The 61,397-nt window shown below is 39.7% G+C and overlaps 1 protein-coding gene across 3 annotated transcripts; it reads left to right on the top strand.

Moving 5' to 3' along the window:
- The first annotated feature begins 1,692 nt into the window (after nucleotides 1-1,692).
- EGF (epidermal growth factor) lies at nucleotides 1,693-59,608 on the top strand. 3 transcript variants are annotated; one of them, XM_071431756.1, is made up of 25 exons: nucleotides 1,693-2,328; nucleotides 11,348-11,479; nucleotides 14,922-15,121; nucleotides 16,057-16,238; nucleotides 17,224-17,454; nucleotides 18,998-19,200; nucleotides 23,190-23,315; nucleotides 24,310-24,432; nucleotides 26,647-26,769; nucleotides 27,916-28,041; nucleotides 29,028-29,164; nucleotides 31,046-31,194; nucleotides 32,805-32,909; nucleotides 34,654-34,877; nucleotides 38,593-38,760; nucleotides 39,477-39,626; nucleotides 40,083-40,229; nucleotides 40,859-40,975; nucleotides 41,990-42,115; nucleotides 44,264-44,383; nucleotides 46,533-46,683; nucleotides 49,257-49,433; nucleotides 52,298-52,400; nucleotides 55,317-55,419; nucleotides 56,863-59,608. In XM_071431756.1, exons 1-25 carry the CDS (start codon nucleotides 2,202-2,204, stop codon nucleotides 57,084-57,086), a joined length of 3,774 nt encoding a protein of 1,257 aa, XP_071287857.1. In that variant the 5' UTR covers nucleotides 1,693-2,201; the 3' UTR covers nucleotides 57,087-59,608. The 3 variants fall into 3 exon arrangements, with proteins under 3 accessions (XP_071287857.1, XP_071287858.1, XP_071287859.1); XM_071431757.1 differs by lacking the exon at nucleotides 11,348-11,479; XM_071431758.1 differs by lacking the exon at nucleotides 55,317-55,419 and having other exon boundaries at nucleotides 56,863-57,024.
- Nucleotides 59,609-61,397: the final 1,789 nt, after the last annotated feature.

Here is a 61,397-nt window from a genome sequence, read left to right as displayed (position 1 = left end):
ACAGAAATTGTTTCTGGGTTTTAAAAGGAAAGGGAGAGCTTATTCACTCTGTCTCCTTCCATAAGTTTGTCTGAGTCTGCCCTGGAAGAGGTCAGGGATGTGCTGGGATGGCCACCCTCACGGTCTGGCAAACATTCTGCTGGTGGCTGCTCACAAAGAAGTGACACATTCCTTTTAAACTGTCAGGGTTGCTTGCTCCCAGCTTGAACAGCGAAGAAAATTGTGTGAGGAGGAACTGATGAATGCAGAATTAGTAAAAGAGGTTCATGTGGAACATACCACAGTTCCTGAGCAGGATCCTGTAATCCTAGATGGGATGGCTTTATACTGTGCTTTCACATTGTTTGCCCTTTTGTATTCCAAGGGACTATTTGGAGAAGCAAATGCTCTTTGGCATGAGTCTGGCCCTGCATAATTTACATTACTGTTATTGTATTTTATAGCATAGCATGTGGGATAAAGACTGGGTTCTGAACAGAGTATATGGAAATGTGGCTCCATTTGTCAGTCTGGATTTAATTGCCATGGCTGTAGCAGTGAAGATTGAGAGACCAGAATGTGCCTTCACAGAGACAGAAACACCAAGAAACATTATTTTTAATGGAGAGTGGCTCAATTCATAATAAGGTTTTAATCCTGTTTTCTGACAGTACAAGTCTGGACTTTTACTGATTCAGAGAAATTTGAGGAGAGGAGAGGAGAGGCAGAACTCATGCAGTTGTAGGTACCTTCTGATGCTGCTGCTGTATCCAGCTGTTGTGTTAGTATTCATTCCAGCACAGCACTCCAGAAATAAAATTTTATAAAATCAAAGGAAAAAAAAAATGACAGAACCAGATTGCCTCACAGTAGTTAGCTCAACAGAGCCTGGCACAGTCAACCATTTAAACACATGCTTAAATCTCAGCACTTTTGTTGAAAGTAAATCTTAGAAGCACAAACTTATGCTTGTGTTTTAGAGCTTTGCTGGTCTAGGCTGAAGGCCGGCGAAAAAGGAGATTTTTTTTCAATACTGAAGAATTATGAGAATCTGGAATTTGTCTGATTTTTATACCTCAGTGGAACAGGTGTAAAAGAGCATTGCGCCCTGACAGCAGCCTTGTGCAGCATCAGGGTACATATAAATGTCTGCAACATCTGTGGGTGATGCAGGCTCAGAACACATTACCCCAGTCTCTGACAACAGGTATTCTTCTGGAAATGCATAAGGGCCAAATTCAGACCTGATAGAGAGAGTTTCAGTCCAAACTTACACACACATACCCTGGATCTTGACCTTAAGCTGATTTGGATTTCCAGTAAAAATATATCAGAGAAACCAGAGGGATTTTTTTTCCCCTGATTTTTGCATGAAATTTTCTGATGACAAAATTTGTTTTTGGTGGTAAAACACAGGATGATATTAAGAGGAATGCAACTAATTGAGAATGAACAGGAATTGAATAAATTTGCCTACAACCTCTGTGGAAAAAACTTAGCTGGCAAGCTGCAGGTACTTCTCAAGCAGGAGGCGTTGCTTTTCTAAAGAGACTGTATTTATTATGGGTGGCTGGATATCTGCATGCTGGCTCAGTTCCCTGTAGTAAGGAACTGACCACATTACTATGTGCAAACACAGGGTTCACTCAAGTGGTACTAAAAAGAGAAGAGGTGGGGCAAGCAGCGCTTTAAAAAGAAAAGAGGAGTCCATCCAAGTCTGGATGTAAAAAACAACTGCGTGTCGGAGAAGGACGGTACCTGGGGATTTCGCTCCCTGCACTCCACTGAGACCTGTGCTGAAGAGCTTTCTGAATTCTCTGCTTTAAAGATTTAAACAGCAGCCTCGTTGCAAGGAAATTTGAAGTGATCCTTGCGAGCATGGCTTTTGAGCTGTGTTAAATTTGTGGCAAGAGTGTCAGGCATTTCATACTTGGCTTCCAAAAGAGAAAAAAAAGAAACGAAAGAGCGAGAGAAAAAAGCCCTGATGTGTGTGGGGAAGAAATCTCCCAGGAATTTCTTCAAGGTTGTAGTCAGACACAGTAAGGTCTAAAGTGACAAGAAAAGCAAGGCAAAGATAAAACTTGAAATTGTGATAAGATGTCTGAGTCTAAAGTGACAGATTGCAGAAAACTTTTGGAATTACACATGCTCATCTTGTCCTGGATATGACTGAATACAAGCTAGTTTTTCTCTAGTGACAGCTCAAAAAACCCCTCAAGATTATGTTTCTCTTCCTTGTTGCTTTTTTGCCAGTGGTTTTTAAAATTGGTTTTGTAAGCCTCTCAGCTCTGCAGCACTGGAACTGTCCTAATGGATACAGATTAAAGCCTGAAAACTCTGCTTGTGTAGGTAAGTTGCTGAACATTTCCAGATGAAGAAAACTGCATTTATATTCTCTTAATTTGGCTTTATAATTTTCAAAAAGTTTTTTTACAGATTGCTTGTGTATTGTACTGGCAGAACTGAAAAATCAGTTTCTCAATATCTGTTGCATTTCAAAATGAATAGAACTCTTGTTTTTTTTTTTTTCTTTCAGAAATCAGCACTTGTCTGTTTGTTTAACTATCAGAAAGCAGAATAGGTTTTCATATGATCATTAAGAGATATGAACTGTTCTCTACCATAGCTTTAGTGTCTCCATAGTTTCAGTACATGAGCATGCATGTATTCATGCTTCAATAAATGAAAAGTTTGGGTATAGGTGTATTTTTTATTTCTGTATACATATATGAAGAGTGTTTTAATGATTATGTATTAGTATGCATTTAGATGTGGGCTAGATAACTTAAAAAGCTATTTTTTCTATGCTTATTGTTACATATAGGTCTGTATGCTCATGCTAATAATGCATCTCATACAATACATGAATAGCAGGTTGCTTAATACTGTGGTAGAGAGCTCTGGGAGAAATGTGCAACTCCAACATTCCTGTAATCATCTCCAGTGATTTGGAGCACATAAAATGCAGGTTCCAATTCTTTACAAAGTGTAAGACAAAGGATGACAGAACCCTTCTCCCTCCCCTGCTACCCTGAGGTCCAATTTTTTCAAGAAATCCAGAACCAATGAAGTTGTGAGCTTTGCAGTTAGGAGATGAGGAAATGCTCTGATAGGATTCAAGCAGCTCCTGATACTTGGAGTTAATGCTTTTGCCTTAGATTCCTTGGGCTTCAGAGGCTCTGACTCAGTTCTTGTCATGATTCTAGTGATCCAGTAACAGGTGCTTCCTCTGTGCTTTCTGCCAAGAAATATCATCTCGTAAGCACAAAATAGAAGCCTGCATGTTAAATGCTGTCAAATTGAGGGGGGGGGGGGGGGGGGGGAGCTGGGCATTTTTTGTGTACAAATTGTAAACCTGACTGAAGGTTTATCTAAGAGCCAAACACACCTAGAGTGCTCCTACCCTGATGCTTCAGTTCAAAGGAAAAGTACACTTCTGAAATTAAGCTCCATATTGCCACCTCTTACTACGTTTGCTTCATGTTGAAAAGCACTCTCAAAGTGCACAGACTGGACTCCCTTTAGGCAAACTTGAACCAGAGGGTGTCCCTGTAGGGATCATCTTCCCTCTTTTTGCTGTTGGTGGCCATTTGGTCCATGGGACCAGCCTAGGCCTGGGTCTCTGTAAGTTCAGGCTGAGATACATGCAGTGGGTGTGCCATATCCTTAGCAGCTGTTGCTGTTTACACAGCCTTTCCTATAGATCCATACCATTTGCTAGCATGTACTTAGCTTCCAAGAGCCCTTTAGGATGTCCATTAGCTATGGCTTCTGCATTACTGGGTTTCCCAGTTAAGAGCTTGTGTATAATGGGAGAATCCTACTGAGATGAAGGGAATTGCTTGGCTACTGTTCAATGAGTTAAAAACACCACTCTAAATATTAATATGCAAAAGGCTGCAAAGGCTTTTTTTTTCCCAGTGGACATATTTTGCACATTGATGCATAATGCTCTTCCATTAATGAAGACATAACCAGCTCTGCATAAAGTCTCTTCTGTTGAAAATTAGCTGCTGTATGAATGAAGAACTCTAGATAAAGCACTGAAACAGATTGGCTGGTAGCTCAGCAAATTCTTCAAGAAATATCAGCAGAAGAAATCTCCTGCATAAGAGTTGGTGTTACTGTGACATACTCTGAGCAATTCCATGTGACACAGAGTAAGCGAAAAATGAGAAGCATTATGGTAATTTTTCAATTACAGGCCACTGGATTACAGGGGACCAAGCAAAGGTGAAATTTTGACATGAAATGTAAGACTGCAGGATGCTTTGGTGTAAGGGATTTCCCTTTCTCTTTCCTCTGTGTCCTGGACAACTGGTGCTCTGAGCAGAAGACCGGATGTGTGATGTTCTAGTTCAGTAATGATGTGAGACAGAGGGTGCAGTGGAAGCAAGTGGCAGGAAGCTGGAGGCAGGCTTTGAAGGTAATACTGGGGATAAAAGTGGTGAGTGGGAGATGTGACCATACCACTGCACTGTGAACAATGACAGCAAGCTGAATCGTGGCTTGGCCACCATTCTTGACGAGCTGTAATAGATACACCGACTGCAAAATGTTCTTCATCATCTGAGGCTGTGGTGGCAACCTGCCAGCCATAAGGATTCCCCTGAATTGAGAAGGTGTCTGCTCTTTGTTAGTGAGCTGCCACAAGTGATACATGCCGGAATGTGTGTAGGCTTTTCTAGATCTGGTTTCCACACTGCGGCTTAAGACGAAGGCCTAGGTCATCTTCTTACATTGCTAAATAGCTCACTCCTTAATTAGTTCCTTTAATTTCTATAGATATTCAAAGATCAAAGACCTCCTCATCCTGTGGAAGTATAATGAAATCTAACGCCAAATGTCTCACATAATTTTGGAGTTATTTTAAGAGAGATTATTTGAATCCTGACTTGTAATGACAAGAGAGAAGGGACCTTTCTGAGGCACTGTTAGTCCCAAAACAGCAAGGCTTATAGGAAAAAAGGTATGGGAGAAGAGATCACAAGGTCAGAGCTAAACTAGTCTGATGAATGAATGCATCAATAAATTGACAAGTTATGGTAGAATTGGAAGCACTTCTGCAATTTTTGACACGCCATCTTGAATTAATAGCTTATTTTAACATGCTATGAGGATCAGTCACCTTCAATAACTCCTGTTTTGTAGACCCCAGTGGAAACATAGAACCTTCTACCTCTGAAAAAAAATAGTCTGGCCTACAGAGGAGCTATTATTGCTACAAAGAAAAAACCGCATGCATAGTTGGTCCCAGGAGGGCTTTGATTTGTAACATATTTGACAATGTAAGCTTAACACCGTGTACCAGAGGATGGGCCTACACCTGCTGGAATCAGTTGCCTTGTGCCCTCCTGAAACACCACGTTAACAACAGTATTTTTTATTCTCTCATGGTGCATAGATGCTTTCCCTACTCAAGACTGAAAAAGTTTTCCATGTCTGTCTGAAGAAGTCCCTAGAGTAGCCTCTTGAATTATCAATTCTAGAGTAGATATTAATGTCTGTTAGTCTTGGCTACCCTAGGTAAATATATTATCTTCTGGATACTGCAAGACTGGAAGTGTACTTTGGTTTCAGGGCTGACTTTAAATACTATGTAAGTTTGAAAAATGAAGAAAGATAATAATTTTTAAGATACCAAACAGTATTGTAAAAAAGTCTTGGAAGAAGGCAAAACAAGACCCATATCATTGAAGTTTTGACTGATCATAGGTTCTTAAACTCAGCACATCTGAGTTTAAGACATTTCTGACATTAACTGCTGAGCCCTTGTCACTTCTACAGGGCTAACTTGCTGCTCATCCCTACAGAGCTACAGCCTGCAATTAGAAGGTGACAACTGCAGCTATGTAGGTCAGCTCTTTTGGTCACATGCTTCCTTCTGTGTGTCAAGCTTTACTCTTTTCTTTCTTCCTGTTCACCTCTCTCTTACCACTGAGATGAGGAACATCAAGTTATTAGTCTTTGATTTACATCTTTAAATTCCCCTTAATTGTCTAAATCCTGTCTTCACTTTACTCCATACTTCTAAAGACATACTGTTAAAACTTCTTGTGTATATTCTGAGAAATATGAAATGCCAAAACCTTTTTAACTCTCCTTTCTTTCTTTGCAAGCATCTCATAAGGAGCAGTAAGAGCCAATGAAATGGGCAACCGCTCCCTACCCCTGTCATGACAGGAATAAACCTAATAAGATGCCTGTACTTCCCTCTGTATTTCAGAAGAGCTGCAGTGGAGTTGTGTTTTTTCCTTGTTTTCAGTAGCTGTTTTCCAGCTAGCTTACTTCTTATTATACTGATGTGGAAAAAGGAGCTTGTAAATATTTTTACCAAATAGTAGTCAGGAATTCTTGAACATGGGTCTGAACCACAGACCAATTCATGAGAAGATTCACATTCAGCTGGATCCAGCTGAATGTGGAGAAATACTATCCCCAGCTATGAAAACTTGGATCAAAATAGGAAGGAGGCAAATATGTTACAAGAAAAGACAGAAATGGCATCACCCATCACATGATGCCCAATACTAAAGAGAGCTAAGGGGCAGACTCCTGAGCCAGTAAATAATATTAAAAAACTCATTGTAAAATAGCAGTTACTAATTTTGTATTCTGTTCTAAAAAAACCCTGACTACTTTTTAGTACCTAATTTGAAATCTGATTGTAAAGGGAGCTGGAAGACAGTATTTGATGATGCCTCATGGCCTCCAACTTTGAAAGGCAAGCCAGCAATAATATGTTGGAAGTTGCATGATCCTGGAAGTAGAGGTCTGTTTTGTAGCTACTAATTTACACATAGACTTTATTTCACATAAAATTGATTTCAAGGGTAGAATTTTTTTTCCATTCTAGTGAGCAAACACTTGAGATTGGAGTACAGAAAGGGAAAAAAAAGAGTTCCTGTTGTTCCTGGGGATCTTTTTGTCCTTTCTCTACAAGATGTCTGCAACTCTTTTCTAAATTGTATTTAAATTCTAAATTTGATTTGATTTTATACTCGATAAATCATATGTTCTCACTTGGTGTCATATCTGTGACATGATCATCGCTGGCCTGGAAGACACCAGGAGTTGTAATGCCCTCAATGTGTTCATATTGTATTTCTAACCATGGTACATGAGCATTTCACAACCTCTACCCTCTCAAAATTTGTCAGTGATCAGGTTGTATTTTAGGCCTCATTTAAAATTGGAGATAAAATATACTGAACTGTGCATCATCTGTTTCATTTTGAGCTGCTGATAGCTGGAGTGTCTTCTTCCATTTCTAGCTATCTTCTGTTCTTTGAGCTGGATGCTTTAAACACAGTAGATAAAAATGATGGGTTCCTTTCTTTGTCACCCAGATGAAATTTCATGTTAAGCCTTGTTGAAAAGATTATGGTGGTGGTTGGACCCAGCTGATTGAATGAATCACGAGTCCAACTCTCCAGGAACTAGATTTGCATGAGGTTATTTGAGTGTATGTATCTGCACGTATACTTTATGTATATAATGTATGAATTTGGGGCCATAATCAAATTCAAGTTCTGGCTCACTGTGGTTTCTCTGTGTCCTTGCCAGGCATACTAATGCTTCAACCTTCTGCAAGCAGAGCCTTTCTCAGGACTCTCAATAAAGTAGTATATTTGTATGCAAAGTCTTTGAGAGCTGCCAACATCGTGATGACATGATTCATCGTTTTTGCTGATTCTCAAGGCATTTTTTGCATAAAGAAGTCTTTGAGAACTAAGCAGAACCTCATTCTTCCTTTCAGGGCTGGCTGTCAGGGCACTGCAGACAGCTTTTGTGTTCACTAAGCCGATTTCTTTCACAGGGTAAAGTTCCCACTGGGGGATGTGGTTGCCAGGACACGTAAAACAGCTTCAACAGGATGCAAATCCATGCTTTCCTTTGGCACTAAAAGTGCAGATGAAGGCACTGCTAGTTACACCTGATGGATGGTTTTCTGACTGAGTTCTCCTAAACCTTAAAAACCAGCCTTTTTTGGTCTATTTTACTTTGGGGTTGGTGGTTTGATTGCTTGATTGGTCGGTTCGATTTGGGTGTTTTGCCAGGATTTTTTTTTTTGTACTTTAAACAATGAAAAGAGGGTGATAAGCATAGGATCCTCTTCCATTGTTAAAGCCATAAAAGCCAAACATTCACAGTGTTGTGGCCTGTTTCACAATAACACTGTGTCTCTTGGCTCTTCCTGCTCACCACTGGAAGGCCACTGTCCAGTGGATGAGCTGCCTGTGCCTCTGGGCCCCTGCTCTGTTATTGGGCACCTCTCCTTCCTTGAAAGCCAGTCTTCAGCTGGAGCCATGGCTTGCTTTTCAGTATTCAGTATGTATGGGATTTGCTTTTACTGTGTGAATTTTGGTGGTGGTGAAAATGGACATCAATGAAATCTTCTCTTAAAGTACTTTTACTGAGAAAAGAGTGTAAATTCCTGCAGCCTGACCAATCAGTGTTCTCGTTCTTGGACAGTCAGTTTTGTATACTCATATAAACCCGGAGAATCCCCCCTGGAAATAAAGGGTCATTGTCCTTTTACCTTTGTCTGTTGCTCAGTAACCTGTATTTGGAAAAGCATGTCTTCCCAGTCTGACCTTGACTTTAGAATATTCACTGCCTTCAGGGTTTTCCCTGGTAACTAGTTCCCTTAGTGATTCACCCTTCCTGTTAAAATGTGAATTTAATATCTGAATTTGAATTCCCTGGCTTTAGTTCTCAGCTATTACTGCTTGTTAAATTGTTCCTGAAAAAGATTATAGTGTCTTTTAGAAAATCTACTACATTTTCTTTGTGAAGGTATTAATTTGTGGTGCTTAATCCTTCTTCCAAGCTTCTTTCTGATAATTTAAGCATTCTGAGCTCTTGAATTTCTCATAGAAAGGCACTTTTCTTTACCTTCAAATCAGGCTTTCTATCCTTGTTGTCCTATTAGAAATACACTTTCTAATTTTTCATGATCCTTTAACAACCTTTATCTGAGAAATACAAACAGCATTCCAATATAGTCTGACCACTGCCATATAGAAAAGCATTTGTTGTGCTCATAGTCATTAATTTCTCCCGTGTTTATTTGTGTTGTGATTTGAATTTTCTTGCCCAGTAACATGCTAAGAAGTTAGCTTTGTGTTCAGTATGAACACAAATCCTTCTCAGAGAAAGCAGTCTTTCAGATGCAATCTCTAGGCCAGGCCTAAATTTTTTACTCTTAGTTAATGTGCTCTTTATTGTGATTGAATAATAGCTCATCAGTGCTTCGTGTTGCTTAATCAAAAAACCTCTCTCTTTAGTAATCCTATATCTACACAGCTGTGTTTTTCACCCATACTTGTGATTTCCACAGAGAAATAACTTCAGGCTCATTTAGCAAGCTATTACTGTCATAAAAGTATATTGACAGACCTAAACTACATTATCAACACATTCTCACACCTGCTGTGGTGCTGGTGGCTGGATCAGGTCAAGTGTCCAGCTTAGTCAGCCAATTACTTGATTTAATAACCAGTGCATCAGGGCGGGAGTGGCAAACAGTGTTTATGTCTAACTCTGACAGCAGCTGGACAAGGAGCTGAGGTCATCACAGCCCTTCCCCTTGGGCCATCAAAGAGCCCTTTAGTGTCAGTGGCATCCAGGCAGTGTTTGCCAGGAGTATCTTGTTTTAGAGGTGACCTGGAGCCCATGGTGTCTGTAGCACATTAACACACTTCTAAGCCCATCAAACCTTCCTAGAGGGGATTTGGAAGAGTTTCTCTTTTAATGCTGTGGAGAATGGAATGTACAATCCTAGTACTTGTGGGAAAATATGCTCCTGAAAGCTGATTGTTTGGAGAAAATTGTGGGGTGGAATTAGAGTACTTTATGGAATTACATTGCTGAAAATGCTTCTGCTTTATCTTTCTAATCAAACAAGAATCAGTTGCATGTGCTCTGATTACATTTCATACATTGTCAAATTACTTCAGCTACTGTTTGGAGCATGAACTTGTGGGAAAACTCTGTAAACAATATGGAAGCCTTCCCTAGTTGGTACAGACACATTAGGTGGCTGAAAAGCATTGACATTCTTTTTGAACACCTTTGGTACTTTGAAACCCCTTGGAACTCTTCTTTCTAAGCATAGTTTCTTAAAGCAGTAAAGGAGACTGGTTTGCAGAACCACATGCTTGCTTAGGTCTCCCTGAGTTGCTGAGAAAGTTTCTTTCAAAGTCTTTAGTGAGTTGGTTAAATTGCTGTCCCTTGTAGTCAAGGTGCTGTTCTTTAAACTAAGGGAATTCTCACATAACACACACAGACCTAGTTTGTTGTGAATCCACATCCCTTAGTGACTTATTCAAATGTATCTCTTTAAAACAAAATGTGTTGATTCCTTCATTCCTGCATGTGCTGAGTCTCATGGGCAAGAAAAAAGCTACTCCTTAGAACAACCATCACACAGTAGTTGAAGAAGGAAAATATACAAGAAATATAGCAGCATACGGTACTGTGTGATGTCAAGTACCTCGGGAAGTTAATATCAGATGTTTTGGTTTTCAGCAGGAACTAAAATTTATCTCAATTTTGTGGGACAATTATCCATGGTACTGCAAATTTCTCTCCCCCTTAGTATAAACTACAGTCCTCAGTGGTAGACTTATTTTTTTAAGCAGATTCCTTTGTTTGGGACTTAATTAATAGTCACTTCCTCAAGCCCTGACAAAACACCATAAATACTTCAAATGTCTTTCAATTCCTAAACCTTCTAGCCTAACCTACCAGTTAAAAGCCTAGTTTCTAATTAATTTGCTCAGTGCCTTGGTTGGGCTTGTTTCTGTCAGAATACAGTGGGAATTTTAGTACTTTGTGTGTCTGTTTGAGATTTGACTCAAACAAAAATGAGCTCAGTGTTGACCTCGGTGCTGTGACAATCTGTTTTCTGCTTTGCTGTTTTGCAAAATCTGTTAATTTGTTGGCAAAATTATTACTGTTGGAAAAAGGATAAAGACAGAAGCAAGCAGCTGCAAGCTGCATTTGCATAGCAAATAAAAACACAAATCAAGACAAGTCTGTTCCCTGTGTTTGAGCAATTAGAGACCAGTGCCCAGACATGAGAGAAAGGGGTAATTTCCCTTGGCAATCAAAAAACCCAAAATAAAAACCCAACACCCTGCAAAATCACTGTTAATGTGACAATGACAAATTATCCCCCCATAACTCTAAAACCAATGCATGAAGGAATACATAGTCATCCTCATTTAATTTTTTAATGATGAGATATTAAATTTTGTGACAATTTATTATTAGATAAGTTTGTCAAAGGTATTCATTCTCCTTGTTATTTGCTGCTTTTGCTAGCTGAATTTTCCTGATCTTTTTCAAATACCTATTTCAGATATTGATGAGTGCCTTGAAGGTGGTTTGGGAACCTGTGGCCAAACCTGTATCAATATTCCAGGGTCGTACATCTGCTCCTGTTTGCCTGGCTACTCCTTGGATATTGACAAGCAGTCTTGCTATGTGAATGGTAAGAACATTTCTGATGACTGAAAACGGGCTTTAGAGATTCAGTTAGCATTTCTTTTCAAAGTGAACCAGGCCTGCTGGTCCCTACTGGTCAGTGACTGGGGTTCTCTGGTTTGCTGACAAAAACCCTGTTACTGTGTGGGTAAGAGGCAAGGCCAAAAATGGGTGCCACAGAAGAATGATGGTGAAGAATGTAAACTATGGTAGTAGAAAGATGAATGAACATATGAAAAAAACCCACTAAACTTAAAAATTACTTCCTATTTTCCCTCTCTGCCAGTTTAAAACTGTAAACTCTCTTATCCCATCCTTACTTCCAAGAAGACATGGCAGTGCACAAGATTCTGCTACCTTGGCTGCTTTCAGTCTGCTGGCCTTGGTGTCTTCCCAGTATGTTTAGGTTCTAGGGACAGTGCTGTAAGATCAGAAGCAGGAAGCCCTTATTTTTGCTTTCATCCATTGGTTTTCATCCATTAAAACACAAGTGCCACTGTGAGTTATTTCTCTCCCTTCCTCTGACATGAGTGTATAAATTGATTTTTAAATGCAGGAGGTGCATTTAAATTTAAAAGCTTTTAGCTCTTCTAAGAGGAAAATATTCGCAGTTACAGCCTTTGATTAAACCTCATTTTGTCCTCAACTGATGCTACCCAGGAAAAAAAAAAAGAGTTGGATTTTATTGATTAGCTTAATCCTATATTGCATCTAGAGTTTGAGGTGGGAGTGCTCTGAAGTTCATCTCTTACCTCTCCACTTTGACTTCCTGAATGCTTGGCTTTGGTTCCTGCTTGGGATACACCATAGCTCCCTTCTGATCCAGGACCTCAAGTTTTCAATTTTTTGGCTAGGATTTTTTGGCTAGTATTTATCTTGCTAATGCAGAGATGGGATGTGACAAGGCACGTTTCTGACCTAAGAAGTGGGAGCTGTACTTGAGTCCCTGTGTGTGTAGATTTTGGGACCATGAACATAACCAAAATTTTTCTGTAGATCTCCCAAACTGTCATTAACACAATTATTTTAGAATAGAGGCCCTAGAATCATCAGAGTTATTGGCAACATGTAACTCACAAAGACCCAAACTGGATTTTTTGTGGTCCTGCCTAAACATCCATAGTTCCTCTGCAAACTCTCCACTCCTGAACTGAAGTGAAAACCAACATGTTGTTTCCCAGTGATATTTGTGCACAGGTATCCTTCAAAGAACAATCTTTCCTTCATATTGGAATACTTAAACTTTTTAACATTTTATTACTAACATTTATAGTAACCGCAGAAAGTGACAGAGCTCCTGTGATGGATAAGGAACCCTTAAGTCAGGTATAAACCCTTCCGTGGGGGATACACGAGATGAAATACCCTCATGTTATAAAGGCAGGAAGATCTTTGGTGCAGATATGGTTTACCTGGTAATTAAACCTCTGATAAAATTGAGTCATAAATCTGACTGGTGCCTCTGTAGCAAAAGTTGGCTTTGTTCAGTTCTTGTTCCATTTAGAGCCCTCATTCACAGGTACCTGGTAGGGAGTTCAGAGAGTGGAAAGGAGAAAAACAAAGTGTATAAATATTCTTGGTCAACTAATTGGCAAGACTGAAGGCAGTAGCTGTCAAATCCCTTAGATAAATCAGCCTGGCCACTCTTCAATGTTCATTTAACACTCACATGAAGCAAGTTCATTGTTGTATGGGGTTGCGCAGTTCAAGTAGCAGCAGGAAAAGGGAGTAATTAAAATCCTGTAAGCAGCTGTTATAATTAGGTGATAGCTTTAAAATATGAGATACAAAATATTCTGCTAACATAGAAAGAGTGTACTGACCTTCTTCCATGTGAGCAAGACAAAATTACATCTTGGGTGCTCATCAGAACTTTCTTCACTTGGAGAAATCAAAATTTGACTCATTCCTCCGCTTTGAAAGGAGAATTAAACAACCTTGCAACTATGAAGGTGAAGCATCTGTCTCAATTTTGTAGAAGAGCTTTTTGTTGAGATTAAAGTCTCAGTTTTCATTCTAATAGTAAAGATATTTAGTTAAAAAAAGAAGTGAACCTTGTCAATAAAACCAGTTTAATTTTCAAAGGTATATGTGTAAGAAAACTGGTGGTAGTGCATCTTTGATGGCATCTATTCCCAATGAATGGAAAGTTGCTTTTTCATTGTAGAATAATTCAGCAATTGATTACACAGGCTTGAAAGCTGTCATCCTGTTGGATCTATATAAAAAATTACATTTTAAAGTCAGTTGGTTTGAGTACTACTTGTATGCCAGGATCTGTTGTTTCAGGCAACCATGTTCTGAAATTCCAAGCTTACTAACACAGTGGGATTTATGTTCTGTACATTTTTTTTAGTTTAAAATTAAATTAAAGAATAGACTTGATGCCCACAAATAAGTTGTTATATATAACAAACCAAAAAGCAAACAACATACCCATGTTTATTTTCAAAATGAAAGTTAAATTATGTTGGTTACAGAAGAACTGCTTTCCTATATGCACTTGACAGACAGCCTAAATGAAAACCCTTGTGGTTTGGAAAGGTAGTTAGGGTTCCTTGAACAATAGGGTTCCTAATTGTACTCAAGGTTCCTCGTGCAATCTTAATTGTACTCTACAGTGACACCCTAAAAATAACAAAGAGGACTTAATAAAACTGGATGAACCCAAATTATTTTGCCATACTAGTTGTACTTCCATACCTTGTTTTAAGGTTGCATCAAGGCAACCTTAAACTGGAATCATCCTAGCTGCTCATCACTTTCAGCCTTAATTAGTTTTCTGGAGTATGGGGCATAATTGGAGCGCCATTCATTTTAACATATTTTATGTAAAGTTACTGTTATATTCTTACCCTTTGCTCGTTACAAATAGAGATTTTGTCTGGAAGTTGTTGCTTTTGAGCTGTCAGAGTTTTAAGTACAGGTTTTTGTTTTCCTTCAGCCTTCTAGAGCACAAGAAACCTCCTCAGTCTCCAGTATCTTCATTTTTCCTGTCTTGGGATCTTCAATTTCCCTTTTTTGATAGTTAAAGGAAGGTTCCAGGCTACCTCTCTGTGATAAATTCTTGCTATAGCACAATAATTTGCAGTGATCTTCAGCTTGGAGGCACATCCATGGCAAACTTCTTTCAACCTCAGTTGGCAAGCATGCAGCAGTTGTTCTGACCTCTGACTGGGCTGTAGTGGTTTGGGATATGTGGTAACAACCACTGTCATTTCAGTTTCCTAACTCAGATTTTTGCCATAATTTTCAGCATCAAATGTGAAAGGACCATTCCATTTATATATAACTGGTTTTCTGTGATACACCTAGAAAGTTGCTATTAAGAAATGAGACTTCTGAATCTTGAACTTTCTCTTTGACTAGTATGCAACTGATGAGAATTTAATGCAGCAAAATTACTATGATTATCAATTATTGGTCTCATTTTGTTTTCTCCACACCAGACCCAGCACCATTCCTGCTTTTTAGCCACGGAGATGCCATCTTTAGAATTGACACTGAAGGGACAAATCATGAAAGATTGGTTTCTGATACTGGTCCATCAACACTTATGGATTTTCATTATATAGAAGAGAAAGTGTATTGGGTAGACTCTGAAAGGCGACTACTTCAAAGAATTAATCTAAATGGCACAAAACGAGAGGTAAAGTAATCAGTTCTTTGGAATTCTCACAGTTAATGTGTAAACCCCTCTGTGGAAACCACCTACTCCTTGGGTACAGTTCTTCCTTTACTGTTCATCAATTAGCACTTTGCTTTTGTTCTTGTAATGGTTCTGACCCTGAGCCCAGGCTGTTTTACTGGCATTCACATTCAGTACATACAGGATCAGGTGAATGCAGGAGAGGGAATTCAAACAAATTAAGGCTTTGTAGACTTTAATGCTTCTATCAGTTATAGATTATTCTCTGGCATTACAACGTTGTCTTCAAGATTATTGTAACACAAGCTGACACAAATGCTATGAGAAGAATGTCCTTGAATTCCTACTCATTTTTTCTCAAACCTTTTATTGGTTTCTATGGTTGCATAAATGCTGTTAGCACTTTATTCTTCGTTCAGAAAAAACCAGTGTAGTTCATTGCGTCTGGCTGATTAGGAAGGGCAGACAGGCTGAACTTTATTGCTGTGAGAGTTTTCTTTTGTTTGAGAGAGATTGCCAGTATCATTTACCTCTGTGGAGTTTTCACTCATACATTTTCACTGATTTTAAGGCATCTAGGTCCAGCAGCACTGTGTTAGGAAACTTCCATCTGTAACAGTACAGGCCTGGATGCTTCATAGTGTGCCAAATCGAAAAGTTGTAGCTAAATATTAATCCAGATAATTTCCTGTGCAGAACAGTTTCTCCTTTTGCAGGGAGTCACTCAGTTCAGAGGGGGTACGTGTAAGCACAAAGACTAAATGAAAGTCATGAAAGAAAAAGAAAGAGAAATAGCTACATGTCTGAAAGAAAATGAAGCAGGCAAAGGAATGAACGGGAAAGTTTCAGCTGGGTCTTCTATTCCCTGTAATAAAAGCCAAGTTTAGAGTAGTCATTAGGATTCCTCTTGTCAACTCATTTTTTCTTGTTTACAGAGACTGTGTTACATAGACAAAGGCATTTCAGGATTTGCTATTGACTGGATAAATCAAGACATTCTCTGGGCCAACAGGCAGAAAGGAACCATAGAAGCAACCGACATGAATGGGAAGAAACGCCGAGTCCTTCTGAGAGCTGTTGGTCGTCCCACAAGGATTACCGTTGATGCTGAGCAAAGGTAATTTTAAAGGCATCAGTAATTTCATTGAAATGGACTCCAAATATGCAAACTACTACGACTGTGGTTTCATGGAATCATAGAAATGGGCTAGAAGAGGCATTAAAGGTCATTTAGTTCCAACCCAATCAGCAGGGACAGGGACACCTTCTACTAGACCAGGTTGCACAAAGTCCCATCTGACCTGCCTTGAACAGATCCAGGGGTGGGGGCATCTACAGCTTCTCTGGACAACCTATTCCTGTGCCTCACCACCCTCACAGTAAAGAATTTCTTCCTAATATCCAATCTCAATCTACCCTCTTTCAGCAAAGTTTCTGGGTAGGAAAGCAGTATTGGAGAAGCAAAGGGAATGATGCCTGCAAATGCTGGGAGTCACTTGTGCTCCAGACCCAGCACACTTAGAACAAAAATTGGTATATTTTCTGAAAAAAAAAAAAAAAAAGAAAAAGTCAAAACTGACAGTTTGCTGCTGTTTCCCTTTTTTATTAGCATCTCCAAATATTGGTTCTGAGTCCACTGCTGCTGCTTGTACATAAACCAATTTTCTGATGATAGTAGCATTGCTAATACTCTTTGAAATCTTGCCATCTCTGTGGGATTTAGGGCCTGGACATCAGACCTGCCTTCCCTCAAATTTGCAGGAGCTCCCCATAGATTTGAGAAGTAATTCCAGTTTCCTTGACAGCATGTCTGAACAAAGTAGAGAGAGACAGACAATAGTGCCTTGTGGTTAAGCTGGGCTGATTCCTGCTTGACCTACTTGAGGGAAATTGCTACTACCTGTAGTAATACTAGTTTCTAGTACCTCCAGCAGTACTCGTCGCTCTAGTACCACACTGAGAAACTCTGTATACGGGAGCAAGTAAATAATTTAATAAAGAGTGTGTAGCTGTGATGTGATTTATTTTGAAAATGTAGGGTTTGTTTGTTGCGGGGTATTTTGTTTTGTTTTATTTTTTGAACATGCCTCTCTTGCCTGCAGGCTGTTATTCTTGTCTTCAGATGGTACAGTTTCCAGCATACACCGAGCGTCCCTCAGTGGAAGTGATATGATAAATATTTTGAAAACTACAGAAAAAATAAAGGCCATCTCACTAGATTTGGTTGACACAAGGCTCTACTGGATCCAACATGACCACGGAAAAGAGATTTCCCACATTGGATCATGTGACTATGAAGGTGGAGCTGTTCGTTTCCTCAGAAATTCTGCCCGGTGAGTTTTCCTCAGCTTGTCAGAAATAAAACATTTATTTCAGGGATGCAATTAAGCTTCCTCATCCTCCCTTTTATTGGGTCAGTTCAAAACATGAGGAGTATAAAGTATAATGCAGATGGCCTGTGACTGTAAATGTAACATTAATGATAGGAAAATGGAAAAATGTCGCTGTTATAAGGATAATAATTGCCACTCAGCACTCTCCATCTTCCAAGCTTTCAGCAAATGATAACTAATTAATCCTTAGAAATCCTCTCTGAGTATTTATTAGTGGCCTTTTTCTGCAGAGAGAGGAGCTGAAAGGAGAGATTAAATGATTTATCCAAGGTCACAGTGGGTGATCTCAGGTGTCTGAGCTGTGCTCAGGAGACTGAACTCCATCCTCATCTAAGCCTGTTGTCCTCCTTTGCTGCTGCCTGGGGAGGCTTGGCCCTGTGCTCAGGCTCTCAGCAGATGTGGTGAAAACTGTGCTGTGCAAGAGAATTGTCCTGCCCCAGTGCCAGTGCTGAGCCCAGTGAGGGGGCTCTTAGACCCATGTCCTTCTGGTCTTCATGCTGTGCAGGGGTTCAGGTGCCAGTGGTGGCCACTGAGGGGATCAGGAAAAGGCTGTCACCACAGAGTCTTTCAGTATGCTTGGGTCTCCAGGTGTGGAAAAGGGATTTCCGACAGTAGAGAAAAAATCAGTTTTGCTAGTCTGCTTATTTAAATATGTGGTCCACCATTTTCATGTGATGAACACAAAGTTGGCTTCTCCCAGCAATGCCAGCAGTCAGTTTGGATTTTTCCTTACTTTTTTCCCCTTTCTCCATTGTGTTGGTTGTTGTTCACTGGAGTATTAATTTTGCCTGGATGATCTGGATTCTGGATCTGGATTCTCTTTTCCACCTGGAATATGTTTTCCTGGAAAGCAGAAGACAAAAATACCTTTTCCAGTATTTTTCTGATTTCTCTCTTATTTAAAACTTGGCCCTTTTGTGATTTCTGCTAGCTGCTACAACTGACCAGAGAATGGAAACTACATTCCTGAGATAGGAGAAGCAGCAGAAGATGGGTTTTAGGAGTGCCTTACTCCTGCCACTCCATCTCCACCCTGATATCCTCAGACAGAATTGTCAGAGCAGGCACTGGATATTGGGAAACAGTGGAACTTATCTGACCTACATTCTTGAACAGACCAAGTTTCCATTTTGGTTGCTGGATTCACCAGAAGCAGGGTCACACCTAGAATTTCTCTCCCATTTAAGTCAGTCCCGACCAATAGATCATTAAACCTGTGAGAAATGCAGGTTATCCATTTCGTGTCTATTTCTTGCAAATTAGCAGGATTATGAGTGCTGAATTATTTTGGGAATGTCTCTGCACCTCTTCTGATTCTCTGATTCTCATATATAGAAGATACTATAGTGTGTGTGTGTGTATATATATATATATATACAATATTTTAAAAAAGGTAATTTTTTAGGTGAACCTGACTGAAATGTTTGACTGAGTAAATATATAGGAATCATGTAATGTGCCACTTTGCTATCTTCTCTTGTAGACACCAATTGCTTGGTATGTCTCTCTTTGCTGAGCACCTGTACTACTCAGACTTGAAGTCTGGCATGATATGGAGAGCCAACAAATATACTGGAAATGTTGTAGTCACAATTAGCCTGAAACCATCATTTTTCCCACCAGTGGAGATAAAAATAGTACATCCATTTAAGCAGCCAGGTGCAAGGATTGCTTCTCAGGATTTGGGTAAGTAAATGTAATGCTGCTATGCGTGAGAATAATAATGCCATACATTCTGATTCTCTGCAGTAAGAATTGTCTTTGGCACAATTCCAGGCCTCAGTGAAATGAAGGAAAAAGTTTTTTTTTTCCACTTCAGTGGTCCACAGTTCCACTTGGTGTGTGCAGCTCCAGCTGAGTATCAGGGTAGAAGCATGCCAAGCATGAACTGCTTGTTTCATTAATGTATACACACATGCAAATAAATGTGACTTTCTCATTCTCTTGCCTTTCTTTACACAAAGACATTTTTATGCTTTCCTGCTAAATGCACAAAGCACACAGATTTTTAACCCTCTGTCTACATTATCCTCACCAAATGTCTGCTTCATTCTGGAAGTTTTAGTCTAAAGCACACCTAAACAACTCTGACTATTATGGCAGCGAAGGATTTTAAGCACACATTATGTTCTACAAATGGATGTCTCAGCTTTGCTCACTCATCACAGTGAAATGATTCAATTAAAATTCAGCAGATCTTAGACAGTCTTGAAGCTGCTATAACAACTATAGGATAAGAGACTCCTGCCTCTTTAAGTGATACCGATTGCAGCCCACAGTGTGAGTTGGTCATCTTGCTGCCTTTCACTGTGAATCCAAAAATGAAGGTAATTGGCTATCAATAGTTCACCTTCCTTGGGGATTCCTGCTGAGGCAGTAGTGGGGGATGTCCAGGGAAATAATGTCTTGTCCCCTACTCTCTGGGGAGCAGAACATTCTTGCTTTAGTGGAATAGCTTTTGTCACCAGTTTTGCTTGGGTAAGAGTAATGAAGCAAAGAGTGTGGAGGCATTTGTGTGTCAAGCAATGGTTGCACAGCTCCCAAGGGAAGACAGTCATGGATTCAGAGAGGTATAAAAAACATGGGGAGAATATAGTGTTTGTTTTAATTCATATGAACAAAAATCAAACTGTAAATGTATCTTTGAACTATTCCTAAATAGCTACTATAAAATAGGCTTTGTCTTTCTTCACGCCAGCCAACAGCTGTACCATGCAGTCTGTGCCCTCTGAAGACTGGTCTGAGTGGGAAAATCAAAACCTTCAAAGGCACTTTCCCCCTCACTTGCTTTGTTTGCCGTGCCAAGACGTGTTGAGATGCAGAAGATAGTGCTCCTGGAAATCAAGCTTACCCTTGTAAGCACAGGGAGTCTCTATTCAGAGACAATACTTGATCTGTCCTTACTTTGGGGAAAATGGTTGTCCTGGCAAATGGAAGCACTTTTTCCTACTGACACATTTGGTGCTCTCACATAGAGGAACTAAGGCAAGAATGTGCAGCTTAATTTCAGTGACTGTGCGCACTTAGCCTTTATTCTTCTCTCAGAAGATTTACTCCACTTCTTCCACCAGAGCATTCTGCTTTCTGGCATTTCTCTTTCCATGGAAAAGGGCTTTCTCTGGTTTTATTAATATATGACCTACCAATGTTTTCAAATGGATGTAAATTTCCAACATGTTTAGTAAATTTTTGTACTATAGGAAGTGTTGTCAGCAGTAGGCTTTTTAAAAAAAATTCCAAATAACTTCTTGTAAAATATCTGGGAAGTGGTGGAGTAGAAAGAAAGAAGCTTAAGAAGCTGAATCCAGATGAACCTTTTGGACTTTGTATGTGCATTGCTTGGCTTATCCAATGCAAGAACGGGGATGAAAGGAGGACTAATGAGCCTGGAGTTCAAATGAGATTTATAGCTGATCTTACAACAGAGAAACCTGGAGATAAAAGCATACCTAGACTAATTGGATGCTCTGTACAAGCTAAGAAAATGTACATCGCAATGTAGTGTCAGCTGTGAATTATCAAGCCTTCTTTAAAGCAGATAACTAGTGAGTTCCTTCAGATGAAAAGGGAACTTAGGAGAAGTGTGCAACTGATATGATTTGATTTTTTTACTGTCATTTGAATTATTTACTTTGCTACTTAAATTCCTCAGGTTCCCTCTTCCATTTCTCTTTCAAATGACTTCCTTGGATTGGTCAGGGCCAATTAGTAGAGAGAAGAGCATTCATTCATCTACGGGTTTGCTGTAACCCCACAGAACAACTTTGGTGTGTCACTTTTAATAATGGCTCATAAAATATATCTTTCCTAACAGATTAATGATATTCAGTACTCTTGTAATTTTTTTTTTGAGAAATTGTATTGTATTTTTTTACAGAAATACAGAAAATACAGGCATCAGGTTAATATCTGAGTATAAGTATTTCCATGTAAGACAGGTGATGGGAGGGGAAAAAACCCTGCAAAACACAAATAAGTTAGTAAGAGTGGTTTGTAATGCTGTTCTTCCAGAAAAATATTACATTATAGACTTTGTGATTCATAATTTAGTCCCCATTCTCTTTAAGCTTTGAAATGTGATTGGGTTTTTCTGTATCGTTATGGCTACATAGAGTTCTAATATTAGTTAAGAATTATTATCTTCCAGAGATTGTCCAAATGGCAAAACTATAGCTTCTATTATTTATTCTGTAACTCCAAGGTGTCTTAGGTCTTTTTAGACCACTTAGATCAATAATGGTACAACCATGGGGAGAAAAATCAGAAACAATGATAAGCATATGATGCAGCCTTGAACGTGGTCTTGTTTGTGGATTCTGTTTCTTTGTGGTTGCATGCACTTACACTTTTGTTTTTTCTAATGAGTTCTTTATTTGAAGATTAGACTCTCTATTACTTTATGTTCCCAATTCAGTTGCAGTAGAAAAAGACTGTGTCCAATTTAAAATTAATTCTACAAAACAAGAGGGTCACCTAAAACCACACAAAATTCTAACCTCTTGAAAGATAACATGCTAAATAACATAGATAATATCTACCTAGTCATCCATTCATAATTTTGGATTTAATGTTATGACCTTTGCTAGAGAAGACTTAACCAGTTAACCAAATATGTGCAAGGTGTCTGTGCCTGTAGCCAAGCTGTCTGGGAAATTATGTATTATTTTATAGATGTGATCTGTCTTTCCACCAAGGGGCCAATGTTTTCTCTGTTGTGGCTGGCAGAAGAATAAACTTGGAGCTTAAATATTATGCAGTTTTCCATCTTTTGGAGTTTAGATTGTGAATGGGAAACAGCAGAAGAAAGCTGGTCACATTACTCATTTCTTTGCCTCTACGAGCCCTTGATGTCTTACTCACACAGCCCAGGGCAAAGACAGCATTTTGTGTGGCTGCACACCCACATTCAGCAGCATCAGTTCAAACAAAAATTACCATTTTGGAGACAAAAAGAAAATAATGAGTGCTGCATATCTTTCTTCTTCCTTTGAAGAAAGGTTCTGAGTCTGAAATTTGAACTCAACATTTATAATTCTTGTATTTCTCATAGAGCCACACCAATACAAAGATTCTCTGAAATGGGACAAATGGACCTTTTGCCCAAATGAAACACATGGCCATTGAAATCTCCCATTATCTTTTTTGTTAAATAATATGAGTAATAATGTGGTAATGATACTCCAATAACAACAATAACAACAACAGTCTTTGTATGCTGTGTCTTAAAAATCTCTCTTTTCTCTCCTTTTTGCATGTGTGCTCCCTCTCTGTTGTTCTTATTTCTGAGTGTTTTACAAAGTAATATATAATACTTGCAGGACTGGGGGTATAGGAAACTTGAATTTTCCCTTTCATAGTGACTCTAGGTATGGACCCAAACCAAACCATCCCTTAGTTCATGTTCTCTCTAAATCTGCTTGTGCTGACATAGAGCTCAAAATGATCATTTGGACATACCTACTCCTAGTGCTCCAAGTACTTTCTTTTTTACAGTGACTGCTTTTTGCCTGATTTTACCAAAGGAAAGAAATGAAGTTATTTTGCATTAATAAGAAGTTCCTCAGCTTGGTTGAGCAAGCAGATGTTGACAAGAAAATACATCTCTTACCATCTTTCTACTGGAGGTTTAATATGATAAGAACTCCAATCTACTTACACTGTAATTGTTCTTTCAGAAAAAGGAATCTGTGATTGGAACAGAGAAAAGTGCAGAAGAAGAATCTGCAGGCCAGACTTAAGGACTCATCGGTGTAAATGTTCGAGTGGCTTTATTTTAAGTCGAAATAAACAGTTTTGTGAAGGTAATACATGAATTTCTCATCCACTTTATTCTATTACATGAAAAAATTCTTCTGTTCTTTCACTTAGTATCTTGAGTTTGAAAAATTAATATGAGCTTTTAAAAATTTCAGTGTGGGATTTCAGTTTTGTGTCCTTCCAAGTCTGAAATAGTTTAAAACAAGACCTATGAAAGAGTCACAGATGCTATTCAGTCTGAGTAGGCAAGGAGCTTCAGACAAGTAGAAATGCTGATGTGTGCTAATTTAATTTTAAAAGAAGGATGAAACTGGATGTACCACCAAAGGTGAAACATGGAATAATCCAGTAACAAGAAGTCTGTCTGAAGTATAATTTCAAAAAAGACAGAAATACTTAACATGCTTCTAAATATTTTTATCTGGATTGTTTTATTATAAATCTAAAATTTCTATTAATAATACATAACAAAATGCTTTTTAAAGCATCTCTTTCACTACATGACTAGCTCATTTATAAGACATAATGGCATCAGAATTCCTAGCTTACAGGATTTACAAACTTGCCTGAGCATCAGCCTCCCAGTTCTCAGGAAATTCTCAGGTTTGATTTCTGAATTTCAGCTTTTATTACACTTCTGTTTTGAGGCTTTTACTTAAGTCATGTTGAACCCAAATTTTTAAAAAGAACTTTTGCTTTAAGACTGTGTCTAATGTACATGTTTTGGATGTGCACAGGATTTAAATGGCACTGGAATCTGTATGAAAAGGCATCTTTTGGTAGTCCTCTAGGCACCTATGCTGGACACACAGAGCACAAGTATATTTTGCTAGAAGGTTTTTAACACTGATTTGAATGAGGTCTGCAAACTTGTTTTCTTATGGTTCATTAGAAGAAACACATTTTTGTGAAACGAATGAAAAAAAAAGGATGTACTTTTTCAGACTATTACTTTGTTTCATTAATCTATTCCCTAAAATTGGCTGATGAGGTTTTTCTGACACAACAAATTATCTTTTTTTTTTTTTTTGTTTGCAGACATTAATGAATGTGGCTTCTGGAATCACGGCTGCACTTTAGGCTGTGTGAACATCCCTGGCTCCTATTACTGCACCTGCCCAAGAGGCTTTGTTCTGCTGCCTGACAGGAAAACATGCCATGGTAAGGAGCTGTAATACACAAACACTTGGAGTATCCTGTTGGAGAGAGTCCTCATTTCACACTGGAACTGCTGAAAGTTTTGTGCATTGCGTTGCTGCTTCCAATCCCATGTTATGTAAGCAGGATCGGCTTAAAGTGAGCAAACTGATTTCAGGTGTCGTGTTCAAGGAAGCAGAAGTTACACGTGAGAAACTGTGTCCACTTCTTCAGAGGAGGAAAAAAGAAACAAGTCAAGTCTCCAGAGAGAACTCTTCTCTGATTAGGCCCAGTGACACGTTCCAGGTGGATAAGCAGTTATGTATTTTTAAATGTGGTCTCTGAATTTGGCCCACTCTCTAAGGAATTTGCCCAGTCTGAAAGAGCAGCTCGCAGCATCATGTATTTTATTTTCAGATCAGGGCTGACAGCATTCCTAATATGTATGACATTAGTGGAATTAAATGTGTATGCTCAGCCTACAAATGAATTAAGCCTTTCTGAAGTAAGTCTAGAGCATAAAATGTGAAAAGCTTCCAAGTTTTGAGGTCTTGGAATATTGTCAGTCACTTTTGAAGTGAAGCTTATGCATAGAAAAAGGTCCCTCTACTTTGTTTATTTGAAATAAAACATTGGTATGAGGCCTAAGCAGGAGTGCCAGTGCACACCAATGAGTTCTGTGTTGATCATGGCAGGATAAGGATCTAGGGTATATTAAATATCACTACTGGAGAGTAAATATAGCCACAGAATCTAACAGACTCTAGCAGTCAGTCTATTTTAGACTCCAAGAGCCCTGGGCAGGGCCAGGAGCTGGACTCGATGATCTCCATGGATCCCTTCCAGCTCAGGATATTCTGTGATTCTGTAAGAGCCACTTCTTCCTCTTTATTAAGAGGGAGTCAGGAACAAGATTCAGTGACCCAATGTGGGGGTCCAGGGTGTGTGTGACAGCTGCAGAGGGCAGCCAACTGCAGCAGAAGAACTATGGGAGGGCTGCAGCCAGAGGTTACTGGGAGATGGGATATCATTTTGCATCCAAAACAACATTGAGACACTGTGAAACTCAATCCTGCTTTGGATGACCAGCTTGAACTGTATGCCTGCAGTTTGGGTGGCTCAAATGAGATAGAAAATAAAGTTTTTCTAGCACAGGCTAGGGATGCAGGATGGACAATGTGACCTGCAGCACAAGGCAGATGTTCACCAACTGTGCAGTCTGGGAGAGAGACACACACAAGATGAGAAGTCCAAATGCTGGCCAGAGATTTTGATGCTTTGTCCTCCAAGTCCTTTATGAAGCTCTTCATCTAAAGCCAGAAGCTCTGGTCAGAAGGAATTTTCTGGACCCTATTCTCTGTGCTGAAGTAGCTGGCACACTCCAATCCAGAATGCAGTTGTCCTGCAGAAGCAATATTTGCAGGAGCTATGCACCATTTAGGCCAGAGTGCTGCTGATTCATAGAAGCAGCTGTGGAAATCTTGCATTGGTTCCAGTCATATGGCACTAGACTTGGGACAAAGAGATGGAGTACTGCAGTGCAGAAGGTGGAAGGAGCACATCTTGTGAAACTGCATTACAGAAATACTAAAAAAAAAACGTTGGCACTGCAATATTTCTAATAGCAAGTAAAGGAAAGCTCTTGCCAAGTCCTCAGGTGATTTTGCCCTTATAACTTCTAAAATTGACACTAAGGAACATAGTTTTGTTTCTGGAAGGTTCATCTCCTGTTTTGATTGATCTTAGCTCTTTTATACTTGGAGTAGTAGGAAATTAGTTCTTCCTCATTCTCTTGGTCTTTTATACTTATTCTTTCAGTATAGATTCTTTGTAGTTTTTAGAACCTGATCTATTTTTGATGAAGTACAAGAAAGAAATTTTTCAAAATGAACTTCTATTTTGCTAACAGATCTCAGAGTATTTTGGAAAAATTAAAGCCTGATAAGTACAATGGCTTCAGGACTCGGCAATTTTGGCTTTCTCCTGGGCTGTAATTAGGAGGACGTGTGGAAAAAATTTGGAAAAGCAAAACAGAAATACAGCATAACAAACCACAGAAAGATTGCAGAAGTGTTGTACTCTAAACATCACAATTATATTTATTTATATATTTATTTTCCCTACTTTTTTTTCTTCTTCTTCTTTTGCTATTCAAGAAGGTATTGAAATCTCTTACTGGGGGCTTAGTAAAAATTTTTATCATCATTTAGGATTTTTTTTCCCCTTAAATTACTGTAGAGCTTATTACCTGTACAAGTAATGACACTGGATGTAGTCACGGCTGCCTTCAGACATCTAAAGGCCCTGTTTGCTATTGCCCAGAAGGATCTGTGCTCAAAGTGGATGGCAAAACATGCACAGGTAAGGAACATTTTTCTTAGCTGAAGTCACTGCCAGGCTCTGTTTATTCTTGGCACCAAGAGCCAGAATTGAATGAAGGTGTTTTACACTCATTTTGAACAGCTCTAAATGATTGTACAAGATAATAGAATGTAAGGTGATTTGAGTGCTGACATGAGCAGCTTTCATCTTCATTTTTAAATAGATTTTTAGTAGCAGCAACATCCAATATTTGCTGGCCAAGTTCTTTTGTTGTCAGCACAGATCAAGGCATGTCTCAGATTTTTGCTGTGGGAGACAGCTAAAATTTATACTTGAGAGGACATATACATACAACATTAAGGCTTGGGTGATAATTTTATTGATGTCATGCACCCCATGTTCAGAGTCACTCCAACTTAGCCACAAATGGAGTTTGTGCAGTCAGAATACTTGAAGCTGCTACACTCAATCTGTCATTCCCCACTTCAGCAATTTTCCAAATTCAAGGGACTGTAACTTCTCAACTGCATCTTTTCAGTCTTAGTCAAGATAGCCCCATTACTGACAGCTTTATGCTGTGAAAAATCCTCTTTCCCTTTTAATCCCTTTCATATCGTGGACTGTACTTTATACATAGATTCAGTCATTATTTCTGTTTTGCTAGCTTATGTAGGTATTGACAATATAACAGAAAAAAATTAACAGAAGAATGATTTCTTTTTATATGAAATCTTGGTTTGTTTTCTTAGAAGTATCAATTTGTCATCCTAGCCTAATTAACTTCTGGGGAGACAATTGCATTAATTTGCTGTTTCTTTGAATAGAGTGCAAAATTTATTACTTTGTTGTAGATGGGATGAGATTTGCATGGGAGAAGAGTTTCCTGAAACACATGAAAGATCCTCTCTCTTTACATATCCCACCCTCCCACTTTGTGTTACAACACAACATCCTGTGTTCTAAGTTTTCAGCAAAACTCTGGAACAAGTTGCTACTAATTTGTTTTCACTTCTCTAGTCTTCTGCTTTCAGCAGGGGGCCTTTTGGTAAATCTACCAGTCACTGAGATGATTTGCACTATAGAAATCCTGAGCAGAGTGAACCATTCTCTTATACCTCTGATTTTGTTGTATTTTATTTTTCTTTTAGAACGGCACAGTAAAATTTTACAAATGCTCTGTTTAAGGTTGTACATCTCCAGATAATGGTGGCTGCAGTCAGATATGCTCTTCCTTAAGCCCATCCTCCTGGGAGTGTGCTTGTTTTCCTGGATATAAGCTTCAGCAAGACAGAAAGCACTGCACTGCTATAGGTGGGTGTCTTGGTATGCCTGCATATTTCTGCCAATAAAAGTAAATCCTTTTTTGAGTTCTTTAGGGTGGATCAACTGGGATCCCTTTCTTGCATTGTTTTTAGGTTACTTTGTGAAATTTGGGAAGTATTAGTTGTTAGGAAAGACAGCCTATTTTGGAAATAAACCAGAACAAGCACCCGTACATGGTTCTGTCTCCTTCACAGAAAGTTCAACCTGTGATCCATCTTCACCATTTCACTCTGGGCTCCCATACTGTGGAGGCCTGTCCTGCACTACATGGGTTTGTGCCTTCACATAAATATGGGCATAGTTCCTGCCCAGTGTTACAGACCTGGGGCTGAAGTCTCTCCACTTGGTGAATAGGATAGGGAATAGTCTGCAAAGGACTTTCCAGATAAGGATATTTCTCCCTCTCTGGCCCCAGGAAGCTGAGTGTTTGATGTGCACTTTTGGATTCCAGACCCTTCTGCTCTTTCTAAGAAAAGGGCAGACTCTGGTGATCAGCAAGGTATAAGCAATTGCCAAAGAGAGTAGGAAAAAAAAGCTTTTGATTTGTGCTCAAAATAAGGGGAAAGCTATGTTTTGTTTGTTTGTTTTTTTTTTTTTGAGAATGGTATCTTTCTTGCTTTTACTACAAAAGACTTGTCCATATGCAAATTCAAGTTATTCTGGCATTTATGATGATACTGTGAAATGTAGAGAGATGATTGCCTCGAGGCTAAGGCACTCAGTGTGAAATGCAGCAGGACTAGTGACTCCTTTTGTCAGAAATGTTGAGACTGATGCTGTAAACTTATATTCACATTTATTTTTAATTTCTTAGGCAAGTGGAGTGTAGGAAAATTGCCGTAATTTCTTTTTGCTTCAGTTCCCCATTTTGTCTTTTACTGTTACTTACTTGCAACGCTGCTTAGGTAGTAATGCAAGTTAGAGATCACTTTGAACTTAGTGCAATTAACACACTGGCAAATTTTAATTGGCAGGTCCTAAGCCATTTTTGTTATTTGCAAATGGCCAAGATATCCGCCAGATCAGTTTTGATGGAACAGATTACACAAGTTTACTTGACTGGCAGATGGGAGTAGTCTTAGCACTGGACTCTGACCCGGTGGAAAATAAGGTAAGGCATTAAAAATGAGAGGATTCTGGAGTGTTGCAAGGACAAAAGGATTGAGCTTTCATGTGCCTTAACCTTTCCTCTGTCAGTGATCTGGATTATGCATTATGCTGCTCCTTGTTCTGTTGCCTGTCAGGAGCACAACTGGTACAGGCTCCCAAACATTAGTTAGAGAGTTTCATCCTTTTTTAATTTCCTTTTTGTACATTGAAAATGATACTTCACAGAGAATTTCGATGTCTAAATTCACTTCAGGCATGATTTCAGTTTTAAAGAACTTTTGTGTGAGTTTTCTCCATTAAGACTGCAGTGCTGTTTTCTGGAAATATATTGTCAAGTTTCTTCACTGTGTAGTGGTACAAGCAAAAGTATCTTTTATTCTATCCAGCTAAATCTGTATGATCTCTAGTAAATGTTGGAGTAATCTTAATAAGAATTATTTCCCGTGTCCTGGTATTATTGAGCAAAACTACTGAATGCTCACAGAGTCTATTGCTCTTCCAAAATGCACTCCTCACATACTAGAAGTGCTGTTGGAAAGAGGAATATTCTCTGTATAAAGACCTGTTTGTCTGTGGCTACATCCTAATGCCCTCCTCCTTGCCTGCAGAGTTGGGAAGAATAGGAGTTCAGCTGTGCTTTGCTAAATCTTCTGTGGCAGACAGTTATATTTTCCCATGGAGAGCCTTATTTCTACTGTAAAAGTGTTGCAAAGAAATACTGGATGGTACAGTGAAAGCTGATGAGGAGCGCAGTTAAGTTGTTGGAAGCACCTCAAGGCCCAGATGGACACAGCTAAACAAATGTGAATGTTACCAGATCTGCATTTACAGGAGGAGCACTTCAGGCACTCCTGGAACATCTCCACTTACTCCCAAAATAGAGCCCTTCTGGAGAGGCAGCAGTTGCCCTGTGCTGTGCCAAGGGTGGATCAGCTGTGCCAGGGACTCTGGTGTGCACCAGGGATCCCCTCCTGTGGTGTTGGGTGGCAGAACAGAGGTGGGGGGACATGCAGGGGCCAGCCAGGCTGCAGGAGCCTGGTTGTGTCAGCTGAGGGGCAAGGCAGCACCCCTTTGTGCTCCCAGGGTGTTGAATTAGCTGGGCTAAGGCTAGAGGCTCCCTCTTGTTTTGTTTGACCTCATGGCCAGCATCAAAGCAAAGTTATTTGTTTTGCTGTTACCATTTCCAAAGAAAGCCTCAGCACTACTTTTGATATGGTTGTGCCATGCAATGTTTGCCTCCTCTGGTATTTGGATACAAGATAAAATTTACACATCCTTGGAAAATGCAAACCTGGTTTCCCTACCAGCAAAGAACTTTACTTTTGAACTCAAACTAAGAAACCTCTTCTGGAAATGTTGGAACCTTACAGAATAGACACCTAGCAAAAAATTAGGATAGCTGCAGGATAGAAAAGAGGAAAAAAATACAAGTAAATTTTATACCTCCTTTTCCCCTTCCCAGCTCCTTGATATACATAGGGTGCTGCTATCTTCTCCACACTTGTCACTTTTCAACATGAGCAGCCAGTGAAATGACAACATGCTTCTTTCTGCCTGTTCCTACTTTGGCTTCCTCAGCTGTGCTTCATGTGAAGTAGCTGCTGGCTGAAACAAAACTACAGGATATTCAGAGGGCTGTATATAGGGCAACCAGGATTTACAGCTAAGCACAAGCTGCCTGTAGAAGTCATCCTGGTTGAAGGATAAGTGTCTTTTTATTTGATCAGGGATCACAGGTTACCTGTGCAGCCTTTTGTGAATAAGCAGTTTAGGGAATTTTCCAGACGAAAAAGGTGTTTTAGAAATGGAGTTACTAGACAGAGGAGGTAGAGTAGAAAGTGAGATGAGAACTAATGACACCTTGTCTCTTATTTATTCACAGATTTACTTTGCCCACACTGCCTTGAAATGGATAGAACGAGCTAATCTGGATGGCTCAGATCGTGAAAAGATTATTCATGGAGCTATGGATACACCTGAAGGCCTTGCTGTGGACTGGATTAACCGTAAATTGTACTGGACAGACAGAGGGTACATGCTACACAGGGCATTTATGCTGAAGCATGCCATTAAATATTTGGAATAAATGACTGGTGATGCAGAAATAGCTGAGATATCCCTCTAGTTCAGTAGTGCTTCCCATTCTGATTGGGTAGTTTTAGTCCCAAGTATATACAGTTGGAAGGTTCTGTAAAACTAAAATGATGGAAGTTCACTTGCAGTCTGTATTGTGTTTTTATCTTTGTCTTTCCAAGAAGCAAGGATTTGGACTCAGTTGCAAGGAATCTAAAGCATGGACTGCATGCATACATATGTGCACATGAATATGTTTCCTTACACTGTTTTTTATATACATACTCTGCGAGTGGGTGTGTATAGGTATATCTTTGTATATACATACATATTATAAAAAAGAATAAAAGATAAAAAATATTATTATGGTATTGAGTACATCTTGGGCAGAAGTCAGCATTGTTGGCAGCTAGAATGATGTTATTGGAGAGTCTTTGTCAATTATCTCTGATAAAAGAGGAATGACTGCTGCCAGACAATGTGCCCACCTTTCAGCTGATACCTAACCTTATATGCAGAAGGAAACAAAAATGACTTTTGATGAAAAGGCAGTTTCAGATCACAACAGATAATGAAGACACTTTGAAGAGTGGTCATGAGCTTTCAACATGATCCATAATTCGTTAGTCAGTAAAAAGTAATTTTGAGTGTTTAGACCACCCTCATTCTCCATTTTAAATATTCTGCTAGTCCACTTCCTCGCTTTTAGGTACAATATTGTCATATGATTGAGCTGCTGTAGAAATATGCCAGTGTTTCTTGTGGAATGGGAGATTATGGTGCTTCTCTCCACAAGACAGAACATATTCAGGGAGAATATGAGAATTTGAACCTGGAACTTCCTTCTCACCCACTGCATTTACCCGTTTGTATTCCACATTTGCAGGAATGTATTTCTCCTTCCATCTCTGTGGGGCCTTTCTTTGAAGGTTCAAAAAGGCATGGAAGGCTGTAGGTTTGCTTGCAGGTAGAGGCTGATATTTGTTTGGCAAGATGAATATCGCAGCAATAAAATCAGTTTTCTGGAAAAAAGGTGAATTGAAAGATTGGCAATGTAGATTCTATACTTGACTTGGCCACAGATTTTATGAGTAATCTTAAGAACCTTAGCCTCATCATTTCCTGCAAAATAGATGTAATATGGAAAATGACCACTGATTTCTGGATGAAAAATGCTATGTAAAAGTACTATTTTAAAAAATTCTCTATACATTTGGTAATGGTATTCAGTTAGGAGCTGGTTTTCCTCCTGACTCCTTTTAAAGCTAGCATTTATCTATTAGTGATCATACTTGCAATTCATTATTCACCCAAAGAAGGAGAACTTCATGTCTTCTGCAGACCAGCAGGTACTTTATCATCATGCCCTGGACCAGATAATGAAGCTGTAACATGAATTACTTGTTGATAAAGCAACTAGACATCCCACATCAGCAGGATTACTTCCTGTCGCTGTGAAATGATTTATTACAGCTAAACTAAAGCAATGCAAAATCTTAGTGCATTCAGCCCAAGAAGGCAATTAAAAAGATGGCAGGGAGGACCTAACAGTGCTCTCTGTGTTGCAGGAAGGTTTGCATTGAGAGGAGCAATCTGAATGGAATGCAAAGAAAAATGATCATCTGGGAGGATCTCTCCCAGCCCCGAGGGATTGCCATTCACCCGTTTGCTAAGTAAGGAGTGATAAACACAGTAAATCATGTAATGCTTGTGGATGATTTTTAAAAATGAGTGTGCAAGCTTTGCCCTTTTGGCAGTCAAAATATGCATTGGTCTCGTGCTGGATTAGTCATTGCCTCACAGGGCTGTGTGAACTGTAATGTTTTATTGCAGGGTTTCTTTCATGAGCTGGGACATGTTCATTTCTCATATAGATTTTAGAAGAAAGTTGGAGCATTAATGATACTACATGCAGTTTAAGCTAAAGATAAGCATGAGCAACTGAGGTCACTGACAGCTGTAGGTGCCTCAGTACAAACTTTGATGGCTCCATATCTAGTAGTGTGAAGAAGGTAATCACTTTTAATGAGCAGTGCTTACAAAAATGCCTTTTTTTTGGTCCATGTTTCAGTTTCAGAGGAAACTAAACCTAATTTACTGTACTGGAGATTTGTTGTTTTAAATGCACCTTCTATCTTCTTAACTAGTGTTGAAATGATCCCATGTGTTTACACTCTTGATGAAATTCTGGCTGTTTCAATCAATGGCAAAGTCCCATGGATTTTTAGTCAGTATGCTTATAGTAGGAAAATTTTAAATCTGGTCCTTTAAATTTTGTTTTGATGCTCACATCCTGCTATAACTGATGAATCAGAAAGCTCACACCCTGCTATAACTGATGAATCAGAAAGCAGCAGGTTTGGGGAGGGTGTTTTGCTAGCTTGCCTCTGCCCATAAAAGACCTGAAAGAACCTTTCAGTAGAGGTCAAATGCTATAGAAACATTTTGCAGGAAAACTTTGAAGAAAGGTAGGTTCTGCCAGATTTTTTTCTAGAATTATTGGTAGAGGCAAAGCATGCAAGGGGAAAGGGAGGAGGAAACATCATCAAAACCTAACTTTTTAGAAAGTTAATGGTGAAAGGATGAACAGACATTATGGCAATGTCCGTAGTTGAAATACTAAAGAGGAATATGAAACACAATTAAAATTCTTGAAAATACTGATCCTTGCATTAGTTAGAGCAAAACTGCTTGTGTAACTAAAGCTAAGTGAATCTCTGAGTTATTTAAGTAAACCTGACAGAGGCAACTGGCACCTGGGAAGATGAGCCCAAACTTCAGACATTATTTGCAATTATAGCTATCCCCATATTGAGTTGCCTTCCAGCATTGTCTGTTCATTGAAAACTGCTAAACACCCAGTGAGTAACACACAGGAATCTAGAGGGAGACCCTGAGAATCCTGATTTTAATAAAGGAAGAAGATTCTGAACCTGATATTGGTGTATCTTTTTTAAACAATCTTCCTACTTTGGCTTGTTTTTCATGGGTAATGGGTAATTTTAGTTTCATTTGTTTATTGTTGGACCCCTCTTTAGACAAGGGTCTGGCTGATGCATAATTTTCTGTTGTCTGGGTTTGCTAAAACACCATCAGCTGTCACATGGAAAATCAAAAAGCAGATATGAAGAGTTAACAGTTAACATAGGCAGTTAACATAGTGAGGAGTTGTTTTCCTAAGGTTTCATGCCAGTGAACAGAGTGAGGATTCTGCATAAGTCTCAGTGCAATCACCTGGGGTCTCATGGCAAGCGTGGAAAGATGAGCAGCCAATATGTTTACTTGATGTGTGCACTTTTTCTCCTGTGAGTCAGGGCTGCATTGCTCTGATCTGACCTTTCTGCTTTGAAAGAACTCCATGGAGAGGAGGACAAACATTTACTTACTGACTGCCTGTATTCATTTTGTTTTCTGAAGGAGATTATTCTGGACTGACATGGGGGTCAACCCGCGGATTGGCAGCTCTTCGTTGGAAGGCTTCGATCGCCGGGTCATAGCCAGCACTGGCCTGCTGTGGCCCAGTGGAATAGCTCTGGACTACTTGGCTGACAAGGTGTACTGGTGTGATGCTAAACGGGCCGTGGTTGAGAGCGCTAACCTGGATGGTTCTGGTCGTCGAATTCTTGCACAGAATGATGTAGGTGAGGCTTTGGGGTTGATAATTACCTACTGCTGGTTGTCCGTGTGCATGTGTGTGTGTGTGTCTGCATATGTGCATGAAAACTACTGGCCAGCTGCTGTGCTATTTATCCCATGCCATGTTGAGGTTAATGACAGCACTTGAGTTCTTCATTTTGTTACCCAGCTGATTTTATTAATTTTAGCAAAAGCATTTCTTTCTAACACTCTGCTTTCATTAACGAGTCACTTTGCATTGCACAGAGAGGTTTGTGCGATGCCTTCTTTCTGCCTTCATAGAAAAATGAAAAGAATAAAAGAATAAAAAATGTGGTTTGCTTTTCCCATGCATGGCTGCTTAGTTTAATTCAGGTTTTGCTGTGTTTATTGCATCAGTGAGTTGTATTGACAAAAGAAGAAAGGGAATTAATCTAGGTCGTTAAGGTCCTTGAGCAGCAAACCTGTATCTGCAGCATTGAGCACTGGAAGGATTCTAAACACACAATAGATACCAAATGAAAAATGATTTTACAATGTGGTGGTAGTTTTTATGGCTAAGTTTTCTACTGCTTGACACATAACTGTGCTGTTCTGAAGCAAAAGAACAGAGGTGTTGGCAACAAGGAACTGATGTTGTGCCACATCTAGAGTTAACCATGTGTTTAAGAATCTTGTACATGGCAAGTTAGTTTCTAGAGAGGACGACTTCTTTTGATCATGGGATCTCTCTGGGGACCATTTTGTTGGTGTGCATACAAAACATGGGCAGAGTGAGGACTCATAGCTCATTGCCATGACTGCTGTGGGTAAGCTTATGGTTACTTTGTCGAGCAGCCTCTGTTCTAGTCTGTGCTCTGGGAAGACTTGTGCTCATCACCAAAGCCAGACATCCTCCCAGTCTTTTGGAGGTGACCAAAGTGAGATCCTGGAGGAATAAGTGTTCTCCAGTTTATAAGACATCAAAAGGCTCAGGAAGTAATTTCCTAGTAATTTCCAGCCTTCTTCTCTCTTCCCTTTGCTCCCACGGCAACTGCCTCCTCCAGGAATGGGGCAGATCCTCAAAGGAGGACCTTGAAATCTGATCCAAGTTTCATTTTGTTTCTCCACAAGGAGTGAGACAGTGTCTTACAGGGAGCAAAAAGAGAAGGAGAGCTAGGAGCACTATAGAAACATGGATTATGTTAAAGGAGCAGCAATACAGCTGTTTCGAGGTGAGAGAAAAGGACATGAACATCTGTATGCAAGGAAGTGAAAAGAGATGAAGGCCTGTAGGGGTATGAATTTAGAGAAGCATGTCCTGATCATTTGCTAATGCTGCTAGTGAAGACTGGAATTCAGATTTTGTTGTTGAACAGCTGTACACTGGAGGACGGAAGGTGGCACCTCTTCATAGATGTTCTGCTGTAACATGAATTTTTATTACAGCAGCTCCCTCTAGTGCCCCTGTACTGAGAGCTTGTTCAGTAGAGCTGCATGCAAAGCAGGTAAATTATTTCTGCTCTTCCACCTAACCCCATTTCAGCTGTAAGTACAACAGTCCATAATAACCTGCCTGAGGCAATGAAGAAGACAACCATAACTTTTGTTTATGCAGTGGGTCGCATTTGCACTGTTCCTGCTGTCTCCACTGACTGACACTACACTTCTGATTATAATCCTTAATGTATTTGCAAAATAAGAGGTTAATAAAGTGCTGGACAAAGCAGGGTGCTGTTTGTGAATAGTGCAAACTACAGATCCTAAAACTGTGAGGAAATGTTTGGGTGTTTGGGGACAGCATCTAGATCTTGGTCTAGTTGTTCAAATTTAATGGGAAGAAAAGGTAAGAACCAAGATCAGTGATTAAGCATGGGTCAGTGGAGGTAGTTAGATGCCAATAATACACTCTTCAAATAACACTAAAGAACATTTACACAGTGTCTTAGAAATTTTTTTGTAAAGGATTGTTTTTTTCAGTTTATTTGTGAGTTGAATTTAAGATATACCAACACATACTCCTTTCCCAAGGTTCTAATGGATATCTGTATTGGTTATCTGTTGTGTTGTTTTTCTTGTTTGCTTGCCTTTGTTTTTTTTTTTTAAGCTAATACATGTTGGGATCCCAGTTTCATTACTGAAATGAAACACTACCTAGTTGGGGTCTACATCAAGAAGCAAAAAAGACCAAAAAAATCATATGCTTAAAAAACATACCTTTCAGAGGGGCTCAGACTGCAGTGGGAGAGTGCAGTGCCACTGAGGCTCTCAGGACCACAACAAAGCAAACCTGCTTCAGCCAGGAAGCAGCCACTCTGAAGCCAGGTGTACACCCATGGAAGAATAGCATGTGTTCTTACCTTCCATTGCAAAAAGCTTGCCCAAAGACTACCTTGAAAGCAGGAGATTTCTGAGTGTATAGAAAAAATGCATAGTCCCAGGTGAACTAATGACAATTTTCTATCATGAGAGATTAAAAGAGTCAGAATAATTTTGTAAAGATCTTTATGTCTGCCACTATTTATATGAAATTACTCTTTGGATTCTGAATTGCTGAGCTTATATCTGGAAGTCAAACTAGGGATCTGAATTTTCCTAGTGCAGATAATATTGTGCTACCAAGGAAAATTTCCTGTGCTCTGAACTTGGGGTGGGATTTCTTGCAGCTACAGTTAGTCCTATAATTGTTAGGTGCCTGGTTGAAGCTGATGTCTAGGATCCTGTTGTCATCAGTGAAAAGAGAGGAAGTTACCTGGATGACCTATTGCCTCCTGTGGTTTATATTAGCTGGCTGTATGCCCCTGTGCATTGCACTTGTGTGTACTTTTGGCACTTGCAGAGGCCACACACTGGCTTTGGAGTCAGTGGCTGCAGTGTCTGCAGCTCCCAGGCTGCCCTGGCACAGGATGCTTGTGCAGGATGGCATATGCTCCTTCCCTGCTTGCCCTGGGAAGGCTGCAGAAGGGGCTGTGCACCTCAGCAGCTCTCTGCCAGCCCACGTCGTGGCAGAGGAGGGAGGTACTCTAGTTCTGAAAGGCTGGTCCAAAGCTGCCTCAAGGAATGATGATATGTGAGGTAGAAGCATCTTGTGAACTAGGTCTGGTTGGAAGCCATAAGAAGTATAAAGTGTGAACTGAGCCAGGCAAGTGTGCCAGCCTCCCTTGCTAAGAGCACAAGTAACCTGTGCCTGTGGTCCATTGCTCATTGTGGTATCTTCTGGGTCCCCAGGACGAAAGAGAAATTGAGAATCTGACTCCATGTTCTCAGAAGGCTGATTTATTATTTTACGTACTTATATTATATTAAAGAATACTATACTAAACGATACTAAAGAATAGAGAAAGGATACTTACATAAGGCTTAACAAGATACTAATGAAAAACCTGTGACTCTCTCCAGAGTCCCAACACAGCTGGATGGTGATTGGTCATTACAAACAATTCACCTGTTGGATAAACAATCTCCAACCGCATTCCAAAGCAGCAGAACACAGGAGAATCAAAGGAGATAATATTGTTTTCCTTTTTCTCTGAGGCTTCTCAGCTTCCCAGGAGAAGAAATCCTGGTGAAGGGATTTTTCAGAAAACATGTCAGTGACAGCACACGAACACTTATCCCTCCCCATGGAAAATCAAAGGGAGCACAGGCTATGGCTAAGTCCCTGTGTTAGAAGTTGATCTATATGCAGATAATGCTTTCCTTTACAGGGTTTCTTGTGTGTGCTCTACAGACGTGGAAATGACAAACCTAATGTCTTTGTAGGGCAGCCTTTTGCTGTAGCGGTGTTTGAGGACCACCTGTGGTTTTCTGACTGGGCTAGGCCATCACTGGTGAGGGTGGACAAGAAGACCGGCCAAAACAGGGTACGTCTGCGAGGCAGCATGCTGAGACCCTCATCAGTGGTTGTAGCTCATCCTTTGGCGAAACCAGGTACACTGCAAAAATCCAGCAGTCATTCCCTTCCAGCCTCCTCTTGTTCACTGATACCAGTAAAATAGATGTCCCTGGCTAGAGGATTATCTTCTCAGAAATAGGCTCTTTAAAAAGCTTGCATAGTCAGACTGGCATTCATTGAAAGCATCATCTGGGCATGTGTCCCAGGAATGCTGACAGATTTATGTTCATGCCCAAGAATAGATGCTGATCAATTGCCATGAGGCTACCACAGTCTTCTAATTCCTATTTATCCTAGTCTATTAGCACCTCCCAACACACCAATAATAAAAAATGACATGGGGAAAGATTTTGTGAGATTTATTAGTTTTTGACCAAATAATTTGATTTTCTGTTGGGAACAATCCCCCTGTAAGCAGAAACGAGTAATTCAATAGGTCAGGATTGAGAGAAGGTAATCACAGGTTCCTTATGTCCTTGAAATATTAGGACTCTAGATATCAAAGGAGAAACAATAAAGGAAATAAAATTTAAAAATGTGGTACATGCATTAGATACAGAGTACATGAATCTCTTTTTCTCACAGCGTCTAGGTGATAATATCTACGCTTTACTATGTGCATTTGTTATTATATAAAAAAAAAATTAAATCCTAGTTTTTGTCCTTATTCTAGCTGCTTCAACTCTGCATATCTAAACAGAGATGTTCACTGAAGAAGCAGCTTGTTAATTTTCCTGGTTTTCCTCATTAGGGGCAAATCCTTGCCTTTATGAGAATGGAGGCTGTGATCAGATCTGTGAAAACAGTTTTGGAATTGTCCACTGCAAGTGCTATCCAGGATTTGTGAAAACTCAAGGCAGAAAATCCTGTCGTGCTCTGGATTCTTCCAACTCAACAGCAGGTACAGTCCTCCAGCTCCCAAAAAGCCCTCCCTCAAACCCTTGAGGATCCTGACAGGGAGCACTGGAAAAATTCACCTTGCTCTAAAATAAGGAATGATGGTTTCTCTGAAGAATGAAAATGCTGGAATGCTGTCCTTGGGACAGCAAGGCAACAGATGTTGTCTGACCACTGTAATTCTTCCCTTGGCATTTTAGCAGTGAAAAAAGTGTGTGCAATGCTGACAATTATTGTGAGCAATGAATCACATTTCTTCTCTTTTTTATTTGAGAAAACTCACCAGTGAGTGCTTTTAGGAATAATTTGATGCCAGAAACAGGTTAGTCTGGGAGGATACTGATGCTTATTTTAGAAGGAAACCACCATGATTATTGGAAAATACAGAAGTATTTGAAAATCAGATGGCTATTTCAGTAGATTTAAATAGTCTATGTCATTTTTTTCTTGTCTTTTTCAGGAAGTGTCTCTGTGCACAAGGAGGTAATACCAATGCCACCACCAGAGACTGTGCTCCAGAGCACACGGAGCACTGGGATTTTTAAGGATGCAGACAATGGGGAAAAGCAGAAAATAATTTTTTTTACTGCTGAAATCATGGTATCAGGTATAGTCTGATGGTTATCTTCCTTATGCTTACTCTGAGGCTCTGAACAGGTTTATAGAGCAGAAAGAAGTAATAGACCTTAAAGAAAGAAAGGTTCATTGTTGAGACTGATGGTATTCATGCTCTTAAGCTTCTAACAAGAACTTGGGTCTGTGCAATTATTCCAGGTAGGACTGCTTTTTTTTGTTTGTGTCTTTATTCCTTGGCTAAATCAACAAAAATTGATAATATTATCATAGTCTAGAGAACAAACATTTTTAATTTGGAACACTTGAGAAAGTCTCTCCCTTAGGTTTTTAAGTATATTGCATTCCTTTAAAAAAAGTTAAAATTAAGCCCATTGAATTCTACATATCTTTGATGACACTAGATCATTAACTTTTGCAATAGGTTTTGAATAAAATATTCAGAAATCCTGATACTAAGTGACATGTCAACTGTATCTGGACAAAGAGAACAGCTGCAGTGATTGTATTGGCTTGCCATTATTAATCCTGGAGAGCTGTTTCAAACTTTGACTGTATGTTGTGGTTTTCTCAGTTTGTTTTCTGTAATATAGATATACACTACCTCCTTTGATATTTCCAAATACATCTAGTGGTTTTTCTTTTGTTTTGCTTATGCTATAGATGAAGATGACTGCACTGCCCTAGAATGTTATGTCAATGCAGAGTGTGTTTTGCTGGAAGATGGTGCCATGTGCCAGTGTTTGAAAGGATTTACCAGGAAGGGGAAATCATGCTATGGTAATAAAAAACATTATTATAAATGTTTGAAAAATTGTAGACTGGGGGGGAGGAAGAAAATCTATCTCCTTTCACACTGGCAGCTCTGCTGTGTGAGGCATCACAGAAAGGTCAGTAGTATAAAAGGGATGATGAGCAGAAAGCATGTGAGATGAAATGGCTAATTATCACATGCCTTTTTTCCCCTTGAGCCATGAGTGTTAATTCTATTAATATTAACAAGCAATAACACAGATAATAGAAGTATAATGTATTTATTTGTAAAATTTGACTAATTATAAAAGCTCAGTCCATAGATGTTATAGTTAATGTATAATTTAGACATAAGAAATCTTTTCAAAATTAGTATTCCTGATGTAATATTTGCATAAAAAAGTAGTTTCTTTCTAGCACTAGAAAAAGACTCTAAGAGCCATGCAAAACATTGCTCAGGGTGGTCTTTAAGTTTCTGGACTTATTTGCAACATAAATGAAATAACTGTTTTGCTCTCACAAAGGTCAAGAGAGGAAGGTGTTGGAAACAGAAAAAAAAATGCCACTTGGTGGCTAAGTGTGAAGACTCAGCAGAATCTGTGTTGCTGTGGAAAGGGAAAAAATTGTAAGCTGCAATGAGCATACATTTTTTCCACTGTAGTACTTTTTCTTTTTTTAAGCCTATGCATCCTTTTATAAAACAAAGTTGCTAAATGCTATTAGAGATCTTTTCCAATTTAATAGATTATATGATTGTATAACATAAAGCTGGTTTTGAATCAGATCATTTCCTCTGAACAGTTTTTCTTTAAGCAAATGATATTTGTGATATCATTTTGTTGACTCTCTTGGATTTTAGAACACCCCCATCAAACTTCATACCAAAAAAGACCACAAAGTCCCTCTCTTCCCATTTGCTTCACGTGCACAACTGCCAAGTGACAGCGGAGTGCGAGGGAGCTCTGTGGTGCAGATGTCTCAGTGTACTGACTGATGTGCAGGTTCCTGACCCAGTGTCCTGTCCCTTGCTGTGTCCCGCAGACGTGGATGAGTGCGCGGCACGCACGGACGGCTGCAACCGGAGCGTGTCCCAGTGCATCAACACGGAGGGGGGCTACGTCTGCCAGTGCCTGGGCGGCTACACTGGAGATGGAGTCCATTGCTATGGTAGGGGCACGTGGGAGGGCTCTGCCCTGTCTGGAAGGCTGAGGCATTTCTGCCCCTGTAGGTGCCTTCCTCCCTGTTTGAAGCGTGGTAACATCAGCAATTGATCAATATGCAAAGCTTGTAGTTGTCAGTGAATATCTCCTCTCAGTGTTTGCACTCTTCTTGGTGGCTATAGAAAGAGAGAGAGGAGGAGGGAAGGGGAGGTGAAGCAGTAGAGCTTTATTGGAAATCGTTGCCATGAATATAAACGAAAGCAGGTATTGAGTGTGTCATAATACTCATCAAATAATTCCAGGTCTGTTTAATAGGCATGAGGTTCAAGGTGTGACACTGACAACTTGAGTACATTTAGAGTCTTGTTAATAATCAGACCCACTGATTTTCCCATCCAGCTCTAATGCCAGGTCTTTAGTTCATTCCCTACGTCTCTTAAATTCTTAATCCATTTTAGTGGTAAATATGAACAGGAAGCTTTTTCTCTCCAGTATTTGACTAGCACACAGTTTGTTCAGAGCTTTATGAGAGTCTTGCCTTCTCTTCTGTCCTTTTCTTTTACTTTTTTCCTTTATAGCCTAACTCAAAGCCCAATAAGTTTTAACCAATTCTTACATAATCTTTACTGGTCTTGGTTCTTTAACACTGATTAGGATGACTGAAAAATTAAAAACAATATCATTATTATGTGTAGAATGTGGAATGTATCAGAGGCAGAACCATCAAGAAGGCCTTTTGCCTGCAGGGGTCAGAGGCAGAGCTCATGTCTTTGAGGGTGTTTGGAAGTGCAGATGGAAGTGCACACAGAAGTTACAAGGTCCTCTTGCTGACCCAGCACAACCTAGAAGGCAAATCCTCAAGCAGCCCTGGGCTTTACTGTCTTACTTACCACTGCACTGTGGAATAGTTGTTCAGGATGTAGTACCTTCCACTGTCACTGACAAACAGTCTATTATTTTCCTGAAGTCTTTTAAGTCCAGAAAATAGATTCTCAGCTGATAAAAGATGTAGTATTACTAAGATGTAAACATAACTGAAACTAATTTTGTGTTTGATGACTTGAAATGTACTATGAAAGCCAGAAACTGGTAAGTGACATTGTGCTTCAGTTGTAAGTGCCTGCATGAATGCACAGTGTCCAGGAACGTGATGGTATGCTCAGTGATAACACACAATGAGTTCATATGGTGTTGGTGAAATCACATTTTGTGAAATATGCTGCAGCAGTTGTATTCCCCTCCTCTCCCCCTTTCTTTTAAGTGCTCTGAATTTTCTGTACTGTTTTGAGCTAGATTGTGTTAATTTTACTGTAGAAAAATTCCAAGCAGTTTAAGCAATCATTTCACAAAAATTGGGGAAGCAGATCTGTGATTCCCTGAAGTAGACCTGTCACATTTATTCTGCTGACAGTCATAAAATGAATCAAAAGCTCCCAAACTCTGCTGTGTGAACCAAAGGTTTCACCTTTGAGGGGGGTGCTTCATCACTTAGCAAGGTGCAGGTGGCCAGCCTGGCAGGAGCTGCTGCCATGGGCTTTGGAGAGAAGGTGTGGGGGCAGGAGGAGGGTGTGCAGCAGAATGGGGGTGAGAGATGTGTATGAACCTAACATGGTCTCTGAGCCTGGAAACTCTTGTAGTCAGAGAGCCTCTTCACAGTCACTCAGAACCTCACTTATTGAAGTGTTTACACAAACTGAATAAACCTGTAGGTTTCTAGACACTTTTCTTCTGCCTAAACTCTTGTTAGGCTGAACTAGGTGGGTGGTACAGGGGTGGGTAGCTCCCCACTCCCAAACCCTTCTGCAAGAATGCCAACATATAGATCCAGGCTGCAAGCTAGGACTAGCAATGCCAGGAGAATGCATCTGGTACAAATAAGTCTCCTCTTCAACTCTGCTGTACTTGTTACATTTCTTGGGGAAGCCTTTCCCTCCTTCTCCCTGTGGAGAGTGTCTGCAGCAGCACAGCATGCTCTTGCTATAGGAAGTAGGCTGGTTGCTTTCCCATTAGGCTTTCCATGGAGGCATATTTGCATAGGGAGAGGTCTCTGGAGTTTTTCCCCACTGCCTGGGGAGAGCAGTGCTGCTACTGCTGCCCTTTTAGCCGATGCTCTGAGGCATTTCATTCTTCTAACTGCAGACTGTTTGGGTGACAGATATTGATGAGTGCAAGACGGGGTCCCACACCTGTGGAGAGAACATGACCTGCACAAATACAGAAGGAAACTTCACTTGCTCGTGTGCTGATCAGGCTTCTGGAACTGGCGACGGTTGCAGTGAGTAAATGGAGTGAGCAAATACAACAAAGTGGCCCTAAATTAAGAGCTGTGTCCTTGGATAAATTGTTATACCTGGAAACTAAGGCACCCCTGTATAGTAACATCCTGACCAGATTGTGGATCCATTTAGCATTGCCTTTAGGAGGCTGTTCTATAGTAAACTAAGGAGAACAGATCCAAGTTTAGTAAGGAAATATCTACATTGAGGTTCAATGTAAATTTTTTACTGTCTAAATGTACCAACAAATCTATCAAATGTCATTTACAATCTACAGCAGAAGTAAATGCTCCTTGGAACATTTTTTGAGGGTAATTTCAGTCAGTGCCATTTTTCAAACTCCCCATGCCTTCTGTTACTTTTCTTCAGAAGGCTAGCAGAGGAAATACACATGATTTAAGTGCCATTTGATTCTTCAGTATAAGCTTGTCTTTCAGTTCCAGTCACTAATTGTTCAAAAGGGCTCTGAAATTCCTTAGAAAATCTGATTATCAATTTACTGAGGGGAACTGCTAAAAGTTCAGCACTAGTGACTATCTGACCTTCATTTTGGTGCCTCAATGAGGTAGCAGCATTCTCTGAAATTGAGAGTGACTGATTCTTTTACTCTGTGTCAGCCCACTTGGTCAGGGTGAATTTTACTCCAGATTGAGTGGCTTTCTGATGATGGAGGGACATTGACACAGAGCTGTTTGTTCAGAAAAACAAGGAAATTACAGCTTTCTTAAATAGAGCACCTATCAGGATTTCCACTCCCATTTCAGTCGCTTAATCTTTCAGTAGTTTCAGGTGTCACTCAGGAAATGATGATTTTAAATGATGCATGACTTGGAAGTAATGTTTCCTAGGTCCCTCATGTGTCAGTCTGATCCCATGTCTTTGTAGATGTTAACACACTGTTTTAGCTCTTTGCCTAATAAGCTCTTTTAGCAAGATGAAATTTTCTTTGCTGAATGCATGCACACCTGGGGTTCACTATAATCACTCATCCCTTTCTATTCAGGCTCTTTGCCATGGCAGTTCTCCTGCAAATGAAATTTTAAAGCCCAAATGTCATTGAAGGTCATGTTGCAATAAAACTGGTGTGAGTCATGGAACTGACCCCATAATTGTATGAGAATGATCAGGTGTGTCTCTGCCAATCCATGCTGCCAGAAACTCTTTGCCATGCAGCTGTTTTGTTCTGACCTACAGGTTTGTTGTAGCATCCAAGTAGGCATGAAAGCACTCCTTTTCTGTAAGGGCATGTCTGCACTGTGGTCATGCTGTGCAGAGATATTAGTGCTACCTTTAAAACCAGCTGGTTTGGATAGGTGTGTAGGTGGCAGCAAGTGTGATTCAGAGCAAGCTGCAGAACACTTTGGCAGAACCACGGGGCTCCCTGCTCCCCCAGTGATGCTCTTATCTGCACCTGAACTAGCCTGAAACAGTAAAAAATATGATCTGCTGTCACACATAGGTGCAATTAACTGAATGGCAGCAGAGTAGAAACAATTTGCATAAGAATGACAAGTTTCTTGTGAAAGCTTCTGAGTCTGAGATCCAAGTGCATGAAATACAGTCACCCTTCACCTCTGCCTCTCACTCTGGTGATTTATACATAGTAGAGATTTACCATATTTCAAAGCTGAATAAATTGCAAAAATCATTTCAGAGTAAGTACGTAGACAGTTGGTCCCGTTTTTCTCCAGGGCTGGGCTCATACAAATAAACACACAGAACTCAGTCAATCACTGTAGGTCTTTCACTGTAAATCTAAAATATTTATATATTTGTATACTATATTAATATATTAAGATATTATTGTATCATACTAATAACACTATTAATATTAATATATCAATATATATATTTATAAAATTAAATTATATATAATATAGAAACAAGAATACTTATAAATATTAATCGATAATTTATATATTGATAAATAATATTTCCATATCAATATATCATATTTAATAATTTTATCTATATTTATGCTTGCCTAAGTTTGATAACAGCATAAAAAGATAGGAAAAAACAAGTAGTTAATAGAAATTGGATATTTTTGCCTAGTTTAGTACCTTGAAGTTCTGAAACTCTTTCAAGAGATTATGTTACCAATGAGGCCAAAAGTTTGAGATGTCCTTTTGAAACTCTCTGTTTCAGAATCTACTGTTCCCCCAGCTGCTGTCAGCAGTGAGTACACTACAAAGGCTGTGCAAGGTGATGTTGTAGGATGTCCTCCCTCGTACGAGTCATACTGCCTCCACGGTGGGGTGTGCAATTATGTTTCTGACCTGCAAGACTATGCTTGCAAGTAAGTACAGAAATTTGTATTTTCTCTGCTGAACAATGGCACCCTTGGAATGCTACCCTCAGTTTACTGTAGGCAGTGAAGAGTTTGTCCATGAATGATCTGCTCATCCCTCGTGTCGCTCATTAGCAATTGAATCTCCTCTTTCCTGTAAGTCATCAGTGTAATTTTCAGTGCATGGCCACTCCATTGCAATTCATGGTAGGATTGGATTTGTTCCCTGAGCGCTTGATTCTTTACTTTGGAAATGGGTGATAAGTTGTTAAATGACTTGAAAGAGGTGCCTTCTCTCTCTGCTCTACGTCCTCCTGACTGCACCTCCCTGCTGGCCTTGCTGTTCATGTGTAGCATTCACTGGGATGGAAGAGGACACCTCTGTCTTGCCTTCTCTGACTGGGGCCAGGGAGCAATCTTCCATTACAGAAAGGCAGAAATGGGTAGGATATAATTGCCCTCTTAAAAACAGGAAGAGTTACAATGAGACCTCAAGTTTGAAACCTACTTCCCCTGTCGATATTTTTAACCCTGTCAATATTTTTGTGAAGCCTCATTCTGGGTTCCCCAAATGCAGGTAGGGATAAATCAAGGAGAATCTCATCTCCTCAGAAGTCAGCCTTGGCTTAGTCAATGTGACAACCTAGTTCAATGGGGTAATAATTTCTTCAAAACTTTAAATGCTGGCATTTAAGTGTGTAACCTGATTATATTTGAAGCTGTACTCAGAATCTTTCTTCAAAATCAAGCATAAAATCTTTGCAATGGGACAAATCCAATGCCTGCCTCCTCCCTTGGGGTCACAGGTGGTAAGTGAGGACCTGTACAGGGGCTGGATGCTGTTCCAGGGTAGGCAAATCTCTCTCTGTGTCTCAGGCTTTCCTGTTTTGAAGGATGAGTGGTCTCCCCTGCCTACAGACCTCTGTACCAGCAGGAATATGAAAGGAATGTGTCTCGTGTGCATATGTGGGAATGAAGTCAATGCTTTGTGCTGTGGATCTCTTGAGCTCAGCAAAGCCCTTGGGCAAAGACATTACTGGAGACAGACTCAGGGTCATCTCTGGTACTTTTTGAAGTACCTATCTCTGGGTTTGAATTTCTGGTGTAACTTTTAGAGGCATAGTAAACTATCTATTTTCACCTCGGAAGTTTCTTCTTTAGAAGAGTCTAAACCTGCGGAACTTTCAAATTAGATCACATTTATTTTTCTTTTATTTGTTAGGTGTTAGTGCATAATGAGAATAGAAATGTACATATTTTTCAGTATTGGAAGTGGAAGCAGTAAAAAAATTTAAGAGCAACCTTGCTTAGCCATGGTGTTGGGATATGTGTGTGGGTGCTGCTGGATTCTGTCCCCGCTGAATCCTCACTAGATGGCAGCATTCATTCATGTAGACTCCGATTTATTAACTACAGAGGGGAAGGAATGGAAAAGTGTTATCCAGCAAAAACCACATACCAAATATGATTTGTATTTTAATTAATAAATGATCATACTCTAGAAAGTTGATCTGCCAGCATGTTTGAAATTCACTGTAATTTAACATTAAAAAATCAGCATTTTTTCTGCCTTCCAGCACACACACATTCTAAATTTTAACAGAATGAGAGTGCTTGTGCCTGACTTAATAATGAATGCTGATATAATGTTTTCATGACATTAGGTAAAAGCTGCTGCAGGTCAAATCCTGCTTCTTTTTCTCATCTGACTAGCTCTTGGACTTGAGTAAAATTAGATAAATTAGAATTGCGATGAGTTGAGCCTACATTGCTGAGGGATTGTTATGAACTGAATAGACTTTTCCTTTTTTTCCATTTATTATTTATGTCTTGCCTTGTGTAGTAAAACTAGGCTGAGATGATTTTTTTGATGTATTTCTCACTTTCTAGTAATTTTGATTTGAGGGTTTCATGCATCGATAGGATATTTCTGTGTTGGGTTTTACAATGGTAAAACCAATCAAATAAACAAAAACTGTGTACAGAAGAAGCTTATATTCAAAGTAAGTTTTGAAGATATTTCTAAATGAAGATATTTCTTATGCATGGGTTTTTAAAACACTTTCATTCATCTTTAATTTTACAGTAAAGATTGAGATTAAAATTTGATTCTCTTAATCAAGTCACTCTGAAAATACAAGTTGGTCTTGTCCTGCCTACTTTAAAGGGAAGGTTGCTGCTGAAAGAAGTTTAATGGAAAATCCTAGGGAAACACTAATCACACAGCAGGATTTACAGGATTTAAGAAACTTTTTTTCCTACTTTTTATCCCATAGGAATCTGGTAATAACAACCTCTCTGTACAATTCTGTAGGCAATTCAAGACCAGTAAAAAATAACAGTACAGAAAAAAAAAAAAAAAAAGAGAAAAAACAAGAAAAATAACAAGACTTTTAATACTGGATTCTACAGATTTCAACCGCATACCCTTAAAATGATTTTGTCTTCCCCATGCTAAAGTGAGCCAGATGTTAGTGTAGTGGTGACCAGCGGTGAATCGGTGCAAGGTGGTGGGTGGCACGGTCTGGGGCCGTGCCCTGCCGCCGCTCAGAGTGTCCCTCGTGTCCCTCTTTCCTTGGCAGCTGTGTGACGGGCTACGTGGGCGAGCGCTGCCAGTTCAGCGACCTGGAGTGGTGGGAGCAGCATCGCGCCGGGCGGGCGAAGGTGCGGAGCATCGCCATCACCGCGGGCGCGGCCGCCGGGCTGGCGCTGCTGCTGCTGCTGCTGCTGCTGGCCGCACTGGCTGCCCTCCGCCGCAGGTACTGCTGCCCACACGGGCCTGCTCCTCCTGCTGCTGCCCTCACAGGGGCCGGGGGCTCGGAACGGGAGCTGCTCCTCACCTGAGGGGGGCTCCTGGTCTTTTCTTTTCAGTCACTGGCTCTGGGAATCATGCCGAGAGTTCTGGCATGTCCCTTGCCCGCAGAACTCACCTTGGTGGTAGTGAGCAAATGTGTCTAGAGGGAAGGGGAACAGACCTTGCTAGAGCTCAGGAACATGCCGTTTACTTCTTCCTGCCTTTCCTTCACTGCTCTAGGTGTCTGAAACTCTCATGTGCTTCCCAGACCTCCAGATAGGAACTAGTTGAAGAAAATTCCAATGGGTTGGTCTAGGCACTAGTTTAGCAGCCCTTTCCTACTCTATAATAGGAAACATTTTCAAAATTGAAAATGCTCTTCTCTGCCAGCTATTCAATGAGCTGGCTTTTGTTTCCCATTGAGCGTAGAATTCCACCTGAAAATTTCTTTGCCTACTAACCTTCCCAAGGCAAACTTACAGAGTGATGCTTCCAGCAGTGAACATGGAAACAGTTTTCCTGGCAGCAGAGAGAGTAAAATCAGGGGAGTGAGTCTAAGCACATCTGCTGTAAAAGTACTCCCTGGCATTTTCCATGGCTGTAATGAATTGCACAGATTTGGGATTCTTCCTGTGGCAAAAAGAATTCCAACGGTCACTATTTAAGAACCCAGTCTGATGTGAAATTAAATGTCATCGGTGTCCCTTAGACTGGAAAGTATTAAGCATTTAAGCTACAGTCTTTTGGCCATGACCTTGGCAGACAGCTGTTCTCAGAGGCTGATTTAAATGCAGGATTTTTGTTTGTGGTTTAGGTCAATTTTAAAATTAGATTCTCCTAGACATAAAAAGTTTAGCTACAAAAGAAGTTAACTATGCAAGCTAGTGTTTTTCATTCTTATGTAATGGTTCTTGGCATATTTAGTCCACAAGAGTAGGAAAGCAGCAAAATTTCTTATTTTCTATTAATTAGTGATAGGGGTCCAGAATTAAAGCTAAGTGCAGCCTGTTTTTTTCTCATAACCTGGGGTTCAGATTTCAATCAGTGGATATAAAAAGAACAGAAAAATTGCGAGATTCTTATATTTCTTATATATTTCATATATTGTCTTATGAAAAATAGACAGAATATGATTTGTTTAAATGTATGAAAGTATTAAATTTCTTCCCTTCCTCTCTCTTTTGTAATTTCTCCCAGATTTATGTTTCTTTCTTGCCAAATACTTTTGATCAATATAACTATTTACCACAACAACAGGTTTTCAATTACACACTTGACTGAGTTTGAACTGCAGCAATTACTAGTATAACCAGATCAAAATTAAACTGCAGATCTAAAATCCCTATTTAAGTGGAGTCTGGGAACCAGTATTTGGGTTGAAATTGCTATACCACTTTTTCAGATAATCTGCTGTATTTCAAAATGTACCGATTAAGTCTTTGATAGTCCTGTTTCTTCCCCTGCAAAAAGGAGATGCCAATCTCCTTTTAATTGAAGGAAATGAAGCTGGAGGTCTACACCTGCCAATTTGAAAATGTGGGAACTGAAGGCCAAGTGTGCTGCAGAATTGTGTTGGTTTGTTCAATCACTGTTGTCTGCTGAAGAGCACTGGGTGATTCTTAATGTTAGGTTTATGCAGTCTGACTGTATAGTATGCCAAATTTCTTATCTTTCTTGGAAAGAAAAGAAATAACTCTTTTCCACAAAAAAAAAAAAAAGAGCCAAAAGAGCCAAACCTGAAGCATAGATTCAACACTTACAATTTCTCCACCTCAGTTGGCAAAGGCCACACAAAGCAAAATTTATTTACATTGTATTTTCATGAAGGGAGCAATATATGATAATTGTGCCATGTGAACTTTCTCAGTTAGTATATAAAAGCTATGTAGAAATAAAAGGAAAGTTCCTAAGTAAAAGGAAAATTGCTATTTTTGTTGGTAAACATCTACTAAATTTTAGTTAAAATAGATCAAGCAAAAGGATGTTATAAATCTCAGACTTCCAGAATTTGGAAGACTATTAATTTTTTTAGCTGATGCTTAGAAGGGCAAAAATGTGTTTGTAAAGTGAATAAAGATATACTGATTTAGATCTCAAGAGAAGTAAAATAATTTTTTTTTCTTTGGGCCTATATGGGCTTTTAATACAGCCTTATAAGTGATTACTGTTTAACTACAAAAATAATAGTCTTTGAATTTATGGAAGTAGCCTCTTAGAGCTGATTATTCATACCTTTTCTGGCTCCAGATTGTACTCATAGCTTTTTCCCCTAAAGCCATTTCTGCGGGTCATGAATTTTTCCTGGAAGAGCTTATTTCCAAATTTTTGAGGCTTTCACTTTGTTTATTTCATAGTAACTTCTGAAACTGTTGCTCTGCATAAATGATGCAGATGAATACAAAAGTGACTTTCATAATCGTAGCTACCAACAGTGTACAAAAGTACAGTCAGCTTTTTATTTCTGAGTTTCGCCCACAAACACTTTTCATTGCATTGGCTGAAACAAATCTTTGTAAGATAAATGTATTATAAATAGAATAATGTAAGAAAATGGAAGGTTCTAGTTAAAATTATGAGGCCTATTGTTCATTCCAATGAATGACCCTTTACAGATGGCACATTGGAACAAGCATTTGTGCACTTCTTACTGACTTCTTTTTCTGACAAGCTGTTTGTTTTAACCACTGTGTGGTAAGGGATACAATACACAAACCAGTGAGAGAAAACAAAATATATGTACTTCTGTGAATGCTGATAGAATAATGTGTGAAAAAAGCATCTGTTCCTCTCAAAGCAAAATAATTGGCTTCAGCTTTTGTTCTGTTGCAGAAGTCAGAATTTGTATAAGAAGAATCTCTGTGCAGAAGCGATAAGAGCTGCCAGCAGCCGCGCTGACAACGAGAGCGTAACACCTACTGGCAACAACTCTCTGGTAACCATATTAATGTGGAGTGGAGAGGGAATCAGGAAGGATCAAAGAGTGTTAGGGATCCACTTGAGATTATCCATCAAATAATTCACATCTTAAATACATTAAATAACTGCTAGAGTCATCGAGCGCTTTGCTGTGAACCCTAGTTCATCTTACCTCATTGTTATCCCTCAAAGTTCACAGCTGCCTGGATGTATTGCAACCATTAGCCAGTGTTATTGTTAGCTTTGAACACAACAGTTGGGGAACTGTGTTCTAAATTAAGGAAATGGCAATGTGATGACATGGCATATCACACAGTTATTTTCACAGGAAAGTATGCCCTCTGTAAAAAAGCCTTCTTGGAAGCCAAGTATTGTGTGTGCTACATGAGATGTTGAACTCTATTTTGAGGCTTGATGAAATTAAATGTCTTGTATTAGAAGCTGCTGCCTTGTAAAGAAAAATAACCAGGATTTTATCAGGCAGCTTGGTAGGATATATAAAGTTCCAATTTTGCACTGGTGTAGGTAAGAATGTCGACATGGTCTGGTTGTACGGGCCTGTGGCTCTTGTCGTTTTTGAAGCTGTTTTTAGCCCTATAAAATCTGGTTTAAGGATCTGGTTCTGACTGGCATTAGAATAACATTACACTGCTGGGTGATTGCAGTTGGAACTTGAAGTTGTCAAGTGACATAATTGGCATCTGTGGCTGCTTCTGTGCTCAGTCTGAGACTCTTAGAATGGCCTTGCAAGTGATTTAGTGAGAGCGTCTGGCAGGACTTGTGAGTGGGTAGGCATTGAAACACATTGTCAAACACGTGTTGGTAGTACTGAGTCGACTTGACCCTGGTTGTGGCATATTGTTCCTTAGCTGGTCAACTGCATACCCTTATGCACATTTTATTATCAGCACATTTCCTTCAGGTATTGGACAGCAAATGAGCTGAGTCATGGCAATGCCATAATTTGTGCACAGCAGAAGTAAAATCCATAGCTTGTAAAATACCTGAAGTTGAGAAAAGCAGAAACATTTGTTAGGACTGAGAACAATTCACTGCCAGGGAGCATAGCTCTATGAGGCCTGCAGCCCATCAGCTCTGTCCCCACCTTCTGCTGACCCTGCAGTTAATGCCGGTCACCAGTGACACTTTTGCTTGAATATAAAGTAACTAAACAGCTAAGCAATGGACTGAATCAACAAAAACAAATCAAGCTCTTACTTCTATTATACATTTGTGTTACATTTCACTATGCACCAGGAGACATGGAATACATTAATAAAGTAATTTATTGCAATGGCTTGTTGCACACTGGAAGAGGAAATCACTGACCCTTTGCTAATTGCTGGTGCTTACTCAGTAACGATTGCTGTGGTTTCATGCATGTGATTTTCTCTGTGCCGATGTAGCCATTGATTTTTAAGTTCAGCAGGGCTTCATGCATGCATGCATGCAGGTAAGAACATCTAGAGCTGCCAAAAAGCTGCAGGAACTTGTCCATTTGTGCAATTACCTTCAAGGAGGTTATTGCAGAGCTTTATGTAAAAAAAAAAAGGTTATACTACATCAGGGACAGAAAACTATAGCTGCTCAACTTTTAGGGTTTTTGGGTGCTATTGAGCTACACAATGTTAATGATCTTAACAAAGGACTTCATATTGGGACTGTGTCTGGTGTATGCAGTAACTGTAAGGAGCTCATGGATTCCACTCATTTAGTGGTCCTCACTGCTGCTGCTCATCTGTGAGGCTGCTGAGAGAGAGTGCAAAGACTTACTTGCTTTTGCCTGTCAGGGTTGATGCAGAGGATAACAAGATTTTACGCTATCACACACATCAAAAGTTAGGTATCATGATAATGAAACTATACCTACAAATTGACCAAGCATCATTCACTTTTCCCTTTACATCTTTTCTGCCAGGTGAGGGTGCAATTAGCTGAGGGTATGCCTGCATATTTTTATTCATTCATATTAGAGTTCCATAAGCCAGGCTGGGTTACTCCTGCTGATATGTAAGCCTTGGTAAACTTCTGCATGTGCCTGGGTTTTGATGCTATTCTGAGACTTTTCATCCACCAAACATTTTGCTTTGCACAGTCAAATATATTTTGCAGAACTGTGTGTATCTCTGCCGGGGGTTGGTCACATGTGAGTTAGCAGATGTAAGAGTACTGATTTTACAGAAATTAACTGGTGCCTAAATAGGTGCACCTGCTACATGTGTATTCTATCCACATAAATCCACCAGTTATCCACCTGGACCCCTGAATCTGTCAGTCCTTTGGTTGGAACATCTTATTTACAGATGTTTTCTTCCCTGTCTCTGCTCTTTAAACCTCCCCCTTTAAGGGTTTTTCATCTTTCCCTCTGTACAATTTTATCATAGCGCTTCACGTTGTTTTCCTCTACCCCATTTTTTTCAATTTTACCCCTGGTTCTTTCAGCATGTTCCCCCAGAGGGTCTCATCTTCTGACTTGAACTGTCACTGTGGCGTGATGGAGCCACATCCTGCAGGAGATGCTGAGAGCCAGGAAATGAGACTTGCTTCCTTCCCTGTGTTTGACAGAGTTTCCTGATGTCTAGATTCCTGCAGATATCTTTAATACTTTTAAAATGGCCCTCAGTACTATGGAGAGAGTTGATTTTCATGAACTTTTGTCCTTGCCATTGGAAATGTTGATTTGCAAGCAAGACAGCAGTTCTTAGCTAGACTGAGACTGTGTGCTTTCCAAAGAAAGACTGGGGCTGTCATCAACTCAAATGTTTAATTACCTGCAGGGGGAGGGGTCATCCCAGAAGCCAGGATGACCTTTTTCCTGTTCTGTGGTTGGTGTGTGTGGCCCTTTTAGTTTGCCTCTTGGGTTTCAGAAAACCAATTCGTTTTTTATTAATTTGGGCTCTGCATATTTTGTGCATATTGTATGTATTTGCAGTTTGCGGTTTTTAAGGAGGGTAACAGTTCTCTGGAGACTAAAGCAGTTGATCTAATTGAGTGTGAGACAGCAGATCCTCATCTTGCCTGTCCTTCAGAATCTGGTGAGTAGGATGTCCTTCCTTATTAGATCTCTCCTCACCTTGTACCAGCAGTAGCAGTGACTGGTAGAGGAGACAGAAAAACCCAGATTTTTTTTCTGGCAGAGCCTATGTTTTTATTGATGTGAACAGACCACTCAGTCCTACATTTTGCAGATTAATCATGCAAAACTACACTACAACAATGCTTTCACACAGAACAAGCCAGAGGATTCTTGTGATAGAGTGATATTAGATGTTTGCATTAATATATAGACCTTCAGAGTTTGCAGGTGAAGTTATGCCCATCACACTGTTGGAGAGTGGATGTCTGTTGAACAGCACACTTTGACAGCCCTTATTCCTTCAGGCAGGAAAACTGGAAAGGTGTGAGGAGTCCAGGTTTCACCCTGTGGCAGCAACTGCAGCTCTGCTTTTTGTGTTAAACCAGGTATTTGACTGCTTTGGCAGTGTTTGGTGCTTAAATAAAGACGAGATGAATGGAGGAGATGCACCTCTCATCACTGGTCTAGAGGCAGCAAGTGGCACAGAAGCACAGAATGGCCCTCCATGGCCCTCAAATTACCAGCTGAACCACTCTGAATTTTAGGAACTACTGCCTTCTAGGTGGCAACTGGATCTGTTAATTGCTCAGATGGTGAAAACTGATGGGGAAGACTAATACCCTAAGACTTTTTTTTATTTACCATATATACTTCCTAATTGCAGAAGTTACTAGAGAAGCCAGTTTGCCTCAGCCACTTAGAAATATGCAAATACAAATGTTTGAGGATACAAACATCCAGGCATCTTGTGATATTTTCAGAATATCCAGTCCTGTCCTTAGGCATACACTGAGTAGTCACTTTATTCATCAGTAGAAAATGTGCCTCACATTTACTTAGATGCACTAATATTGCGAACATGTGTAGAACCTTACTGTGTAGCAAAGGAACACTAATGTTTCCCATTAGGAGACTCTATTTTCATTTACAGCTTTATCAGATGCAGGTATGGAACAGAAATTTCCCATGACAGGTGTCTGATTTTTTCATTAAAATTTTAGCAGAAGTGATTCCACTCTCTTGGACAACAAGATGGGTAAATAATCTGGTATTTTTTTTAACATGCTAAAGGAAGTTCTTATGCCATGTCAGTAAATAATTCTATGATCTTTTGGCTTTAAAGCAGAGATTTTAATTTTTCCAGGCAGGTAGTCTTGGCATGCCTTTCTCTGTTATGTATTAAAAGAGAAAACCATGAATCTAGCCTAAGACAAGTAATTTCTTAAAATCTGATACAAGTTCTTGACTTTGCCTGGTTTTTTGTTCTTCTGTCAGGTATTGAACCTGATTCTGTGCATTGTTTCACAGCTTTCTTCTCTCAAGGTTGCCACCACATTTCTTTCAGGAAATGAATGTGAATCTTTTCACCTGGCTTTCAGTAACACATATCTGTTTTCTCCAGAGGAAGAGCAGCCTATAACATGTGACAAAGCAGCAGAGACTTTGGCAGAAGAGGAGAAAGAGCAAGGCCACCGAGAAGAGGGTCCTGTTGGTGAGAAATCGCGCCAGTCCACGGCAGCGGCGAAGGGCCCTCCCCAGGCTCCCTGGAGCATCCATCCCAATCCCCTGCCAGAAAGGGAGCCTTGCAACCTTGCCCCAGCCAGCTTGCTGATGCAGCCAGACTAGAGGCAATCTGTGTTTGAATGGGAAAAGGAAGAAGTCAGCAAAGGATGGGAACTCACAAACACTGAAACAACATTCTTTTTTTTTCCTGCTTTATAAAAACCCCACCGTTATTCAGAACAAAACAGAGTTTTTGCCACTCCTTCCCTGTCATCTCTGCTTGGAGGAATTACCGTGAGGAACATGTTGGCAGTGAGTACTCTATAAGTATCACTTATAGAGTACTCACTGCCAACTAACTGCCTGCTAAAAGGTCACTGGGAGGAAGAGAGTCAAGAGGGTGATTTATCAGTGATAAGTATTTTCTAAGGGAGCTTGTTGCAAATAGTGATCTTTACACACACAGAGTTTAGAAACTGCCTAGAAAATGGAACACAAGGACAGATGCAGAGAAACAGGAATGGAGGATATAGCAGAAAAATTAGTTCAAAATGATCTTACTATTAAAAGATTTTTATAGACACTATATGCCTCTCCCCAGTGCTGCTCAAAGACCAGTGCAACTTCTTGAATTCCACCTGAGATGTTCTTGTGTCTAGCAAGCACCAAATAGGATCTTGAATTTCTCAGATTTTGTGTACTGGAGGATGGTTTGTAGGCACATATTATTAATCATGGGCAGCATTTGAGGGGAAAGGTGATTCCTCCATTTTTTTGCCAGCCTACACTGGTCCTTCAGAGCATAACAGGATTATTTCTGGGCTGAGGAAGTGGGTTTGTGCCTGATTTCAGCCCTGTGGAGAGGCATGTGCTGGAGCTGTCCTTGTCAACAAGGTATGCCTGGCACCAAAACCTGGTCCATTATATGGACTCAGTGTGAGAAGTCCAGTTGCTATTCCAAAAGACCAGGAGGAGTGGGACAAAACCACAAAAAAGCCACCTCAGTTTGGACTGACTTCCACTCAACTGATTTGTGCTGCCTGTGGAATCTGAGGGAACAATTGGAAAACTGAACCATTTTTTTCTCGTAACTGGATTTCTAACACCTATCAGGTTATTTGCTTCTTGCAAAGCTCTGTAGTACACAGAGATGAGGTCAGTAGGTGAGAGCCTGGTGCTGGTAGCACCAAGGTTGGGGGTTCAATCCCTATATGGGCCTTTCACTTCAGAGTTGGACTTGATGATCCCTGTGGGTCCCTTCCAACTCAGAGCATTCTGCGATATCAAGTGACTTTCACCAACTTGTCCTGACTTCCTAAGGCTGTTTTCATAATGTTTTGGAAGATGCCTGAACATCAGCTGAATTACTAATAATGATTTTATTATTTGTGGGGGATCTCTCAGTCCTCCATTTTTGAAGCCTGCTGTTGTAACCTTTAAACTCTGCTATGGTGCCCACCACTAATGCTCCTTGTAATTCATAAGATGGATAATAGTGGCAAATATTACTAATTTCTGTGTTTACTATTCTGCTTTTCTGGGTTCTTTTTGAATCCTGCCAGAAAGGTAGGGAATGTTGTAATTTTTTTTTTTTACCAGCTCTGTAGGCCAATAAGGAAAAGAGTAATGAAAGGCTTTTACCTCTTATCCAAAATAGTTACACATTGGAGTAACTTTGTGAAGTCAGTTTTGTTTTATGTTGTTGAAACAATAATGACACTGAGTCCTGGTTTTGTAGAGGGTTGTCACTTATTTAACTTCTAAAGTGATTTTGAATTGTTGAGTCTGTTTTCTAACCACACCAACTCTGGATTCAGAACAAACTTGTAAAATACTCATTTCCAAAGCTTAGTAGGAACTACTAGCAGTGAAGACTCATTCTCTTGTGTGAATGGTATCAAGGGTACTTCCACAGAAAGAGAAATAGTTGAGAGGTGTTGGCATACTAAACTGTGCTCAGGAGCAGGCAACAACTGTGTTGAATCATTAGGATTTGATAGATTTGATTTTAAGTTTGGTATTGTTTAATTTCACTAACATTGTTCAAAGCATCTAGTTTGGATTCCCTGGTCTTTCAGTTACTGATCTTTTGTATTTTAATGTGAAGAGAGTCCAGGTCTAAAGGCCCCAGTCCAAAAAAGCATTTTGTTCCCATGAGATCTTCCCAGTAAAAAGACTTTGATCCTTGCACTTTGAGTTTCTCTGGTGAAGTATGTTTGTGTGCTTAAAATGCAAGTGTTGTGTCGAGTGACAGTCAACTTTTCATTGGAAGTTTCCCCAGTCAAAAGAAATAAAGATTTGTAACTTTGAATCTTGCCTGAATAAAGATGTTTCAGACTCCTTAAAAATTAGTTTGCTATTCTATCCTGGGTATTTTTTTTTATTTTGCTTTCCTTCCAAGGATCTGAGTTTAAATTTGATAATATTCTTAATAGAATAAGATAGGGAAACCAAGCTGATATGGTTTTGTAATTAGAGTGTTTGGAGTTTTAAATGTTTCCTAAACTCAGCTCTAAACTCAAAATAATCTTTAGTGTAAAAACTTGAAATGATATTTCAACACAAATATAATATATTTGGTTTATTTGTATGTTTATAAAGTTATTGATTTATAAAATAAAATTTTAAAAAATACCAGACAAAAATCCTTGGTGTCCCTCTTGTTTTAAGAGATGAGAGTGCACAATTCTGGTTTCAGCTGACTCCCATCAGGTAAGCTGAAAGCTCCTCTGGTTTCATACAGCCACAGTCTATACTGTGCTGGTGCAGCAAGTGCAGGTATCATGGGTTTCTTATTCTCCAGCCAGAGAATCTATGCTAATGAGGATTATCTGCTGCAGATCACACCTTGATTCCACCTTGAATATGGTAAGTTTTCATTTATATTTTATTTATATCTTCCCATAAACCAATAAAATCCATGTAATACTTTTTGTTCATATCTAAATTACTCTTAGGAATGTTGCTACTTATTAATCTGGAAATATTATCCATGGCTTCAGGATATGTTTTTTAATTTGTTGCCAAGATGTTCTGTTCAGGATTTACATGCTTATTGGTTGAAGTAAAATAGTTGAATCCTGGAGGTTGCTCAGTTTTTTTGGTTAAACTTCTGTTGTCAAAAATGCTTTTTAAAATTATTAGAATTTCTGTGTACCTAACAAACTTAGCATTGATCTTAAATCCTACTGGTGTACTCTGACTTTTTAAAATGAAATTACCCTGTGTTATATTAAGCTGTAAAAGAGGAATTCAGAAACACATTGGGTGAAAAGCTTGACAAGTCCAAAGTGAGAAAACCATAGGTCATTTTAAAGAGTAAAGTGACTTTGTTTCGTTCAGTAAATTTTGACCTTATTGAAATTAGCATTTCAATCCTCTAAAGCTATATTTTCACTGTAAGCAAGTGAGGAATGACTCATGTTCATTCATAAGGGACACAGAGGATGCAATGGTTCCTAGCCATACAACTGCATGACACATCTACTTTTACATCCCTTTTTCAGTTCCCTGCAGCTTTGCAGAGGTTTATCTGTTCAGGCAAAATTTTTTCATCTTGCTGATCTCTTCCAGAATGAAAACCTCCCCCCTGCACCTCCCCACCACCCCCCACCAAAAAAAAAAAAAAAAAAACAAACTATGGAAAAAGTGAAAAGTTATTCAGAATGGGATTAATTAGGGGAAGCCTATTCCTTCTCAATACATATCGTGTTTTTGTCATATTGAGAGTAATTTTATCTCATGTTACTTCAGGGTAATGCCTACAGCGTTCCATTAGTCTTCAGGACACGCTTGGTGTTATTGCTTCACTCTCTGATAACTGGCCATCTTTATCTCTGTGCATGTGAAAAGGAAAGAAGTTAGTGGCATTAGAAGCCTCCCCCAGAGGCCAGGAATGCACCCCAAACACAATCTGCAAGGATGATAGCCTAATTTGGCTTATGTTTCTCTGATCTTTTATTGAGACTGCTGTTTAATGCCGATTTTGATGTGGACCAGAACCAGCTAACTTTTGAAGACCATTCATCATGGGATTAACTTTCAGACACTCCTCAGTACCGAGGTGGACTAGGTTCAGACCCATGGAAAGTCTTAATCCCTCCTAACCAGACCTAGGCATCCTTTACACCCTGCAACTCCAAGACTTTGGAACCTGACTTTTGAGGCAACTGCTGCAAGAATCATGTATAAAGATGCAGAAGTAGTGGATCCTTTTATAGTGGGTCTGTGGCCGCTGTCACCTCTTCCTCCTCAAGGTTAACACTTGTAGGTGCTACAACCAAAATATCTTCTGCTTGCCCACTTTGTCTTTGGAGAGGATGGTTGTGGCTCTTCCATTATTTTAGGTTCAAGCTGAAGCTAGCCCAAAGCCTGAAAGGAATATCTAGACTTCATAGATCAAGACCCTGTAGTCTGGCAACTGTCTTTTTTCCA

Source organism: Agelaius tricolor, unplaced genomic scaffold (assembly GCF_023055355.1).
Source record: "Agelaius tricolor isolate 1412-34295 unplaced genomic scaffold, bAgeTri1.0.p SCAF_8, whole genome shotgun sequence".
NCBI classification, from domain to species: Eukaryota; Metazoa; Chordata; class Aves; order Passeriformes; family Icteridae; genus Agelaius; species Agelaius tricolor.
This window is presented reverse-complemented; position numbering and strand designations above follow the sequence as displayed.

Bases quoted from the DNA above. Each gene is read 5' to 3' on its own strand.
- EGF (XM_071431756.1), top strand. From the start codon at position 2,202: ATGTTTCTCTTCCTTGTTGCTTTTTTGCCAGTGGTTTTTAAAATTGGT. The intron at 11,480-14,921 runs GTAAGAACATTT...TCTCCACACCAG, and splicing joins GCAGTCTTGCTATGTGAATG to ACCCAGCACCATTCCTGCTT. The intron at 28,042-29,027 runs GTGGGTGTCTTG...TTTAATTGGCAG, and splicing joins AAAGCACTGCACTGCTATAG to GTCCTAAGCCATTTTTGTTA.